The sequence below is a fragment of the Triticum aestivum genome, chromosome 2B, assembly GCF_018294505.1.
Source record: "Triticum aestivum cultivar Chinese Spring chromosome 2B, IWGSC CS RefSeq v2.1, whole genome shotgun sequence".
NCBI lineage: Eukaryota > Viridiplantae > Streptophyta > Magnoliopsida > Poales > Poaceae > Triticum > Triticum aestivum.
Window position 1 is genome coordinate 647,026,898 of NC_057798.1, and position 72,089 is coordinate 647,098,986.

The 72,089-nt window shown below is 46.5% G+C and overlaps 2 protein-coding genes and 1 non-coding gene across 5 annotated transcripts; 2 read left to right on the plus strand and 1 right to left on the minus strand.

Annotated features, from left to right (window-relative positions):
* Positions 1-22,672: 22,672 nt before the first annotated feature.
* TRNAA-CGC (transfer RNA alanine (anticodon CGC)) lies at positions 22,673-22,745 on the plus strand. The gene has a single exon. It is a non-coding gene; the product is annotated as a tRNA-Ala (tRNA).
* Positions 22,746-23,647: 902 nt separating this feature from the next.
* LOC123046483 (26S proteasome non-ATPase regulatory subunit 8 homolog A) lies at positions 23,648-27,246 on the plus strand. Of its 2 annotated transcripts, XM_044469865.1 has the most exons (7): positions 23,648-23,856; positions 24,439-24,517; positions 25,418-25,520; positions 26,102-26,365; positions 26,447-26,558; positions 26,802-26,948; positions 26,986-27,246. In XM_044469865.1, exons 1-6 carry the CDS (start codon positions 23,752-23,754, stop codon positions 26,937-26,939), a joined length of 801 nt encoding a protein of 266 aa, XP_044325800.1. In that variant the 5' UTR covers positions 23,648-23,751; the 3' UTR covers positions 26,940-26,948; positions 26,986-27,246. The 2 variants fall into 2 exon arrangements, with proteins under 2 accessions (XP_044325800.1, XP_044325799.1); XM_044469864.1 differs by having other exon boundaries at positions 26,802-27,246.
* Positions 27,247-27,367: 121 nt separating this feature from the next.
* Positions 27,368-32,054, minus strand: LOC123046482 (serine/threonine-protein kinase CTR1). Of its 2 annotated transcripts, none has more exons than XM_044469862.1 (15): positions 31,363-32,054; positions 30,803-31,107; positions 30,214-30,358; positions 30,000-30,115; positions 29,625-29,833; positions 29,264-29,539; positions 29,149-29,189; positions 28,976-29,044; positions 28,777-28,877; positions 28,625-28,709; positions 28,427-28,525; positions 28,275-28,343; positions 28,058-28,189; positions 27,878-27,972; positions 27,368-27,752 (listed from the first exon to the last, which is right to left on the minus strand). In XM_044469862.1, exons 1-15 carry the CDS (start codon positions 31,828-31,830, stop codon positions 27,668-27,670), a joined length of 2,295 nt encoding a protein of 764 aa, XP_044325797.1. In that variant the 5' UTR covers positions 31,831-32,054; the 3' UTR covers positions 27,368-27,667. The 2 variants fall into 2 exon arrangements, with proteins under 2 accessions (XP_044325797.1, XP_044325798.1); XM_044469863.1 differs by having other exon boundaries at positions 29,264-29,536; positions 31,363-32,053.
* Between the last annotated feature and the right edge of the window lie 40,035 nt (positions 32,055-72,089).

Sequence of the window (72,089 nt, forward strand, 5' to 3'; positions counted from 1 at the left end):
GGGATTCAGTTGAGGAACAAGAGCACTTTCCCGACCATGACCCTTCCTGAGTCGGTCAGAGGATGGCAGTCGACTTGGTTCTACTGCCAAAACGAGTCAACTCCGGGGCAGTCGACCGGTCTCCCTCCGTTCTCCATGGACCGAGTGGACAAACCGTCCTCTCTGAAGGTGCTCCCTGAGGAGAAAGCCGAGGTAAAAATGTTGATGGAGCGCGTGGTCCAATTCGTTCGGGACGGAGTGACGGGCATGGACCTTCTGGAAGTCTTGCTTAGGCGGCGCATCCAACCGCTTCAGTTCCGAGGCCACCCGATGTGGTTGTACTGTGGTACCGAAGATACCACTCAGGTCCATCCAGAAGCAGTCGACGACGCCACGCTGGAGAGGTGGGTGGCCGCCATCACAGGGAATAAGGACAACCCTCGAGGGGCTAGGAGGATCCCGCCACTCGACTGTACTTATACACCGGACACAGTATGACCACTTATCTCCGATTGTGATCTTGCTTTATCCATTCTGCTTTGTCGCGAATTTGGTCGATTGATCTTTCTTTTGCTTTGTTATCTGACAGGCCACCACTGAATTATACTCGATGCCCAATGGGGCGCAGACGCCGATCGAGGAGGAGGAAGGAAGCGGGGGCGAAAGCCCAGAGGAGTGGGACTCGAATGCTGACGATGACGACGAGGGTGATGACTCTGGTGAGGAGGAAGATGAGGAGGAGGAGGAGGAAGTTGTGCCTCCCCGCTCGAAGAGACGCTCGAAGCTTGTCCATGATCCCGCGACTGAGCGCGGTAAGGGGGTGGCGACTGCTACCCAGTCGACTAAGCGCCCTCGGATGGCTTCTCCGGCGCCGACTGAGAAGGCTCCGAAGCAATCTCGAGTGGCACCGTCGAAACCCGTGAAGGTCTTGCCGAAGATGAAGATAGTGATCCCCACAATCTCAGGGTAATGGTAGTTTTGAGTTTTCCCTGTTTCATGAACTTGTTCTTGGTCGACTCATGGGTCAATCGACTGACTTTTGGAACTGCAGCACTGCTACTTCTGACACTTCAGCAAGGGCCGAAGACCACGAGATGGAGGATGCCGCGACATCGAAGCCTGGTATGACTCTTGTGATGCCATTTTCAGTCGACTGACTCATTGTCTCTAATTTTGATTCTTTCTGCAGTTTCATCTAACATTGTTATTAACCTTCCTGACGACGATGACGAAGAACCCCCACAGCCGAGGAGGAGCAAGAAAACGTCTGCTGGCAAGGCGACTCAGGATGTGCCGGCACCCGAGACGTTGGTCGCGGAGGGAGACAATGTCGCTCGACCCACCGTAACTTTCGCGGTGCCGTTGACGAGTGCTCGCCCTTCATCGTCGAGTGCCGCTCAACCCTCGCTTTTCTCCACCTACCCCGTTCCAGAAGACCAAGCTAGCGCTGCTAGAGAAGCAATACGCCAAGCGGGGGTCATGATGGAGCAAGTGAAGGCAATACGAGAAGCTAGCCAGGCAGCCTATGACGCCAGTTCGACTCTTCAAAGTAATGTTCAGGTCAGTCGGTCACTGCCTGTTCTGTTAGGATATGATATCTGCAAACTCTTCTTTCTGCAATTCTTGGAGTTTGTCCTACACCCATTGGGTGTGTCGATTGAAATTCCGGACTAGTGGGGGCACGCTGAGTGCACCCACTGGGTGTAGTCCCCAAGGCTATGGTCGACTGCTGGCAGTCGACCATAGGCTTTATGTCTTAAGTTTTTCCTTATTCGTCTAGACCGAATAGATTCATAGACCGGTGGGGGCACGCTGAGTGCACCCACTAGGTGTAGTCCCCGAGACTGTGGTCGACTGCAGGAAGTTGACTATAGTCTGAAGAACACCTCCCGTTTTTTTTGTTGGTCGACTGATCGACTCTAACTGATGAAACTAGTGGGGGCACGCTGAGTGCACTCACTGGGTGTAGTCCCCGAGACTGGGGTCGAATGTTTGCATTCGGCCGTAGTCTTAGAAATGTTATGATTTTTCCTTACTCACTCGGAAGTGAATTGTCTTTGACATTTGTCGATTGGTTCTTCGTAGAAATCCTGTGACCTTGCGGCTTGTTATACTGAGCTGGAGAACAAACACATTCAGCTTGAGCTCGATCTAAAACTGGCCCAAGAGAACTTGACGAAGGCGAAGGAGGAAGCTAAAGGTATGCTTGGTGAGGCCTTTGACGATTGCTTTTGCCTCTCACTTGCTTCCCAATTTAATCTTCACTGTAACTTTGCAGACAAAGTGAGGGAGGCCCTGAAGAAACAAGAGCTTGATTTGGCTGAGATGCAAAAAACTGCTTTAGAGAAGACCAAGCTTGCTGATGAGAAGCTGGCTTCAGTGACCAAGCTCGAAGAAGAAAACACCAGTCTGAAAGCTGCTCTGGATGCTGCCAACCAGGAGGTCAGTCGACTGAAAAGCGACAAGACCACCCTGAATGACAAGGCCAGTGAATTGAAGAGAAAGAAGAATGATCTAGAGGCTTATCTGGGTGGTCTCGCCAAAAAGTCGTTCCTCATGCTTGAAGGTAACCCTTTGTATCAACCCAATATTTAATTGTAACCTCCGACTGTTTGTCTTGACTTGATGGTTGTGCTTGCAGAATTCTGTCAGAACTTCGAAGAGGAGACTGGTCGACTGGAAGTAAACCTGGACCCCATCAACTCTCCTGTGAAAGATGAAGTCGCCATGTACGTGCTCCGGCTTGAATCTCGTGTTGCTGTTGTCATTGATTATCTTGCAAGGCTGAAGGTCGCAACTTCTCGCATCGACACAACCCTTTGGCCAAGAGAGACGCTCCAGAACGACCTCGAGTCTCTGATGACTCGCCTGAACGAGGTCCCAAGTCGAGTGCAGGAGTGGAAGAAGTCTTCGGCCAGGTGCGGTGCGGATGTTGCTCTGTCTCTGGTTCGCGTTCACTGCAAGGATGCACGAGAGGACAAGCTGGTGGCCCTTAGGGTGGCTAACACCAAGAAGCACAACTTCAGATCTTTCATGGAGACCTTCATTGCCGCTGCCACTCGGATTGCAGATGGAATTGACCTGGACGAGTTTGTGGCACCTTCCAGCCCTCCACAGGAGGGGTAAAAAACTTCTGAGCTTGATACTTTAAATTTGCCTCGGTATGCCGAGTGAGTTTTGTAACTGACAAACCTTAACAGGCCTAGCGCCTGAGCACTTCGGTTAACCTTAACAGGCCTAGCGCCTGAGCACTTCGGTTCCGTTAGGTGTTATCAGAACTCGGATTCGTTGTTGAATATGTTTGCATTTGGTTTGAGGTGTCTTTTGCAGGTTGAAGCGAAGCGCTTATTGCAATCGACTTGTTCCATAACACACTTAGGCGAGCACTGGGCTGCAGCTAAGCCTCCGAGTGAGAGGTTTGCTCTCCACTCGGTAGGATTTTCACATACTTAATCGAGCACTGGGCTGCGGCTAAGCCTCCGAGTGGGAGGTCTGCTCTCCACTCGGTAGGATTTTCACATACTTAGGCGAGCACTGGGCTGCGGCTAAGCCTCCGAGTGGGAGGTCTGCTCTCCACTCGGTAGGATTTCAGATACTTAGGCGAGCACTGGGCTGCAGCTAAGCCCCCGAGTAGGAGGTTTGCTCTCCACTCGATAGGATTTCAGATACTTAGGCGAGCACTGGGCTGCAGCTAAGCCCCCGAGTGGGAGGTCTGCTCTCCACTCGGTAGGATTTCAGATACTTAGGCGAGCACTGGGTTGTAGCTAAGCCCCCGAGTGGGAGGTCTGCTCTCCACTCGGTAGGATTTCAAATACTTAGGCGAGCACTGGGCTGCAGCTAAGCCCCCGAGTGGGAGGTCTGCTCTCCACTCGGTAGGATTTCAGATACTTAGGCGAGCACTGGGCTGCAGCTAAGCCCTCGAGTGGGAGGTCTGCTCTCCACTCGGTAGGATTTCAAATACTTAGGCGAGCACTGGGCTGCAGCTAAGCCCTCGAGTGGGAGGTTTGCTCTCCACTCAGTAGGATTTGAATTGGTGGTGCAGCTCGGAAAGGGAGGGTAGCAGTCGACCTACACCTCGTCTTCCTTGCAGAGTGCATGTTGAACTTGTGGCGTAGCTCGGAAGGAGAGGGTAGCAGTCGACCTGCACCTCGTCCTCCTTGCAAAGCGCATGTTGTATTCGTACTTAGGCGAGCGCAATGCTGCAGCTAAGCCTCCGAGTGGAAGGCTGGCTTACCACTCGGTAGGATTTTATTTATCTTAGGCGAGTACTTGGACTGCAGCTAAGCCCCTGAGTGGAAGGCTGGCTTACCACTCGGTAGGATTTTATTTATCTTAGGCGAGTACTTGGACTGCAGCTAAGCCTCCGAGTGGAAGGCTGGCTTACCACTCGGTAGGATTTTATGTATCTTAGGCGAAACGGATTTCGCAGCTAAGCCTTCGCGTGGGAGGCTGGCTCACCACTCGGTTAGGATTTTTTTATAGACTTGGGCAAATCGGATTCGCAGCCAAGCCACCCACTGGGGGATTGTTTTGAGTAGACAAAAGAAATAACGATTACAGGGGAGATTATAAGTCTCTTGTCTTTGATCAACAAACTACAGAAGTACTTTTATTACAACTCGTCTGAGTGAATACTTAGGTGTAAAAGGGACGGAGAAGTTCCGCGTTCCAAGCTCGGGGCTCGTCGATCTGATGCTCGACATTGTAAAGGCGGTACGCTCCATGGTGGAGAACCTTGGTGACGATGAAGGGAACTTCCCAAGAAGGAGCAAGCTTGTGTGGTTTCTGCTGATCCACTCGGAGAACTAAATCTCCTTCCCGGAAGGCTCGACTCTTCACGTTTTTTGCGTGGAAGCGACGCAAGTCCTGTTGGTAAATTGTCGATCTGATCAGAGCCATCTCCCTCTCTTCCTCTAACAGGTCGACTGCATCCTGCCGCGCTTGTTCTGCTTCTGCTTCAGTGTAGAGCTCGACTCGAGGAGCATTGTGGAGAAGGTCACTCGGTAAGACTGCTTCAGCCCCATAGACCAAGAAGAATGGAGTCTCCCAGCCGACCTATTGGGCGTGGTCCTTAAGCCCCAAAGCACTGAGGGAAGTTCGTCGACCCATGCACCAGCCGCATGCTTAAGATCACGCATTAAACGGGGTTTCAACCCTTTGAGGATCAAACCGTTGGCTCATTCAACTTGTCCATTCGACTGTGGGTGAGCGACTGAAGCGTAGTCGACTCGTGTGCCTTGGGATGTGCAGAAGGCTCTGAACTCTTCGGAGTCGAAGTTTGACCCGTTGTCAGTGATGATGCTGTGCGGGACCCCATATCTGAATATCAATTCTCTGATGAAGCTGACAGCAGTACCGGCATCGAGGTTCTTGATGGGTTTAGCTTCGATCCACTTAGTGAACTTGTCGACTGCTACCAGCACATGGGTAAAACTGCTTCTGCCTGTTCTCAAAGGACCGACCATATCCAAACCCAACACTGCAAAGGGCCAGACAAGTGGTATAGTATTCAAAGCTGACGCGGGCTTGTGTGACATATTGGAATAAAATTGACACCCCTCGCACTTGTCGACTATCTCCTTCGCCATTTCATTCGCTCTTGGCCAATAAAACCCGGCTCGGTATGCTTTGGCCACGATGGTCCGAGAGGACGCATGATGGCCACAGGTCCCCGAGTGGATGTCATCAAGGATTATTCGACCTTCCTCTGGCGTTATGCATTTCTGACCAACTCCAGTCGCGCTTTCTCTGTACAACTGTCCCTTTATCACAGTAAAGGCTTTAGATCGGCGGACGATCTGTCGAGCCTCTTCTTCGTCCTCCGGGAGCTCTTTCCTCAAGATATACGCGATATATGGTACTGTCCAATCTGGAGTGATCACTAGAACTTCCATGATCAGGTCGACCACTGCTGGGACTTCAACCTCAGTCGGGTCCGTGACACTCTTAGGCTGCGGGGCTTCATCGGTAAAAGGATCTTCTACGACTGACGGAGTGTGGATATGCTCCAAAAACACATCACTAGGGATGGCTTCTCTCTTGGATCCTATCTTCGCCAGGTCGTCAGCTGCTTGATTTTTCAGTCGGGGTATGTGGTGGAGCTCTAACCCTTCGAACTTCTTTTCGAGCTTCCTCACTGCATTGCAGTATCCAGTCATGGCTGGGCTTCTAACGTCCCACTCCTTCATCACTTGATTGACCACCAAATCTGAATCGCCGTAGACCATAAGGCGACGGACGCCGAGTGAAATGGCCATGCGTAATCCATACAAGAGTGCTTCATATTCTGCTTCATTGTTGGAGGAATCAAAGTGGATCTGGAGCACATATCTGAGCTTGTCTCCTCGGGGGGAAACCAAAACAACCCCAGCACCAGAACCATTTAACATCTTAGAGCCATCAAAGAACATGGTCCAATGCTCCGAGTGGACTTGAGTCGGCTGTTGTTGCTCAATCCACTCGGCAAGGAAATCTGCTATAGCCTGGGACTTAATGGCTTTCTTTGCCTCGAATTTGATATCAAGGGGAAGGAGTTCAATCGCCCATTTAGCCACTCGACCAGTTGCATCTCTGTTGTGCAGAATTTCTGACAATGGTGCGTCGCTGACGACTGTAATGTCATGATCAGAGAAATAATGAGCAACCTTCTTCATGGTCATGTAGATCCCATATACGAGCTTCTGATAATGAGGATATCTTTGCTTCGATGGGGTTAAAACTTCAGAGAGATAATACACTGGGCGCTGAACTTTGAAGGCTTTCCCTTCTTCTTCCCGCTCGACCGTAAGTACTGTACTGACGACTTGTCCTGTGGCTGCAATATAAAGCAACAGAGGCTCTTTGCTGATTGGAGCAGCAAGCACCGGCTGGGTGGAGAGCAGAGTTTTTAACTCGGCAAACGCTGCATCAGCTTCTGGAGTCCACTCGAACTTGTCTGCCTTCTTCATCAGTCGGTAAAGGGGCAACGCCTTTTCACCGAGGCGAGAGATGAATCGACTTAACGCGGCCAAGCATCCAGTAAGCTTCTGGACGTCGTGCACACGCACAGGGCGTTTCATTCGGAGTATGGTGCCAACTTTTTCTGGGTTAGCATCGATTCCTCGTTCGGAAACGAGAAAACCGAGTAACTTTCCGCCAGGTACTCCGAATGTGCACTTTGAAGGATTGAGCTTGATATCATACCTCCTGAGATTGGCAAATGTTTCAGCTAAGTCAGTCAACAGGTCGGAACCTTTTCGCGACTTGACCACGATATCATCCATGTATGCTTCCACATTCCGACTGATTTGAGTGAGTAAACACTTTTGAATCATTCTCATGAACGTGGCTCCGGCATTCTTGAGGACGAATGGCATGGTGATATAGCAGAAGCACCCGAATGGAGTGATGAAAGTTGTTTTGATTTCGTCGGGCCCATACAGACGGATCTGATGATACCCGGAATAAGCGTCTAGAAAAGACAATCTCTCGCACCCTGCGGTCGAGTCGACAATTTGGTCGATGCGAGGGAGAGGAAAATGATCTTTCGGGCAGGCCCGATTGATATGTTTGAAATCAATGCGAAGGGAATTGTCCTTTCTGGGAACCATGACGACATTGGCGAGCCACTCGGAGTGGTATACCTCTCGGATGAACTCTGCTGCAAGGAGTCGAGCCACCTCTTCGCCAATGCCTTTTTTCTTCTGAACGGCGGACCGTCGAAGATGTTCCTTAACAGGTTTTGCTTTTGAATCGACTCTAAGGCGATGCTCAGCCAGTCCCCTGGGAACACCCGGCATGTCAGCTGGCTTCCATGCGAAGATGTCCCAGTTCTCACGGAGGAACTGGATGAGCGCTTCTTCCTATTTAGAGTCGAGTGTTGTGGAAATATGGGTCGGAGCTGCATTGGGGTCAGTCGGGTGGATGTGAACTGGCTTCGTCTCACCGGACGACTGAAATGCTGACTCTGTGGCGGGCTTCTTGGCCCGCAGTAAATCACTCGGATCTGCATTCTTCTTGTATCCCTCTAGCTCTACCACTGTTATCTGGTCATCTGCAATCTTTGAGCCTTTCTGGAAACACTCTTCTGCTTTCTTCCGGTTGCCAGTGATGGTGATCACGCCTTTGGGGCCAGGCATCTTTAACTTGAGGTACACGTAACATGGTCGAGCCATGAAGCGGGCGTAGGCTGGTCTTCCCAAGATAGCGTGGTAGGCGCTCCGGAAATCCACGACTTCAAATGTCAGCTTCTCTTTGCGGAAATGCTTCGAGTCGCCGAACACCACATCCAGAGCTATTTGGCCGAGTGACTCAGCCTTCTTTCCTGGGATGACTCCGTGAAAACTCATGTTGCTGGAACTGAGCCTGGACATCGGAATGCCCATTCCCTTGAGCGTCTCTGCATACAGTATATTCAACCCGCTGCCGCCATCCATCAATACCTTCGTCAGTCGAGTGCCTTCGACGACCGGGTCGACCACCAGTGCTTGCCTCCCAGGGGTGGCAATATGAGTAGGATGGTCAGACTGGTCGAAAGTAATGGGAGTTTGCGACCATCTCAGATAGTTTGGTGTCGCCGGGGCGACCATATTGACCTCACGGTTGATCACTTTCAGTCGACTTTTGCTCTCTACATCAGCAAAAATCATCAGAGTGGAGTTGACATGAGGGTACTCTCCATCACTGTCCTCCTTGTCCTCAGCCTTGTCCGACTCCTTCTCTTTGTCCTTCGGCTGTTTCCCTTGGAACTGCTGGATTAAGAGCCGGCACTGGCGAGTGGTATGCTTTGGGTAGATGAAGTTACCCTCTTCGTCTTTCTTCGTGTGGATATGACACGGTAGATCCATCACATCATTACCTTCCTTATCTTTTACCTTCTTGGGGTTCCAAGATCCTTTGGGCTTCCCTTTGAATTTGCCCTGAGTCACGGCCAGAGCCTCTCCAGGAGCTGCTGGCTCGGCCTTCCGCTTTTGCTTCCGACTGGAGTTTCCTTTATCCGACTGACTCGGCTTGTACTTGCCGCTCCGGAGTCGGTCCTCTTCTTCGCCGTTGGCGTACTTGGTGGCTATTTCCATCATCCGACTCAGGGTCATATCTCCAGTTCGACCAAACTTCAGGCTCAACTCTCTGTTCTTGACGCCATCCTTGAAGGCACAAACCGCTTGATGATCTGACACATTCTCTACAGTATGATGCAAAGTGATCCACCTCTGGATGTAATCCCTCAGTGTTTCACTCGACTTTTGTACACAAACTTGCAGCTCAGTCAATCCGGCAGGTCGCTTGCAAGTTCCCTCAAACGTCCTGACGAACACTCGAGAAAGATCTTCCCAGGTGTAAATGCTGCTGGGAGCTAACTGATTCAACCACGCCCTGGCCGAACCCTCTAGCATAAGTGGCAAATGTTTCATGGCCACCTCATCATTACCGCCACCAATCTGAACAGCCACTCGGTAGTCTTCGAGCCAAGTTTCAGGCTTAGACTCTCCGGTGAACTTACTCACCCCAGTCGCCAACCTGAAGTTGGGGGGTATCACTGCGGCTCTGATCGCTCTGCTAAAACATTCTGGACCTGAAACATGGACTCGGCTGCTTGTGGGCACATCTCTGTCATGACCACCTCTATGAGCTCTGTTCGGTCGACCAAACCTTGCACGATGATGGATCTCGCGTCAAAGCCTGGCTCTCTGGGGTCGACTGGAGCTCTCCGCCCAACACTGAGCTGGCGTCTGTCATCTTGCTGCCGATGGGCGTTAGACCCACTTCTCGGAGGAGGAGTGGGCACTCGACGCCTGTCATCACGATCAAATCGATCATCATAATGGTCCCGCCGGCCCTCACATCCCACGCGCCTCGGAGGCGACCTTGGACTGTGAGCCGATGAACAGTATTCGCAGCGACAGATCGACTGTGAATCCTGTTGCGCGACTGTGACACAGCTGAATTCTGATCTCCTGCCGCTCGAAGAAAATCTCTGATCTGCATCAAGCCTCTTCCAGCCTCTGACTGAGAGGGCTGAATTGACTCTGCTATGCGGGCTGCAGCTACCAAATTCTGAATTGGGGTTCGATATACCTGAGTCGGTTGCGGAAAGAGCTGACATCGGTTGGAGTTGGTAACTCGTTGACGCGCGCGCTCGTCGAGTGCTCGATGAAGGTTCTCCAGTCGAGTGCGTTCAGCCAGATTGGCTAAATGTGCCTCTTCCAGGGCACGAGCCTCAGGTGTTTCTCCTGCAATGGGAGTATGCAGGGCATCCATGTTCCGGCGGCGAAGTTCTTCCCTCTGCTGGGAAGTGAGCGGCTTGGGTTGGTACTCTTCATGGGCTTGAGCGGGGTCGTCCTCGTCGTCCATCCCGTCGCCGCGGGGGAAACCGGGAGGACTACGGGGCCCGTCGACCATCAGGACCTCCGCTGCAGGATCACTGCTATCGCACTCGGATGCAGTCTCTACGAAGCCAGTCGACAGGTCGAACAGGCCGTAGAGAGATTCGTCAGGCTCAATCGTCGTGACTTGGGTGGTGGCCGATTGGCGAGCCACTGCGTGCCTCACCCATCGTTGGAGCCTCGACCGGCCAGAGCGCTTGCGCTGGTGGGAGACAGGGAGGGAGGACGGCGCAGGAGTCGACCGGTATGGGGTTGACGGCTGCCACAGCAAGACGCTGCGGACACACGCCCGAAAGTGCGTCGCCCCGCGGACGAGGAGCGCGTCGATGTAGAGTGGTGCCTCCTGGAGCCAAGCGGAGTCATCAGCGATGAAAGTGAGCGCACTGAGACGGATCTCGTGGCCCTCGACCAAAGCTCCGCCGGAAACCATGATGAAGGCGATCGGATAAATTGCAACTTCTCCAAAAAAGTCGCTAAGACACCTGCCCCAAGGTGGGCGCCAACTGTCGTGGTTCTAAGTCTGACAGTAGAATAGGGGGGTAGGTATGGAGAGGCAAGATCCTAGCTATGGAGTAGTTGTACACACGAGTGTTTAGCGAGTTCAGGCCCTTCTCGGAGGAAGTAACAGCCCTACGTCTCGGAGCCCGGAGGCGGTCGACTGATCTCTGTGTATATGAGTTACAAGGGTGCGAACCCTTCTACCAGTGGAGGGAGTGGCTTATATAGAGGACGCCAAGACCCCAGCCAGCCCACGTTAGCAGAGGGTTAAAGTACATTAAGGTCGGGCGTTACTGGTAACGCCTACATAAAGTGCCATCATGACCATTAAGACTACTTAATTACAGACCGTTTGGATGCAGAGTAGATCCTAAACTTCTGATGGTCGAGTGAGTCTTCATGGTCGAGTGTCTTCTAGCCGGTCGAGTGGAGCCTCTCTTGGTCGACTGGAAGGTAGCTTCCTCTAAGGGTGTCCTTGGGCATGGTATCCTGTATAGATCCATGACCCTACCCTAGGTACATAACATCATCATGTAGACCCTACGGGTTCGGGAGACATGCAGACATGACCGAGACGGCTCTCCGGTCAATAACCAACAGCGGGATCTGGATACCCATGTTGGCTCCCACATGCTCCTCGATGATCTCATCGGATGAACCACGACGTCGAGGATTCAATCAACCCCGTATACAATTCCCTTTGTCAGACGGTATGTTACTTGCCCGAGACTCGATCGTCGGTATCCCAATACCTCGTTCAGTCCCATTACTGGCAAGTCACTTTACTCGTACCGTAATGCATGATCCCGTGACCAAACACTTGGTCACTTTGAGCTCATTATGATGATGCATTACCGAGTGGGCCCAGAGATACCTATCCGTCATACGGAGTGACAAATCCCAGTCTCGATCCATGTCAACCCAACAGACACTTTCGGAGATACCTGTAGTGCACCTTTATAGTCACCCAGTTACGTTGTGACGTTTGGTACACCCAAAGCACTCCTACGGTATCCGGGAGTTACACGATCTCATGGTCTAAGGAAGAGATACTTGACATTGGAAAAGCTCTAGCAAAATGAACTACACGATCTTGTGCTATGCTTAGGATTGGGTCTTGTCCATCACATCATTCTCCTAATGATGTGATCCTGTTGTCAACGACATCTAATGTCCATAGTCAGGAAACCATGACTATGTGTTGACCAACGAGCTAGTCAACTAGAGGCTTACTAGGGACGTATTGTGGTCTATGTATTCACACGTGTATTACGATTTCCGGATAATACAATTATAGCATGAATAAAAGACAATTATCATGAACAAGGAAATATAATAATAATCCTTTTATTATTGCCTCTAGGACATATTTCCAACAGTCTCCCACTTGCACTAGAGTCAATAATCTAGTTACATTGTGATGAATCGAACACCCATAGAGTTCTGGTGTTGATCATGTTTTGCTCGCGGAAGAGGTTTAGTCAATGGATCTGTGACATTCAGATCCATATGTACTTTGCAAATATCTATGTCTCCATCTTGAACATTTTCACGGATGAAGTTGAAACGACGCTTGATGTGCCTGGTCTTCTTGTGAAACCTGGGCTCCTTGGCAAGGGCAATAGCACCAGTGTTGTCACAGAAGAGTTTGATCGGCCCCGACGCATTGGGTATGACTCCTAGGTCGGTGATGAACTCCTTCACCCAAATTGCTTCATGCGCTGCCTCCGAGGCTGCCATGTACTCCGCTTCACATGTAGATCCTGCCACGACGCTCTGCTTGCAGCTGCACCAGCTTACTGCCCCACCATTCAACATATACATGTATCCGGTTTGTGACTTAGAGTCATCCAGATCTGTGTCGAAGCTAGCATCGACGTAACCCTTTACGACGAGCTCTTCGTCACCTCCATAAACGAGAAACATGTCCTTTGTCCTTTTCAGGTACTTTAGGATATTCTTGACCGCTGTCCAGTGTTCCTTGCCGGGATTACTTTGGTACCTTCCTACCAAGCTTACGGCAAGGTTTACATCAGGTTTGGTACACAACATGGCATACATAATAGATCCTATGGCTGAGGCATAGGGGATGACGCTCATCTCTTCTTTATCTTTTGCCGTGGTCGGGAGCTCAATCTCACACCTTGTAGTACAGGCAAGAACCCTTTCTTGGACTGATCCATTTTGAACTTCTTCAAAATCTTATCAAGGTATGTGCTTTGTGAAAGACCTATGAGGCGTCTCGATCTATCCCTATAGATTTTGATGCCTAATATGTAAGCAGCTTCTCCAAGGTCCTTCATTGAAAAACACTTATTCAAGTAGGCCTTAATGTTGTCCAAGAATTCTATATCATTTCCCATCAAAAGTATATCATCTACATATAATATGAGAAATGCTACATAGCTCCCACTCACTTTCTTGTAAACGCAGGCTTCTCCATAAGTTTGCACAAACCCAAACGCTTTGATCATCTCATCAAAGCGAATGTTCCAACTCCGAGATGCTTGCACCAGCCCATAAATGGATCACTGGAGCTTGCATACTTTGTTAGCATTCTTAGGATCGACAAAACCTCCCGGCTGCATCATATACAGCTCTTCCTTAAGATAGCCGTTAAGGAATGCCGTTTTGACGTCCATCTGCCATATCTCATAATCATAGTATGCGGCAATTGCTAACATGATTCAAACGGACTTAAGCTTCGCTACGGGAGAGAAAGTCGCATCGTAGTCAATCCCTTGAACTTGCCGATAACCCTTAGCGACAAGTCGAGCTTTATAGATGGTGACATTACCATCCGCGTCCATCTTCTTCTTAAAGATCCATTTGTTTTCTATCGCTCGCCGATCATCGGGCAAGTCTGTCAAAGTCCATACTTTATTTTCATACATGGATTCTATCTCGGATTGCATGGCTTCAAGCCATTTGTTGGAATCTGGGCCCGCCATCGCTTCTTCATAGTTTGAAGGTTCACCGTTGTCTAACAACATGATTTCCAGGACAGGGTTGCCATACCACTCTGGTGTGGAACGTGTCCTCGTGGACCTACGAAGTTCAGTAGTAACTTGATCCGAAGTACCTTGATCATCATCATTAATTTCCTCTCTAGTCGGTGTAGGCACCACAGGAACATTTTCCTGAGCTGCACTACTTTCCGGTTCAAGACGTAGTACTTCATCGAGTTCTACTTTCCTCCCACTTACTCCTTTCGAGAGAAACTCTTTTTCCAGAAAGGATCCGTTCTTGGCAACAAAGATCTTGCCTTCGGATCTAAGCTAGAAGGTATACCCAATGGTTTCCTTAGGGTATCCTATGAAGACGCATTTTTTCGACTTGGGTTCGAGCTTTTCAGGTTGAAGTTTCTTGACATAAGCATCGCATCCCCAAACTTTTAGGAACGACAGCTTAGGTTTCTTCCCAAACCATAATTCATACGGTGTCGTCTCAACGGATTTAGACGGTGCCCTATTTAAAGTGAATGTAGCTGTCTCTAGAGCGTATCCCCAAAATGATAGCGGTAAATCGGTAAGAGACATCATAGATCGCACCATATCCAATAGAGTGCGATTACGATGTTCGGACACACCGTTATGCTGAGGTGTTCCAGGCGGCGTGAGTTGTGAAACGATTCCACATTTTCTTAAGTGTGTACCAAATTCGTGACTTAAATATTCTCCTCCACGATCTGATCGTAGGAACTTTATCTTTCGGTCACGTTGATTTTCTACCTCATTCTGAAATTCCTTGAACTTTTCAAAGGTCTTAGACTTGTGTTTCATCAAGTAGACATACCCATATCTACTCAAGTCATCAGTGAGAGTGAGAACATAACGATATCCTCCGCGAGCCTCAACGCTCATTGGACCACACACATCAGTATGTATGATTTCCAATAAGTTGGTTGCTCGCTCCATTGTTCCGGAGAACGGAGTCTTGGTCATTTTGCCCATGAGGCATGGTTCGCATGTGTCAAATGATTCATAATCGAGAGACTCTAAAAGTCCATCAGCATGGAGCTTCTTCATGCGCTTGGCACCAATGTGACCAAGGCGGCAGTGCCACAAGTATGTGGGACTATCGTTATCAACTTTACATCTTTTGGTATTCACACTATGAATATGTGTAACATTACGTTCGAGATTCATTAAGAATAAACCATTGACCATCGGGGCATGACCATAAAACATATCTCTCATATAAATAGAACAACCATTATTCTAGGATTTAAATGAGTAGCCATCTCGCATCAAACGAGATCCAGATACAATGTTCATGCTCAAACTTGGCACTAAATAACAATTATTGAGGTTTAAAACTAATCCCGTAGGTAAATGTAGAGGTAGCGTGCCGACGGCGATCACATCGACCTTGGAACCATTCCCGACGCGCATTGTCACCTCGTCCTTCACCAGTCTCCGCTTATTCTGCAGCTCCTGCTGTGAGTTACAAATATGAGCAACGACACCGGTATCAAATACCCAGGAGTTACTACGAGTACTGGTAAGGTACACATCAATTACATGTATATCAAATATACCTTTAGTGTTGCCGGCCTTCTTGTCCACTAAGTATTTGGGGCAGTTTCGCTTCCAGTGACCCTTCCCTTTGCAATAAAAGCACTCAGTCTCAGGCTTGGGTCCATTCTTTGACTTCTTCCCGGTAACTGGCTTACCGGGCGCGGCAACATCTTTGCCGTCCTTCTTGAAGTTCTTCTTACCCTTGCCCTTCTTGAACTTAGTGGTCTTATTGACCATCAACACTTGATGTTCTTTCTTGATTTCAACCTCTGCTGACTTCAGCATTGAAAATCCTTCAGGAATGGTCTTCACCATCCCCTGCATATTGTAGTTCAACACAAAGCTCTTGTAGCTCGGTGGGAGCGACTGAAGGATTCTGTCAAAGACCGCCTCGTCCGGGAGGTTGATCTCCAGCTGGGACAGGCGGTTGTGTAACCCACACATCTTGAGTATGTGCTCACTGACAGAACTGTTTTCCTCCATCTTACAACTATAGAACTTGTCGGAGACTTCATATCTCTCGACCCGGGCATGAGCTTGAAAAACCATCTTCAGCTCCTCGAACATCTCATATGCTCCGTGTCGCTCAAAACGCTTTTGGAGCCCCGGTTCTAAGCTGTAAAGCATGCCGCACTGAACAAGGGAGTAATCATCAGCACGTGATTGCCAAGTGTTCATAACGTCTTGGTTCTCTGGGATGGGTGCTTCACCTAGCGGTGCATCTAGGACATAATCTTTCTTGGCTGCTATGAGGATGATCCTCAGGTTCTGGACCTAGTCCGAATAGTTGCTGCCATCATCTTTCAGCTTGGTTTTCTCTAGGAACGCGTTGAAGTTCATGTTGACATGAGCGTTGGCCATTTGATCTACAAGACATATTTTGCAAAGATTTTTAGACTAAGTTCATGATAATTAAGTTCATATAATCAAATTATTTAATGAACTCCCACTCAGATTAGACATCCCTCTAGTCATCTAAGTGTTACACGATCCGAGTCGACTAGGCCGTGTCCGATCATCACGTGAGACGGACTAGTCATCATCGGTGAACATCTCCATGTTGATCGTATCTTCCATACGACTCATGTTCGACCTTTCGGTCTCTTGTGTTCCGAGGCCATGTCTGTACATGCTAGGCTCGTCAAGTTAACCCTAAGTGTTTATGCATGTGTAAAACTGTCTTACACCCGTTGTATGTGAACGTAAGGATCTATCACACCCGATCATCACGTGGTGCTTCGAAACGACGAACTTTAGCAACGGCGCACAGTTAGGGGGAACACTTTCTTGAAATTATTATAAGGGATCATCTTATTTACTACCGTCGTTCTAAGTAAATAAGATGCATAAACATAATAAACATCACATGCAATTATATAAAGTAGTGACATGATATGGCCAATATCATATAGCTCCTTCGATCTCCATCTTCGGGACTCCATGATCATGTTCATCACCGGCATGACACCATGATCTCCATCATCATGATCTCCGTCATCGTGTCTTCATGAAATTGTCACGCCAACGACTACTTCTACTTCTATGGCTAACGCGTTTAGCAATAAAGTAAAGTAATTTACATGGCGTTATTCAATGACACGCAGGTCATACAAAAAATAAAGACAACTCCTATGGCTCCTGTCGGTTGTCATACTCATCGACATGCAAGTCGTGATTCCTATTACAAGAACATGATCTCATACATCACAATATATCATTCATCATTCATCACAACTTCTGGCCATATCATATCACATGATAATTGCTGCAAAAACAAGTTAGACGTCCTCTAATTGTTGTTGCATCTTTTACGTGGCTGCAATTGGGTTCTAGCAAGAACGTTTTCTTACCTACGAATAACCACAATGTGATTTTGTCAACTTCTATTTACCCTTCATAAGGACCCTTTTCATCTAATCCGCTCCAACTAAAGTAGGAGAGACAGACACCCGCTAGCCACCTTATGCAACTAGTGTATGTCAGTTGGTGGAACCTGTCTCACGTAAGCGTACGTGTAAGGTCGGTCCGGGCCGCTTCATCCTACAACACCGCTGAAGCAAGAAAAGATTAGTAGCGGCAAGCAAGTTGACAAGATCTACGCCCACAACAAAATTGTGTTCTACTCGTGCAATAGAGAACTACGCATAGACCTAGCTCTGATACCACTGTTGGGGAACGTTGCAGAAAATTAAAATTTTTCCTACGGTTTCACCAAGATCCATCTATGAGTTCATCTAAGCAACGAGTCATGGGAGAGAGATTGCATCTACATACCACTTTGTAGATCGCGTGCGGAAGCATTCAAGAGAATGGTGATGATGGAGTCATACTCGGCGTGATTCAAATCACCGATGACCAAGTGCCGAACAGACAGCACCTCCGCGTTCAACACACGTACGGAGCGGATGACATCTCCTCCTTCTTGATCCAGCAAGGGGGGAAGGAGAGGTTGAGGAAGAAGACTCCAGCAGCAGCACGACGACGTGGTGATGGTGGAGAGGCAGTACTCCGACAGGGCTTCGCCAAGCACTTAACGGAGGAGGAGAGGTGTTGGGGAGGGGAGGGGCTGCGCCTTGGATCAGGTGTTCAGCCCTCCCCTCGCCCCTCTATTTATAGGGGAAGGGGGAAGGGGGCCGGCCCCCTCTAGATGAGATCTAGAGGGGGGGCAGGGAGGGGGGCTTGCCCCCCAAGCAAGGGGGGCGCCCCCACTAGGGTTCCCCCCCAACCCTAGGCGCATGGGCCCAAGGGGGGGCGCCCAGCCCTCCAGGGGCTGGTTCCCTGCCCCCTACAGCCCATGAGGCCCTCCGAGAGGGGTGGCCCCTCCCGGTGGACCCCCGGAACCCCTCCGGTGGCCCCGGTACAATACCGATATGCCCCTGAAACTTTCTGGTGACCGTATGACAACTTCCCATATATAAATCTTCACCTCCGGACCATTCCGGAACTCCTCGTGACGTCCGGGATCTCATCCGGGACTCCAAACAACATTCGGTAATCACATACATGTCTTCCTAATAACCCTAGCGTCACCGAACCTTAAGTGTGTAGACCCTACGGGTTCGGGAGACATGCAGACATGACCGAGACGGCTCTCCGGTCAATAACCAACAACGGGATCTGGATACCCATGTTGGCTCCCACATGCTCCTCGATGATCTCATCGGATGAACCACGACATCGAGGATTCAATCAACCCCGCATACAATTCCCTTTGTCAGACGGTACGTTACTTGCCCGAGACTCGATTATCGGTATCCCAATACCTCGTTCAGTCCCGTTACCGGCAAGTCACTTTACTCGTACCGTAGTGCATGATCCCGTGACCAAACACTTGGTCACTTTGAGCTCATTATGATGATGCATTACCGAGTGGGCCCAGAGATACCTATCCGTCATACGGAGTGACAAATCCCAGTCTCGATCCGTGTCAACCCAACAGACACTTTCGGAGATACCTGTAGTGCACCTTTATAGTCACCCAGTTACGTTGTGACGTTTGGTACACCCAAAGCACTCCTACGGTATCCGGGAGTTACACGATCTCATGGTCTAAGGAAGAGATACTTGACATTGGAAAAGCTCTAGCAAAACGAACTACACGATCTTGTGCTATGCTTAGGATTGGGTCTTGTCCATCACATCATTCTCCTAATGATGTGATCCCGTTGTCAACGACATCTAATGTCCATAGTCAGGAAACCATGACTATCTGTTGACCAACGAGCTAGTCAACTAGAGGCTTACTAGGGACGTATTGTGGTCTATGTATTCACACGTGTATTACGATTTCCGGATAATATAATTATAGCATGAATAAAAGACAATTATCATGAACAAGGAAATGTAATAATAATCCTTTTATTATTGCCTCTAGGGCATATTTCCAACACTCCCTCTGTAAACAAATATAAAAGCATTTAGATCACTACTTTAGTGATCTAAACGCTCTTATATTTCTTTACGAAGTGAGAAGTTGTTTGTTATTATTCGAGGCCTTCATTGCTTGGGGTCTGTGTACCGGCGCGGTCACGCCACCTGGCACGGAGGGGAAGAACCATTTTCGTAGGACACTGCCCATCTTTGTAATCAAACCGACAAGCTGCCACCATACCCCGAAAACAAAAATCCTAGACGCAGGGGGTGATTAGGAGCCTATCACGGACTACCCTTCTAACTAATCTTCTCCCCCCTGATTTTCAGTGGAGTTTTGCTACATCTACGTAAAAGCTCTTACGAAATTTACGTAAAAGCTTATGTGGCCTGATTTGGTTGGATGTAAAAACGGCCCAGGCCCACCCCATGAAAATAGGGGGGGCTGATTAGTTTGTAGGAAGGAAGATTACGTAACATTAAGGCTGGTCACAGTGGGGAGGAACTTAGGAGTAACATCACACACTCCAATACAACTTTGCTTATGTGCCACGTATTTAATAAAGAGAGAGGTGCTTGTGGTAACTAGCTAAATTATCGAAACATCACACACTCCAAAAAACAATGAGTCTATAACCTAATAAATACATTGTTGCATGACACTACATAGATGTTCGTACCCACTATAAAGATAGTAACATAGTCTAGGAAAGTGTGAAGTTACTAGATTATGTTCTTGCCCATTGTGACCAGCCTAAGTAAAAGCCTACGTAGGTGTAGCATTTTTGTTTTCAGTGGGGGTGAGCCCCTCATCCTGATTTTTGGCCAATCAAGGAATCCCAACTAAGCCATCCCGTGAATCCTGTAAAATTCTCCCCGTGTGTGTAGCATCGCTGACCTTCTCCGATCGGGGCAGGGGCAGGGCACGTGCATGCAGTGCGTTGGAGCCGTAGATGGCACTGGCAGTGGCCAGCAAGCTGGCACGACTCGGCCAGAATGGCAACGAACTGCGGCCCGGGGTGGGTGAAGAGATTAAACGCGGAGGACGCACAAGCACTGCGTAGTTACGGCGACGCCGATGCTGGGACAGCTTTCGTTCATCTTCCATCTTCCTGCAAGAACTCTTCGAGCCAGAGGTCGCGTAATCCTTCTTCCGAAGCAGTAACGCAGAAGATCGATCACAACAGACGGTTGGGCTGGAGGCAGGTGGCGCGTGCGTGCGGCCAGGCCGAACGAGCTCGGAGGCGCACAAGAGACACGAGCGCGCACAGTGAACGTCGCGGAGGGTTGGGAGTTGGGCTGGTGATCCCAAGCAAAAATTTCTAGCGACACCAAGCGACGTGACAGCATGATCAACTTAAATTCGATCATATCGTCCCGCTTGTCCCCGTCCCTATCTTGAGCTTGAGGAGACCCCCTTTTTATTTTGCGGGGATGCTTGAGGAGACCCCTGCCCTAAGCAGCTAAGCATGACACTGACATGTGCAGAGAGTAGACATCCCCATAATTTGAGCCTCAACTTTTCATGCGTTTGTTCAAGTTCCAGACCGCAAATTCAATATATATCCGAAAAAAAGAATCGAACCCGGTCGATCGGTCCACCCTGGCCGGGCCGCGACCGCATTGAAATCCAATCAACGGTACGTTAATCAAAGCAAGCTAGCTGCCCAGCATTACATGACTCAAGCTAGAGTGACCGAAAACGACACGGTCGAGAGTGCGGTGTAAAGGGCCGTTACAGCGTTTCTATCTATCCATCCTACGTGACGCGTGGGTGCAGTGCATGAGAGCGGACGGCAACGGTGGCTGAAAGCGTCTGAAAGTCAGTTCTGAACCAGGCCGGAGACCACTCAACAACGCAGCATTTCAGCTGCCGGTGGCCGCTGTGGCGTGTTTGATTGCCCTCATCAAGCCCAACCAGGCCTGCGCGAAAAGGACGAGGCTTGTTTGATTGTCTAGTTTCATTGTTGGACCTGTATCGCACGTTTTTTAAAAGCAGTCCAGAGTCTGGCTTGTTGCAAACGCTTGAATCGGCAGTTTTTCGCGAAGCAGGCCGAGCTGAGCGCAAGCGAGCAGGCCCTTACACAAGTGAAGAGGGGAGAGATGAGAGGTGATTATGTGAGATCTTTTTCAACCTCAAGTAAGCTCCTATCTAATCTTCCCTCTCAGATCTACACAACGGTGCTTCGATTTGAAGTAAGCTCTACATGAAAAAGATGCACATCGATGCTACGGTTTCATTCAGCCGATCGGTTCGTAATTTCGTCGGCCGTAAGTTCTTAATTTCGTCTTTCCGTTTGGAGCTATCCTGTACGAATTTTGTCAGATTCATCGCGCACGATCTATCATTTGAAATTTCCTTTAACCAGCAGCCTAATTTCATAGTTCCTCACAACATTCATGTTGTAAGTTTTTGGTTTCAACGATCGTAGCTTCATCTCTCTTGGAACAACAGTCTACTGCACTGACGTCGCCATGTCGATCTTCTTGCCCACGTCCTACTACACTAGAGTCGTTTTCGGCGTCGCTCATCTCGGCCTACCCTCTGTGTCCTCCTACTGCACTGACGCTGCAATGGCGCGCACACTACTTTCTTGTGTCCTCTGCCTTCGTGCACACTGCAGTTCACTGCGCCGCCGACGGGGTCAATCATCTTGGCCTCCTCTCTCTCGCCCTACTACACTGGAGTCGTTTCCGGTGTTGATCATCTCGGCCTCCTCTCTCGTCCACTGCACTGACGATACCATGACACGAGCACTGCATTCTCCTCTTTTGTCGACTGTCTTTGCGCGGGCACCACAACTAGTTCGCCGACGGTGTCGCTCGCCGTGCCGCCGACGGGGTCGCTCGTCCACGACTCCATGCTTGTCATGTCGGACACGGCGCCACAACCACTATCCACCGCATTCGTCATGGTCCGGCGCATACTGCATTTCTTTCCCTCTTCCTCTGCTAGCTCTTAACCCTTTATGCTAAGTGCAAGTGCTAGCTCTTAATCATACCCCATACAGACAACCAAATATCATGTAGTTGTATGCGCCGAGACAATGCAGGTAATCAAACAACGTGCCAAAGTAGATCCCTTAATGCAGGAAGCCCATATGCAGGCAACCACACAACTTATAGATGTTGCGTATGAGGCTGTTTTTCCAAAGCCAGGCTAAATGGAGATGAACATGCAATGCAACTATTGTTGCAAACTGAACCCAAACACGCCCTAGGAGTTGGCTACAGTTGATTATGGTTGGATGCGACAAGATAGCCATCGCGTGCCTGAAGCTGCACGCGCATGCATATGTGTGCGGCATGCGTGCATTGGTTAACAACTTCATTCCTCAAGCGTGCTAGCAATTATATCCAAATAATAATATTGTATTTCAGTAATAAGCTTCTGCACATCCCGTACCCGAATATGTTAGTGCTAGTTTTGGAGGAAACAACAACGGGGGTGTAGCTCATATGGTAGAGCGCTCGCTTCGCATGCGAGAGGCACGGGGTTCGATTCCCCGCACCTCCACGTTTTTTTTATCAAATCCCGTATATTTTCATATAGGTATATTTTTGCTAACTGAATAACAAATCATACCCGAGAGGGTGCACAAAATCCGCCACCGGAGCGCGAACACGTATTCTGCAGGCGCAACGGTACTCCATAACCATTCCGTTTTACCAACTAACCCCGGGAAGGATCGCAACCGTCAATTCCCCATCCTACGGTTCACGAGACCCCCGCAACGACGCCAGCAGCACCATCTCCTCCCGCAAGAAAGCCCACAGGAGAAAGCGATCGAGGAAAACCACCGGGACCAACGGAGAGGGAGAGGGGGAGAGGGGAACTGGGCACTCCACGTTTTTTTATCAAATCCCGTATATTTTCATATAGGTATATTTTTGCTAACTGAATAACAAATCATACCCGAGAGGGTGCACAAAATCCGCCACCGGAGCGCGAACACGTATTCTGCAGGCGCAACGGTACTCCATAACCATTCCGTTTTACCAACTAACCCCGGGAAGGATCGCAACCGTCAATTCCCCATCCTACGGTTCACGAGACCCCCGCAACGACGCCAGCGGCACCATCTCCTCCCGCAAAAAAAGCCCACAGGAGAAAGCGACCGAGGAAAACCACCGGGACCAACGGAGAGGGAGAGGGGGAGAGGGGAACTGGGCACTCCACGTTTTTTTATCAAATCCCGTATATTTTCATATAGGTATATTTTTGCTAACTGAATAACAAATCATACCCGAGAGGGTGCACAAAATCCGCCACCGGAGCGCGAACACGTATTCTGCAGGCGCAACGGTACTCCATAACCATTCCGTTTTACCAACTAACCCCGGGAAGGATCGCAACCGTCAATTCCCCATCCTACGGTTCACGAGACCCCCGCAACGACGCCAGCGGCACCATCTCCTCCCGCAAGAAAGCCCACAGGAGAAAGCGACCGAGGAAAACCACCGGGACCAACGGAGAGGGAGAGGGGGAGAGGGGAACTGGGCAGGACGAAGCTGCCGCCGCCATGGATCGGGAGCTGGAGGAGGCGAACTGCAAGTTCGCGTGGCTCAAGCTCGCCTGCGCGGAGGACGAGCTCGACTCCTGCGCTACCCTGCTCTCGGAGCTCAAGGTATCGACCCACCTCCACACGGCTCGACGTCGTATCCGTCTTTTTTCCCGTGGTGACGAGAAAGGGGGATTCAGTACATTGACGCGTTTGTCCGCTGCATACGCCATGTTTCTGAAATCCGGGGCACTATGGTGGATGCGCATGGTTTATTTGGAGAATTTGGGTGTTCCGCGGCGTAAAGGATGGGGTTTATGAGCGGTTTTGGGCGAGTTTCAGGGAGTTTTCCTTTTCGATTGGAGGATAATTTCGACCAGGGTTTGATCAGGTTTGGGAGATGGATGGGATGGACCGGGAATTCGGGATGCGCTCCCCGTTGGTTCCTGAAATTTCCCGACTGTACTGCTACTGCCTAGGGTTTGACGCGGCTTGCTGGAAATGAGGAGAGGAGTTGGGGCGAGGGCTTGCAGTTCTGGAGATGTGCAGATCCAGTTCCACAATAACAATGTCAAACACTGATGTAGGTGCTGGTTTTGGGGCTTCACAGCAGGATGAAGTGATGTGCTTCAGTATTGAATTTCAGGGGTTCACCTAAATTCAGCGTTTATTATCAGGTGACATGTCTCCTCATTTCGTTGATTTCAGGTTCTCCTCACAAAGTTTCCTAGCATGCCACCATCATTTGAGAGGACACCTAATGCAGTTGCGGAGCTGAGACTCGCAAGTAAGCACTTGTTCTTGGAAAAAACTGTGCTCTGTCCTTTATTATGTTGAACCATTTCTATTTTCAGTTAAAGGTGGGATTCTGAACCAATTTAAGAGAAATGCTCCTATACATGGAACCTAAAATGCTGCATATGGACTTCCATTTAATTTGAAATGTACTATGTAGCTGAAGGTGTTTTGTGGAATACTCTTGTAAGGATGCATGCATGGAGCTCTGTATGTATGTTCGCTAGTCGTGGACTACAACTGCAATTCTACAAAGCATTCTCCTGAAGAGAATATTGTTGTCACTCATAAATGTTCTTTACACCATTTGAGAAAGCCCTGTTCACGTTTTCCTTGATGCTACATTTTTTAATTGCAATCTGCCATTTTGCAAGTGTGTAGTAGACTAACTGTCCTATTGTAAAACTGCTGGCTACATTTTTGCACTGCAATTTATCATTTCACCATATGGACTTTTGTTTAATTTGAAATGTACTATGCAGATGAAGGTGTTTTTTGGATACTCTTTTAAGGATGTATATATGGAGCTCTGTATGTATGTTCTGCAGTTCTACAAAGCATTCTTCTGAAGAGAATATTGTTGTTACTCACAAAAGTTCTTTGCACCATTCGAGAAAGCCATGTCCGCGTTTTCCTTGATGCTACATTTTTAATTGGAATCTACCATTTTGCAAGCGTGTAGTGGACTAACTGTCCTACTGTGAGACTGTTGGCTACATATTTTGCATTGCAATTTACCATTTCACTAAAAGCTGCAATTCCAGAAGGCATTTTTTATGCTACAACACCAACTCCTCTAAGACTGTTGGCTATACTTCTGCATTGCAGTTTACCATTTTGCAATCTACGTTTTGTATAAATTAGCTGTGGTGACTGATCATGAAATTTTCAGGGGCCATATACGAGTTTGCTGTTATCTTCAGCATCAAAGTTAAGGACCAAGATGCATTTGAGAGGAACTTCTTCCAACTAAAAGTTTTCTACATGGATACAAGGTTTGTTTTCTACTTAAGCACATTTTGGTCCTACTTACTGCATAGATCCATCCTATGTAGTTGTGCACGTAAATTTTCTTATTTTCTTGTGCCAACACAATTATGTTTTTCCTAAAAAACAATTGACATTTCAAACATCCAGATCGTGGACATGCACTTCCTTGATACAATCTATTTGATTCTGGTGGAAGTTGTGACCATTAACCTTTTGTTTAATCACTATTCAGTACCTTAGCATTCTATTCCTCACAGCACCTGTGAGGAATGGCAGGTGTCAGCAGGACACCCTTGATATAAGTAACCAAAATGCAATTATTTATTAAGATTTTCTCGTTCAGCAGTCAGCACATGGTCTCATTGTTTGTCATTTGTCAAGTCGACATTTTGAGGAATGGGGATACGTTTATGAATTGTCTTAATCTGCGCCACCTCCTGGAATTTTAGCAGCACAATTATCTTGTGGCTAAAAGATGCGGCTGATCATTTCCACATTAGATATCCTATCCTGGAGCACTGTATTTCTGAACTTATGTTTGCCGAGTGCTATTGATATTGTGTTTGCTTTTGTGATTGTTCATCAGAGGCATACTCCCACCATCACCAGAAGAATATCGAATTTTGGGGCTTAATCTTATGAGGCTGTTGGCTGAGAACAGAGTAGCTGAATTCCACACTGAGCTGGAACTTCTGCCCCCGAGAGCCCTAGACCATCCTTGCATCAAATATGCAGTGGAGCTTGAGCAATCCTTTATGGAAGGTACCTACAACCGATTAACTGATGGTCGACAAGCTGTGCCACATGAGACATACCTCTACTTCATGGACCTTCTTGCTGAAACTGTTAGGTGAACGAATTTACATTATGTTTTCTATGTTTGCTCATGTGGTGAAGTTCCTGATTGTGTTCTCTACGTCTTCTTTTGCAGAGATGAGATAGCTGATTGCAGTGGTCAGGCATACGATCACTTGCCAGTGGATGATACCAGAAAAATGCTGATGTTTTCCTCTGAGCAAAAGCTTCTGGAGTACATATCAGAGGTAACTGTTAATTTGATAGTTTCTCTTGTCTTCTGTCCTATCACCATGTTTCGAGATGAATAATGTCATAGTGAATGGTTGGCGTCTGAATAACTTAAAGGGTGGTAAAACACATCTTGTTAGAGGCACGAGTGCAAACCACTAAGCTGCTACTCTACTGACATAACCATATGCGTACTGGTAGATTGTATGATTGTTAACGCTGCCACTTCCTGACTATACAAGTACTCCTTATGTTGGCAGATACAACATGAATGGGAGGTTCAGAATCATTCGGTCCTTTTCCACATGGCGAAGGTCCAACCCCGTGTCGGCATACAAGCGCATCAGATGATCAAGCGATCTCTTTGCTACGCACGGGAGCTCGAGCGGATCGTGTAATCTGCGAAACACTGTGGATGTTGTCCGATGAGCGGATGGTATAACTTGCAAAGCGAGGTGGATTTTGTCCCATGTAGGTAGTCCGTGATAATAGTATTTTGTCCCACGGAACGATCGGTCTAGATGATATATAGTCATGTCTCGTGATATGCGTTCTCCTTGCCGAAATGGTGGAATTTCTGTTAAAAACATTGGAGGGGGACTGGTTGACGATGCTAAAAACGATGAGATATGTTCAGTTCCAGTATGATGCTCCCCTGCTGTGAAATTCATTCAAGTTCAGTTCAGTTGGATATGTTCAGTTCCAGTATGATGCTCCCTGTTGTGAAGTTCATATAAGTTCAGTTCAGTTGGATGCTTTGATGGAAATTGGGAACTCGGCGTAGAATCATGTGAGCAGTTATGTTTGTTATCAAATCTATCTCCCATTTTTCTAAAGTGACGGTGCTATTGCTCAGCCAGTAGAACTATTTGGACACATTCAGGACATTTTACATAACCACCTCATTGACCGTCTAGAGCTTTGAATTTGTAGCTCAAATAACTATACAAAGGCAACATGAATGGTCAGGAAACGAGCCAGCATACTCGATGCAGCATTGCGCTCGTGCTGCTTCAGCTACCCTCTCATGTGATGTGCCTGAAGGCAACTTACCTTATTCCTTCTTGTGGATTAGCTTTAATCGACAGAGCGTAGAGAAAAAGAATGGCCGGCCAAGAATCGACTGTCATGAACCGGATCCCTGCATCGACTTGAGCAACTTCTTCAGCGTATCCACAATACTCGAAAACGAAGGGCGCTGCCTTGGATCACTGAAAAGAAAGCAAAATCGTGTTAACGCTGATGATATTTTGTTTTAAACGTAGGCTGAACTGATGGATGGCGTCACTTGAAATTTTGATCAAGGTGGCTGGCAGGTCATGGGAAATTTGCTTACTCAGCCCAACAGGATTCAACAAGAGCAGCTAGTTCTGGGATGGTGTCTTTGGGGATTGGGAGCCTTCTGTTCTGGAAAGCAATTGCCCCTACTACCTGTAAATATTACTCTAGTGAATCACGAATATCGCCTTTTTTTCTATACCATATAAGAAAAAACAGAAATGAGATGGAAGGTTACTTGTGCTGGGCCTAGGCCGCCCCATGGTTGCTGCATCGTCAGGAGCTCCCATAAGATCACGCCGAAGCTGTACACGTCACATTTCTCGTTGGATGGCTCGCCACGGAGAAATTCTGGTGCCATCCACTCTGGCTGCAGTTACCAGAATTTTATATTAAGAATCCAAAAAGATGTAATGGCAAGTTACTAACTGAGCAGCCTGTCATGCAAAGCTTACTGTTCCAGCGACTGATTTGGACGATATGAAGGTGGTCGCCTTAAATCTGGACAAGCCGAAGTCACCTACCTGCAGTCATATCAAGGATAGTAAATAAAGAGACGAAAGCAGAGCAGCCATTTTCGATCATGCTAAGATGAATTCCAACTAACCTTTACAGACCAGTTCTTATCGACCAGCATGTTTGGTGTCTTCAGATCCCAATGTACGATAGGAGGGTTGAGACAGTGGAGATAGTTGATACCTTTTGCCTGCATTTCAGTCACAGCAATGCTTCATATCGCATTCAGGGAGACTAGTAACGTTTAAGGAGCATGCTTATCTGTAGAAGTTAGTATTGTAATACATACAACATCTAATGCCATGCGCAAACGCCGCCGTAAATCAAGTATTTCCCCACTGGAAGCTTTGCTGATGAGACGGAAGAGGCTCCCTCTGTTCACAGCATAAGGATTCAGCGATTCTGTTTGATGCAGGGAATTAGCTCATATTGTGGGTTTACCTTGGCAAGTACTCGGTTACTATCGACAAATGCGGGCATTTTGTCACTGCGCCCATGAATAATACCACGTTTGGATGCCGAACTCGTTTCATGATAGAGATCTACAATGTCCAAAAGTGTCCCGAATTAAAGAAGACAGTTGAGATCCATACTAACCGTAAGTAAAGTTTCGATGCAAAAAAGAAATGTTGAAGCAAACCTCTCTGAGGAATTCTTTCAGCTGAGCTTCACCAACACCCTGGTCTGTAAGCACTTTTACTGCAACGTCCTACATACCCAAAACTACAACCTCATTTCCATGATCTCTGCAAAGGATACTTATCTCATTGGACAGAAAGAAGGTCTCCACAGGGAAAAGTCTAAGGTACTTACAGAACCGTGCCAGTCAGCTCGATAAACGGTGCCAAAAGAACCTGCACTTCAGTAAACTGTGATCAAATCCACATAATGCAGCAAGTTGATAAGAATACTGAAGCTAAGCAAGTACCAGCGCCTATGCGTTCCTTGAGCTCAAGCTCATCCCATGATATCTCAAGCCAATCCATGGCGAAAGATGACTCAGCGAGCAGGTGTTTCGGCAGTGTAAGACCAGGGATGTTCTCCTTATTGACATCCTTGGTGCCGAGCTCCATTGCCTTCAATTGCTTCGGCACTTGAAACACTGACATGTTGTTGCAGTTGTCATTCTGCATGACCTGACCGCATTTCAGCACCACACCCTCTTTGGTGTCTGCCTGAAGAGGGTTCTTGTCCCCAGCAACTGCTATAGTACACGGTCAATCAGTATGTGCATCCGCATGGCCTAGATGTCTGATATCTTTGAGCTATTATGCTGTTGTAGATTGTACCTGAATATTGAGAATCTGAGAACATCGAGTTGCAACGATCGTCAGCTATCGCACGATTCCAAGCCGCAACAGGTGCCGCATAGTTTTCCAAACTTGCGGTGCAAGAAGTCTTGAAAGGGGAAGACACGGAGGAGAGCAGCTGGCCGTTGATGGACGAGTCTGGGTTGGAGATGCTCCCTGGCACGACCACGAGGTCCACAACGTACTCCCTGAAGAAGCACCAGCAAAATTGCAAAGCAAACTGAGCATACTTCCTCGTCAATGTAAGCCATCAGTAACATAGAATCATGCTAAAAACAGACTGCAGCTTCACTGCTTCAGCTCTGCCCTGAAATATACTAGTATATAGCTGAAAAAAACAAGGCACATATGTACCTTGAATATCTTATGTCGTTTTCAATTTTGACAAGGCAAGAGGAGCGGTGAGGCGCAGAGCAGTACTTGCAACCTTGCGCGATTCGGCACGGCAGGCCGATAAAATCTGCCAGAGCCTGCATCAGTTTGGAGAAGATGACTGGACTGAAAATAACCTGCTGGCCTAGAGTAACATAGCATGGATTGTAACGGTAAGTGAAGCAATGCCGGAGACCTTGAAGAGAATGGCGCGATGCCTGCAGAACCCAATGGACAAGCGGCCGATGGGGACGACGACGCTCTTCTGCTGCTTGCGCAGCCGCTTGCTACCCGCCTTCCACCGCATGTACAGGTCTCCGTCCTCCGACCTCAATGCACCCCTTCAAATACCACCATCAAATTTAGCTGAAATTTGTCTGCTCAGATTAAATTACTGGAAATTTTGAACAAAGCTCAAGTTGTATGTAAATGTAACGAATGGCATAACATCATGGATGTACAGACAGGAACGTGACCAGCCATGGCGGTCGTTTGATCCATGGAGTCTAGCATGTACTAGTACGTTTTAAGACATAAAGTGGTCTCTGAAATTGGAGTGTTGTTCACATGTTCGTCGGTGGCCAGGTTCCGAGGTTCACGGACGAGCAGGTCGTCAACTTGCATGTCTACTGGTCTATCGAAGGTCAGTCACGGTCACACTCACACTCGCACTCACAGGGAGCACGGGCACACACGGGCGAGACGTGCATCGGCACGGACCAGGCTAACCTTTTTCTTCGAAAGCAAATCAAATGAAAATCGATCGGAGGAGGTGACGTACGCACCCCATGTGGTCGGAGACGAGCAGGGCGAGGCGGCGGACGAGGTCGAGCGTGGCGCCGAGCGCGCGGTAGAGGTCAAGCGCGCGCCGCTCCAGGTCGACCAGCACGGAGTCGCCGCACTTGTCGACGAGCACCACCTCCAGCGACGACTGGTCGCTAGCGTCCACCTCCCGCAGCGCCGCCAGCGTCGGCAGCCGGCGGCCCTCCCCCTCGTCGGCGTTGCACATCGCCCACAGGTGCGGGTCGATGCCCATGATGTTGTAGAACCCGTGCGCGATCTTGTCCCCCCATGACAGGCACCCGTTCACCTGCACCCACACATTGCTAACCCAGTGAATACATAATTTTCTCGAGCGCATCCGGTCAATAACCATGTCGCTTAGAAAAATCCGGCCAATGATGAAGCTGAAGGTCGCACGCCTTGATTGGCCTCAAGTTGCAATTTTCAATGTGCATACATATAGCTTCAGACATAAACAAATCAATGGAGAAGAGAGACGTACTGCATGATTAATTTATCAGTTGGTACTTGTAATGATTAGCGTGATCCGCGAGACTATTACCCAGAGCCGGTAGGAGACGGCGGCGGCATCGGCGGCGACGTCGGCGTGCTGCTCCGCCTCATCGCCGGGGCCGAGGCGGCGGAGGAGGAGCTCGGGCGGGACGCCGGCGAGGAAGGCCTCGGAGGTGATGCGGATGGCGAGGGAGAGCTGCAGGTAGTAGCTCTCCCTGGAGCGGCGCACCCACGTGTCGTCCCTCGCGGCGGATGACGCGGGAGCCAGGGAGGAGCCCGTCGCTGCCGTGGAGGTGGAGGCGGTCGCGGGCTCGGTGCCGGTGAAGGCGCTCCCGGCGCTCCAGTGCGCGGACGGGGGCGCGGCGGGGGCGGACAGGTCGTCGACGGGCTTGAGCCGCCCGTAGTCTGCGAGGAGCGGCAGCCGCGACTCGGCCTCGGACAGGTCGAAGGCGGTGTGAGGCGAAGGGGGAGGCGGCGGCAGCGGCGCGAGGCTGTGTAGGCGGCGACGGTGCGGCATGGCCGGAGCCCGGAGACCGGAGCTAAACTGCTAGACAGCTAGAGGCTATGGATGGGAGTTGGGCGGGGAGGTGTAGGTGGTTTTGGTCGCGAGCAGCTAGGATTCACGGTTGCCGGCCGGAGACAGCCACAGACAAGAGAGAGAGGGAGGGAGGTTTGTCTGTGAAGCGTGACGGCGGGGTTGAAAAGCTTCGGGGAGCGTGGGAAGAAGAGAATGGCTGCAAAATACTGTAGCTCGCACTTTGCATGTTGGCCCTTGAGGTTTCCGTGGCCTTGCCCCTGCTCCCGCGCGCCCGTGGTTACCGGGATCACGAGGGTGCGCGAGGGCGCCGCCGGTGCACGTGTGTAGGGGGGCTCGTGGCTTCTCGGAGCGGCGCCGCGTGTGGCCGCGGGGACACCCGTCGGCCGCTGGGTCGTTGAGCCAGCGCGCGGGATGGCGTGCAGCTGCCGTGCGCGCGCCGGGGGCGGACGACGAAGCTGGCGCTGCGCGCCTTCACCCTATCCACACGACCACAGCGGACTCAACTCCCCGCCCGGCGGTAAAATTTCGTGTTTTGACCCTTTCGTCAAACAAAATCGAGATTTGACCCCTCTTTGAATTTTTTTTGACATTTGACCCTTTTTGCTACCGCCAGGAGGCCCGGCGGTAGGATTACCTAGGCTACCGCTGGACACTGCGGCGGTAGGATATTTATCCACGTCAGCAGCGTTAACGGCCTTCGTCCCCCCATCCGTCCCACCCTACCACCGCCGTGAAGGAAATATGCCCTAGAGGCAATAATAAAGTTATTATTTATTTCCTTATAATCATGATAAATGTTTATTATTCATGCTAGAATTGTATTTACCGGAAACATAATACATGTGTGAATACATAGACAAACAGAGTGTCACTAGTATGCCTCTACTTGACTAGCTCGTTAATCAAAGATGGTTAAGTTTCCTAACCATGAACAATGAGTTGTTATTTGATTAACGAGGTCACATCATTAGTAGAATGATCTGATTGACATGACCCATTCCATTAGCTTAGCACCCGATCGTTTAGTATGTTGCTATTGCTTTCTTCATGACTTATACATGTTCCTATGACTATGAGATTATGCAACTCCCGTTTACCGGAGGAACACTTTGGGTACTACCAAACGTCACAACGTAACTGGGTGATTATAAAGGAGTACTACAGGTGTCTCCAATGGTCGATGTTGGGTTGGCGTATTTCGAGATTAGGATTTGTCACTCCGATTGTCGGAGAGGTATCTCTGGGCCCTCTCGGTAATACACATCACATAAGCCTTGCAAGCATTACAACTAATATGTTAGTTGTGAGATGATGTATTACGGAACGAGTAAAGAGACTTGCCGGTAACGAGATTGAACTAGGTATTGGATACCGACGATCGAATCTCGGGCAAGTAACATACCGATGACAAAGGGAACAACGTATGTTGTTATGCGGTCTGACCGATAAAGATCTTCGTAGAATATGTAGGAGCCAATATGGGCATCCAGGTCCCGCTATTGGTTATTGACCAGAGACGTGTCTCGGTCATGTCTACATTGTTCTCGAACCCGTAGGGTCCGCACGCTTAAGGTTACGATGACAGTTATATTATGAGTTTATGCATTTTGATGTACCGAAGGTTGTTCGGAGTCCCGGATGTGATCACGGACATGACGAGGAGTCTCGAAATGGTCGAGACGTAAAGATTGATATATTGGAAGCCTATATTTGGATATCGGAAGTGTTCCGGGTGAAATCGGGATTTTACCGGAATACCGGGAGGGTTACCGGAACCCCCCGGGAGCTATTTGGGCCATAGTGGGCCTTAGTGGAAAAGAGAAGGGGCTGCCCTAGATGGGCTGCGCGCCCCCCCTTCCCCTAGTCCTATTAGGACTAGGAGAGGTGGCCGGCCCCCTCCTCCTCTTTTCCCCTCCGAGGAATCCTAGTTGGACTAGGATTGGAGGGGGAATCCTACTCCCAGTGGGAGTAGGACTCTCCTGCGCCTCCCCCCCTTGGCCGGCCAGCCTCCCCTCCTCTCCTCCTTTATATACGGAGGCAGGGGCACCTCTAAACACACAAGTTGACACAAGTTGATCCACGTGATCGATTCCTTAGCCGTGTGCGGTGCCCCCTGCCACCATATTCCTCGATAATACTGTAGCGGAGTTTAGGCGAAGCCCTGCTGCTGTAGTTCATCAAGATCGTCACCACGCCGTCGTGCTGACGGAACTCTTCCCCGACACTTTGCTGGATCGGAGTCCGGGGATCGTCATCGAGCTGAACGTGTGCTCGAACTCGGAGGTGCCGTAGTTTCGGTGCTTGATCGGTTGGATCGTGAAGACGTACGACTACTTCCTCTACGTCGTGTCATCGCTTCCGCAGTCGGTCTGCGTTGGGTACGTAGACAACACTCTCCTCTCGTTGCTATGCATCACATGATCCTGTGTGCGCGTAGGAAATTTTTTGAAATTACTACGAAACCCAACAGTGGTATCAGAGCCAGGTTATTGATGTTGATGTTATATGCACGAGTAGAACACAAGTGAGTTGTGGACGATACAAGTCATACTGCCTACCAGCATGTCATATTTTGGTTCGGCGGTATTGTTGGACGAGACGACCCGGACCAACCTTACGCGTACGCTTACGCGAGACCGGTTCCCTCGACGTGCTTTGCACAGAGATGGCTTGCGGGCGACTGTCTCTCCAACTTTAGTTGAACCAAGTATGGCTACGCCCGGTCCTTGCGAAGGTTAAAACGGAGTCTATTTGACAAACTATCGTTGTGGTTTTGATGCGTAGGTGAGATTGGTTCTTACTTAAGCCCGTAGCAGCCACGTAAAACATGCAACAACAAAGTAGAGGACGTCTAACTTGTTTTTGCAGGGCATGTTGTGATGTGATATGGTCAAGGCATGATGCTGAATTTTATTGTATGAGATGATCATGTTTTGTAACCGAGTTATCGGCAACTGGCAGGAGCCATATGGTTGTCGCTTTATTGTATGCAATGCAATCGCGATGTAATGCTTTACTTTATTACTAAACGGTAGTGATAGTCGTGGAAGCATAAGATTGGCGAGACGACAACGATGCTACGATGGAGATCAAGGTGTCGCGCCGGTGACGATGGTGATCATGACGGTGCTTCGGAGATGGAGATCACAAGCACAAGATGATGATGGCCATATCATATCACTTATATTGATTGCATGTGATGTTTATCTTTTATGCATCTTATCTTGCTTTGATTGACGGTAGCATTATAAGATGATCTCTCACTAAATTATCAAGAAGTGTTCTCCCTGAGTATGCACCGTTGCCAAAGTTCGTCGTGCCCAGACACCACGTGATGATCGGGTGTGATAAGCTCTACGTCCATCTACAACGGGTGCAAGCCAGTTTTTGCACACGCAGAATACTCAGGTTAAACTTGACGAGCCTAGCATATGCAGATATGGCCTCGGAACACGGAGACCGAAAGGTCGAGCGTGAATCATATAGTAGATATGATCAACATAACGATGTTCACCATTGAAAACTACTCCATCTCACGTGATGATCGGTTATGGTTTAGTTGATTTGGATCACGTAATCACTTAGAGGATTAGAGGGATGTCTATCTAAGTGGGAGTTCTTAAATAATATGATTAATTGAACTTAAATTTATCATGAACTTAGTACCTGATAGTATCTTGCTTGTTTATGTTGATTGTAGATAGATGGCTCGTGCTGTTGTTCCGTTGAATTTTAATGCGTTCCTTGAGAAAGCAAAGTTGAAAGATGATGGTAGCAATTACACGGACTGGGTCCGTAACTTGAGGATTATCCTCATTGCTGCACAGAAGAATTACGTCCTGGAAGCACCGCTGGGTGCCAGGCCTGCTGCTGGAGCAACGCCAGATGTTATGAACGTCTGGCAGAGCAAAGCTGATGACTACTCGATAGTTCAGTGTGCCATGCTTTACGGCTTAGAATCGGGACTTCAACGACGTTTTGAACGTCATGGAGCATATGAGATGTTCCAGGAGTTGAAGTTAATATTTCAAGCAAATGCCCGGATTGAGAGATATGAAGTCTCCAATAAGTTCTATAGCTGCAAGATGGAGGAGAACAGTTCTGTCAGTGAGCATATACTCAAAATGTCTGGGTATAATAATCACTTGATTCAATTGGGAGTTAATCTTCCGGATGATTGCGTCATCGACAGAATTCTCCAATCACTGCCACCAAGCTACAAGAGCTTCGTGATGAACTATAATATGCAAGGGATGAACAAGACTATTCCCGAGCTCTTCGCAATGCTGAAAGCTGCGGAGGTAGAAATCAAGAAGGAGCATCAAGTGTTGATGGTTAACAAGACCACTAGTTTCAAGAAAAAGGGCAAAGGGAAAGAAAAAGGGGAACTTCAAGAAGAACGGCAAGCAAGTTGCTGCTCAAGAGAAGAAACCCAAGTCTGGACCTAAGCCTGAAACTGAGTGCTTCTACTGCAAGCAGACTGGTCACTGGAAGCGGAACTGCCCCAAGTATTTGGCGGATAAGAAGGATGGCAAGGTGAACAAAGGTATATGTGATATACATGTTATTGATGTGTACCTTACTAGAGCTCGCAGTAGCACCTGGGTATTTGATACTGGTTCTGTTGCTAATATTTGCAACTCGAAACAGGGACTACAGAATAAGCGGGCACTGGCAAAGGACGAGGTGACGATGCGCGTGGGAAACGGTTCCAAAGTCGATGTGATCGCAGTCGGCACGCTACCTCTACATCTACCTTCGGGATTAATATTAGACCTAAGTAATTGTTATTTGGTGCCAGCGTTGAGCATGAACATTATATCTGGATCTTGTTTAATGCGAGACGGTTATTCATTTAAATCAGAGAATAATGGTTGTTCTATTTATATGAGTAATATCTTTTATGGTCATGCACCCTTGAAGAGTGGTCTATTTTTATTGAATCTCGATAGTAGTAATACACATATTCATAATGTTGAAGCCAAAAGATGCAGAGTTGATAATGAAAGTGCAACTTATTTGTGGCACTGTCGTTTAGGTCATATCGGTATAAAGCGCATGAAGAAACTCCATACCGATGGACTTTTGGAACCACTTGATTATGAATCACTTGGTACTTGCGAACCGTGCCTCATGGGCAAGATGACTAAAACACCGTTCTCCGGTACTATGGAGAGAGCAACAGATTTGTTGGAAATCATACATACCGATGTATGTGGCCCGATGAATATTGAGGCTCGTGGCGGATATCGTTATTTTCTCACCTTCACAGATGATTTAAGCAGATATGGGTATATTTACTTAATGAAACATAAGTCTGAAACATTTGAAAAGTTCAAAGAATTTCAGAGTGAAGTTGAAAATCATCGTAACAAGAAAATAAAGTTTCTACGATCTGATCGTGGAGGAGAATATTTGAGTTACGAGTTTGGTGTACATTTGAAAAACTGTGGAATAGTTTCGCAACTCACGCCACCCGGAACACCACAGCGTAATGGTGTGTCCGAACGTCGTAATCGTACTTTACTAGATATGGTGCGATCTATGATGTCTCTTACTGATTTACCGCTATCATTTTGGGGATATGCTTTAGAGACGGCCGCATTCACGTTAAATAGGGCACCATCAAAATCCGTTGAGACGACGCCTTATGAACTGTGGTTTGGCAAGAAACCAAAGTTGTCGTTTCTTAAAGTTTGGGGCTGCGATGCTTATGTGAAAAAGCTTCAACCTGATAAGCTCGAACCCAAATCGGAGAAATGTGTCTTCATAGGATACCCAAAGGAAACTGTTGGGTACACCTTCTATCACAGATCCGAAGGCAAAACATTCGTTGCTAAGAATGGATCATTTCTAGAGAAGGAGTTTCTCTCGAAAGAAGTGAGTGGGAGGAAAGTAGAACTTGACGAGGTAACTGTACCTGCTCCCTTACTGGAAAGTAGTTCATCACAGAAAACTGTTTCAGTGACACCTACACCAGTTAGTGAGGAAGCCAATGATAATGATCATGAAACTTCAGATCAAGATACTACTGAACCGCGTAGATCAACCAGAGTAAGATCCGCACCAGAGTGGTACGGTAATCCTGTTCTGGAGGTCATGCTACTAGATCATGATGAACCTACGAACTATGAAGAAGCGATGGTGAGCCCAGATTCCGTAAAGTGGCTTGAAGCCATGAAATCTGAGATGGGATCCATGTATGAGAACAAAGTATGGACTTTGGTTGACTTGCCCGATGATCGGCAAGCAATTGAGAATAAATGGATTTTTAAGAAGAAGACTGACGCTGATGGTAATGTTACTGTCTACAAAGCTCGACTTGTCGCAAAAGGTTTTCGGCAAGTTCAAGGAATTGACTACGATGAGACCTTCTCACCCGTAGCGATGCTTAAGTCCGTCCGAATCATGTTAGCAATTGCCGCATTTTATGATTATGAAATTTGGCAAATGGATGTCAAAACTGCATTCCTGAATGGATTTCTGGAAGAAGAGTTGTATATGATGCAACCAGAAGGTTTTGTCGATCCAAAGGGAGCTAACAAAGTGTGCAAGCTCCAGCGATCCATTTATGGACTGGTGCAAGCCTCTCGGAGTTGGAATAAACGTTTTGATAGTGTGATCAAAGCATTTGGTTTTATACAGACTTTCGGAGAAGCCTGTATTTACAAGAAAGTGAGTGGGAGCTCTGTAGCATTTCTGATATTATATGTGGATGACATATTACTGATTGGAAATGATATAGAATTTCTGGATAGCATAAAGGGATACTTGAATAAAAGTTTTTCAATGAAAGACCTCGGTGAAGCTGCTTACATATTAGGCATTAAGATCTATAGAGATAGATCAAGACGCTTAATTGGACTTTCACAAAGCACATACCTTGACAAAATTTTGAAGAAGTTCAAAATGGATCAAGCAAAGAAAGGGTTCTTGCCTGTGTTACAAGGTGTGAAATTGAGTAAGACTCAATGCCCGACCACTGCAGAAGATAGAGAGAATATGAAAGATGTTCCCTATGCATCAGCCATAGGCTCTATCATGTATGCAATGCTGTGTACCAGACCTGATGTGTGCCTTGCTATAAGTTTAGCAGGGAGGTACCAAAGTAATCCAGGAATGGATCACTGGACAGCGGTCAAGAACATCCTGAAATACCTGAAAAGGACTAAGGATATGTTTCTCGTATATGGAAGTGACAAAGAGCTCATCGTAAAAGGTTACGTTGATGCAAGCTTTGACACTGATCCGGACGATTCTAAATCGCAAACCGGATACGTGTTTACATTAAACGGTGGAGCTGTCAGTTGGTGCAGTTCTAAACAAAGCGTCGTAGCGGGATCTACATGTGAAGCGGAATACATAGCTGCTTCGGAAGCAGCAAATGAAGGAGTCTGGATGAAGGAGTTCATATCCGATCTAGGTGTCATACCTAGTGCATCGGGTCCAATGAAAATCTTTTGTGACAATACTGGTGCAATTGCCTTGGCAAAGGAATCCAGATTTCACAAAAGGACCAAACACATCAAGAGACGCTTCAACTCCATCCGGGATCTAGTCCAGGTGGGAGACATAGAGATTTGCAAGATACATACGGATCTGAATGTTGCAGACCCGTTGACTAAGCCTCTTCCACGAGCAAAACATGATCAGCACCAAAGCTCCATGGGTGTTAGATTCATTACAGTGTAATCTAGATTATTGACTCTAGTGCAAGTGGGAGACTGAAGGAAATATGCCCTAGAGGCAATAATAAAGTTATTATTTATTTCCTTATAATCATGATAAATGTTTATTATTCATGCTAGAATTGTATTTACCGGAAACATAATACATGTGTGAATACATAGACAAACAGAGTGTCACTAGTATGCCTCTACTTGACTAGCTCGTTAATCAAAGATGGTTATGTTTCCTAACCATGAACAATGAGTTGTTATTTGATTAACGAGGTCACATCATTAGTAGAATGATCTGATTGACATGACCCATTCCATTAGCTTAGCACCCGATCGTTTAGTATGTTGCTATTGCTTTCTTCATGACTTATACATGTTCCTATGACTATGAGATTATGCAACTCCCGTTTACCGGAGGAACACTTTGGGTACTACCAAACGTCACAACGTAACTGGGTGATTATAAAGGAGTACTACAGGTGTCTCCAATGGTCGATGTTGGGTTGGCGTATTTCGAGATTAGGATTTGTCACTCCGATTGTCGGAGAGGTATCTCTGGGCCCTCTCGGTAATACACATCACATAAGCCTTGCAAGCATTACAACTAATATGTTAGTTGTGAGATGATGTATTACGGAACGAGTAAAGAGACTTGCCGGTAACGAGATTGAACTAGGTATTGGATACCGACGATCGAATCTCGGGCAAGTAACATACCGATGACAAAGGGAACAACGTATGTTGTTATGCGGTCTGACCGATAAAGATCTTCGTAGAATATGTAGGAGCCAATATGGGCATCCAGGTCCCGCTATTGGTTATTGACCAGAGACGTGTCTCGGTCATGTCTACATTGTTCTCGAACCCGTAGGGTCCGCACGCTTAAGGTTACGATGACAGTTATATTATGAGTTTATGCATTTTGATGTACCGAAGGTTGTTCGGAGTCCCGGATGTGATCACGGACATGACGAGGAGTCTCGAAATGGTCGAGACGTAAAGATTGATATATTGGAAGCCTATATTTGGATATCGGAAGTGTTCCGGGTGAAATCGGGATTTTACCGGAATACCGGGAGGGTTACCGGAACCCCCCGGGAGCTATTTGGGCCATAGTGGGCCTTAGTGGAAAAGAGAAGGGGCTGCCCTAGATGGGCTGCGCGCCCCCCCCTTCCCCTAGTCCTATTAGGACTAGGAGAGGTGGCCGGCCCCCTCCTCCTCTTTTCCCCTCCGAGGAATCCTAGTTGGACTAGGATTGGAGGGGGAATCCTACTCCCAGTGGGAGTAGGACTCTCCTGCGCCTCCCCCCCTTGGCCGGCCAGCCTCCCCTCCTCTCCTCCTTTATATACGGAGGCAGGGGCACCTCTAAACACACAAGTTGACACAAGTTGATCCACGTGATCGATTCCTTAGCCGTGTGCGGTGCCCCCTGCCACCATATTCCTCGATAATACTGTAGCGGAGTTTAGGCGAAGCCCTGCTGATGTAGTTCATCAAGATCGTCACCACGCCGTCGTGCTGACGGAACTCTTCCCCGACACTTTGCTGGATCGGAGTCCGGGGATCGTCATCGAGCTGAACGTGTGCTCGAACTCGGAGGTGCCGTAGTTTCGGTGCTTGATCGGTTGGATCGTGAAGACGTACGACTACTTCCTCTACGTCGTGTCATCGCTTCCGCAGTCGGTCTGCGTTGGGTACGTAGACAACACTCTCCTCTCGTTGCTATGCATCACATGATCCTGTGTGCGCGTAGGAAAATTTTTGAAATTACTACGAAACCCAACACGCCGGTCATGGCGGTAGCCTGTCCGATCCTACCGCCGGGGTACCTGGCGGTAGGGTGCGGGCAGTTATAAGCCCGCCGGCCGCCCCACCCCTCCCCTTCTCCCCCAACCACCCGCCCCAAGAACAGAGGAGTTCTTCCTCTCGCCCCTCTCTCTTCTCCTCCACTCCCCCCCTCAGATCTTCGTCGTTTCTTCACCATTTTTGCGGATCGAGATGGCCCCAAGAAAGAAAAGTAAGCTCCTTCGATCCCTCCAATTAGTTTTAGTCAAATAGCTTCCGATTCGTCGCATTATTTGATTCAAATCACCCCCTTCTTGAACTAGATTTAAATATTTTGAACCCTAGGATTGATTTAGGTTGATTATAGATGTTATATTGTGTTAGATATGAACTCTAGTCACTAGTTGGTATGATTATGTGAAGATGAACCCTAGTTCATATTATTTTTGGAGGAATTTTTTTGATATGATGCATGTTGGAGGAATATATTGTGATATGATGATGCATGTTGATATGCTATGATGCAACTAGTGGATATTGTTGGAGAACAAATGTTGAACCCTCAAGATGAACCTAGTTCATAATTTTTTGTGTTAAATTTTTTTATATATGATGAATATTGGAAATATTTGTTTTGATATAGGATGCATGTGGATCTTATATGATGCAAGTAGTGAATTTTGTTGGAGTAAACATGGTTAATCCCTCAAGATGAACCCTAGTTCATGGTTTTTGTTTTTGATATATGTATTGTATTTAGTTCATGTTCATGATAATCTAGATATATGATTATTCAAAGATTGAACTCATAGTTTTTTTTGGATGTGATGAACCTTTGTTATGCATCGATATCTTTTGATATGCTTATGCAATTCTTTTAGGAGGCCACCTCTTGCGGACGACATCGGTGGAAGTACACCATGCTTGACCCTAGGTTCGACAAGCGTCACCGTGCCCGTTTCATTGAGAATGGAGTGGTAATTACCATTTCAAACCAAATCTTTCGAATTGATGAAAACAAGTTGTAACTATTATGTCCATGCTAATTATGCTTTGGTTATTGATTTTCACAGATGCTGCCACCACTGCGGATGAGGGCTCACAAGACGACGGTTAAGATGGAGTACGATGAGCGGTACACACCGTTCTTCAGGAGAGCCCGACTATTGGGTTTCGTCCTGCAGTTCAAGTGTAAGCCGCCGACGCTCGTCCACTCAACTCTCACGGCTTTGATCGACCGGTGGCGGCCAGAGACGCACAACTTTCATCTTCCATGTGGGGAGATGACCGTGACCCTCGAGGATTGGGCGATGATTACGGCACTACCGCTCGAGGGTTGTGCTCTCACAGGAAGAGTGGAGAGGGTGAACTGGCACGAGAGGGTTGTCAGCCTCATCGGCGAGTGCCCCCCTGCTAAGAGCAACTGCACTTTCGGCATACCGCTGTCATGGCTCCTCGAGCACCGGAGGAAATGCCCGGAAGATGCCGAGCCCCGGGTGGTGGAGCAGTACGCCAGGGCCTACCTTTGGTACATTCTCACGGAGGTAGTGTTTCCGGACTGCTCCGAGAACTCTGCCCTATGGATGTATCTCTACTTCCTAAAGGAATGGGAAGCGGGGTACAGCTAGGGGGCCGCCGGACTCGCCTACCTATATCGTTCGGTAAGTGAATATCACTTTCTTTCAAATATCAGACGTGTGCTGCTTTACATTTTGACATCTTATCATCTGAACATGGTTTGTAGCTTGACGACGCGACCCAGAGAGCGGAAAGTCACGTCCGGTATGTGTGGATGTGTATGGGGCCTCTCCATTTGGATGTGGGAGCGAATCCCGGTGGGACGTACGGAGAAGCTGCGCTCGCATGCATGGACGGACTATGGCGGAGATGCGAAGATGATCGGAACCCGACCGTCGCATACGCTTGGGACGTGGTGCGTGTCTACACGGGCGAATCGAAGGCCTTGTACAAGGTCTTCAGCAACGAGCTTGATGCTCTCACGCCTTTCCAGGTATAAAAACTACATTTTCACTTGAGCTTACCATTGTTTCGATAACACTTTCACTTGATCCTAACATTTTTTGGTTATAGGTTACTTGGCGGTCGTATAGTGATGATCGAGAGTGGGGGTTCGAGCTGAACAACATGTGCAAGCAGGACCAACTTCTCTTCCGGTGCATCGTGCCCATAATTTGTGTCTATGCCGTGGAGTACCACTTGACACAGCGTGTTGCCGCACAATTTGGTAAGGCGCAACACACACCACCAGCCGGCCACGATACCGGTGGCTACGACCTACACCACTGAGTACCACAAGCCGTCTTCATCGATTCTAAGTTCTTGTTTTGATGTTTTACATTCATACAAGAAGGATGTTTTACATTCTTTCTTATGCATTACAGGATGAGCAGGCAGAAGAATCAATCAATCACGGATTGGGAAGGCGAACATGCGAAATACGTGCAGGAATGGAACGAGTGGAAAGGACGCAAAGACACGGAGAGGAGAGTGATTGACTGGGACGACTACGAGGATCACATGCTGTGGTACGATGATGGCATCAAGCATCGTCTGCGTCTGAGGCCCCAATGGACAACAGCAGATGCCGAAGACCTGTTCGATGACGCCTCAGAGAATGAAGCCTACAACGAGAGCATCAGACAGCTTCAAGGCGGGTTTCGGGAGTACGGACCCCTCATGAACAGAGTGGTATGTTGTTTTTACCTCTTTCGAACCACAACATGTGAAATCAGCTTTTCATGCTATTGACTCATTTTATTACTTTGCAGTCTTCGGAGCTGAACAAAAGCATTTTTCATGCCTCTGATGCGCTTAGTGCTGTCCCTGGGACTCGAGCTAGTGAGAACAAGTTGAGGGAAACGGTGAAGGTAATACAGAGTTCATTTTCGTTATCATTGGACATTCGAGAAGTTAATATATTCTTCCGTTATCATTGCAGAAATACGTCAACAAAGCACGCCGACTTGTGGGCCTGCTTGGGTGCGCTACAAACACCGAGGATGTTTTTCCTCCTGCACCGATGCGTAGCCTCGCTTCATCGAGCCATGCAGCCTCGTCGTCTAGGGCAGCTCAAGATGACGAGGAGGAGAACGACGACGATGATGATGATGCAGAGGAAGAGGAAGAAGAGGGCGCAGAAGAAGAGGGCGCCAAAGAAGAACATGGTGAGGAAGAGGAAGAGCACGATGAGGATGATGATGATGAGGAGGAGTACGATGATGACGACGGACCTCCACCAACTCAGCCAACCCAGCGTGAGAAGAGGAATGTGCCGAAGAAGGACTGGAAGAGTCCATCCCTGTTTCAGAAAGCACGTCCTGCGGCCCGCAAGAAGACGGCGGCCGAGAAGCGATCCAAGGATAATGAGGACCGAAAGTCGAAGAGGGGAAGGAATGACTGAAGTTGCTGCCGTGTCGTTGAACTAAAAACTTGCATATTTGCTTCGTGAACCATATGAATTTGCTCGTGAAACTGTTTCGTTAAATTGCTATGTACCGAACCTACCTTATTTATAGATTTGTGGTGTGTGCATCATATATCATACATTGTGTGCTTTATATGTCATACATATGCTGTTTAAATGTTGTATGCCAAAACTTGAAGACAAAAGAAGTTAGAAGGTGCAAAAAATGCACACAAAGGCACCCTACCGCCATACAAGACGGCGGTAGCAGACCACAGCCTACCGCCATCAGACCCGGCGGTAGGTGCCTCACCCCCCCACGGCGATCTCCTGTGACCAAAAAATCGAGCAGCGCAGCGGTAGGGTTGCGCACCCTACCGCCAGGTAGCTTGGTGTAGGACCCTACCGCCCAGGGCCTCGACGGTAGGCTGCGCAACCCTACCGCTGTGCTGCTCGGTTTTTTGGTCACAGGAGATCGGCATGGGGGGAGGCACCTACCGCCGGGTCTGATGGCGGTAGGCTGTGGTCTGCTACCGCCGCGCCCTATGGCGGTAGGATTTGGGCATTTATAAACCCAGCCGCCCATCCACCCCACCACAACCCCTAATCCCCACCCACCCAGCCGCCTTCTTCTTCCTCTCGCCCATTTTCTCATCTCCTCCACTTCCCCACTCCGATCTTCTTCGTCGATTCACGGATTTTGTGTATCGAGATGGCTACGGAAAGAGGAAGGTAAGCTCCTCCAATCCCCCAATTAGTTTGAGTCAATCAATCCGCTTTCTTATAGCCATATGAGGAACCCTCTCTAGTTGATATGATGAACCCTAAACCTAGATGATTGCAATGTGATGAACCTAGTTGATGAACCCTAGGTTTAGTCTTTCTTATAGCCATACGAGGAACCCTCTCTGGTTGATATGATGAACCCTAGAACCTAAGATGAATCCTAGAACCTAGATGAACCCTAGGTTTAGTCTTTCTTATAGCCATATGTGATGATTTATTGTGTGAATATTGTAGATATTTGTTTTGCTTGCATTAGAACAAATATTGATGTTTAATTAATTTTATCCAATCAATGCTTATATAAGGAACATGGCGCCACCACCACCACTTGATGAGGATGATGACTATGAAGACCCACTTGAGGAAGCCATCTGTGCTCAAAGAGTGAGGCTGAGCGAACAGGAGGTGTGCAACCTATGGGACAACTTTCTGCCACGTGCTGAGTTGATCGGGGCGCCATTCGTGACCCGTCTGACAAGTACCATGATCGATCGACATGTCATGGTATGTGATTAGTGTAGAATCCAAGGAATTGTTAATAGTTTAGATAATCCATACTTATTAATTGATATGTTTTTCTTATTCAGAAATTGCCAAAGAGCCTATCTAAGAGTTGTGGCATCGAGGCTGATGAAGAAGGCTATGCTGGAATACGCCTGACCGCAAGGGGCCCCGTCACTACTTGTGCGTACGGCGTGGAAACGGACGGTCGCACACATTTAAGCACAGGTGGGTGGAAGAGCTTCCTCGTTGACAAGAATCTTCATGTTGGACAGGCCATCCTTATTACTATCAGGAACACCAACCGTCAAGGCTTGAAGATGATGATCGTCATTGATATCATCTAAACTATATATGCGTGTGGCTGCTGATGATCGTCATGTTTGATTGCTACCTATGGATGAAACCTTTTATGCGGTCGATGACCGTTGAACTTGTTAAACTTCTTATGTTGCCTTCGAACTATGTTATGTTATTTGGTAAAACTATGTTATGTGATCAAACTATGTTATTTGGACTTGTTTCTTAGTCCGTAATGGCAAAACTTTTTAGATGTGATCAAACTATGTTATGTCTATGAAATTGTGCTTATTGTTTCTTATGTCTATGGCAAAAAAATTGAAGACAAAATTAAAGTAGTTAAGTTCATGCGGACTATGATAACCTACCGCCGGGGCACTCGACAATAGGTTTGTGTGGGCTACTGTCGTGGACTTTGGCGGTAGGTACGTAAGCAGCCGTTAACCGTTTGACGGCCGTCAGACACACCTACCACCGGAACCTGCGGCGGTAGACTATGCAACCCTACCGCCCGAGCGTCTGGCGGTAGCAAAAGGATCATATCTCGAAATGTTTTCAAACTGGGGCCAGATCCCGATTTTGTTTGACAAAAAGGTCAAAACACGAAATTTTGCCCCGCCCGGCAGGAACGCACGGCGGCGGCGCCCGACACAATGCACCAGTGCACATGGTGGTGTGCTCGCGTGACGACCAGTATTGCGGCGCGGTTGCCGTGGTCTCACTGGGAACTACAATGGTGGTTGTACACTCCTAGGAGGATTGGTTCCATGATAGTAGTTGGATGCAGGGTTGACTAGAGAATGATATAAGAGGGGGCTAACTCTAATAAACCAAATGTTATGGGCTGAACAAGGCAATGGTCATTTGGGACTTGCTTGAGAAGGACTTGCATAGTTCTTGGGACGAACAAGATTGTCAAGTGCCGTGACGTAAGGTGATGTGTAAACAACTATTTCTTGAAATTTATAGCGCAAGTGGTCATAGAGCCTGTTTCGTTGTTCTCACCTGTCAGCCCAAACACCAAAGTTTGTTAATTGGTTCTCCCAATGCTTGTAATTCTTAAGCATCAAGCTAATGGAGGTTATCCATCAAGATGGGAATGGGCCGGGTCGACTCGCTGGGTCGCTGACCCGGCCCAAGAATTCGGGGCTGATGGGTCACATGGGTTGGCCTCAAAAAAAATTTTGGGCCAGTAGAGCCGGCACCAAGTGACCCGTTGGGTCAGCGGGATCGGCCCACCTCGTGGTCTCGTATCTCACGACAACTATGTTCTAATCGTCGCTCTCGCCGATCTCTGCCGTGCCGGTGGCATTCAATATCAACTAGTAGTACTAGCGGCATCCGATGGCTAGACACACCCACACGGGCACACGGATGTTGCATGTCTGTACAGCTGGCGGCGGCACGCTGACGGCAAGGCGCGGCGGCGCGGCGAGGGGTGGCAGTGGCGGGCGCTCGTGCGTGTTGCGCGGCTGCGGCTGCTCCTGGGGCTGCGTGGTGGACTGCGCGAGGCTTCCCCGGGGCTGCCTTGGGGGCTCGATCTGGCGTGGCCAGATCTGGCGGTCGAGGCTTCACTCATGGGCGGTGGTGCTAGGGTGGAGGGAGGCTCGGCCATGGGGTCTTGCGGCGTGACTACGACGGGCTGGCGGCTGGAGTACCTCGACGACCTCGCCGGCGACCTCCTGCGGGACGACGCTCGTGCGGCTGTGTGGCGGGCTGCCCCGTTTGGTCCTGGCGGTGGCTGCTTCGGGCGGATCTGGAGCTGGACCTCGTGTGGCAACTTCGGATGGATCTGGTGGTGGCAGCTCGGGGTGGCATCTTCGTGCGGCTGGATCCGGAGCTTCGGGGTGGTAGCCCGTGCTCCTCTCCTGGTGATTTTGGTCTTGTGGTGTGCGTCGCGCCGGATGCGGCTCTTTGTGGGAGGTGCTGCAACAGCAAGGTTCGATCCCCCCGCATTCAGTCTGCACTACGGGCGCTTTGGTTCTGGCCTTCGGGAGACGTGCGGTGGCGCGCGTGGGGCGCGTCGGCGTGCCTGATGTATGGCTGCAGCCCGGAACCATGGTGGTTCTTGGCCTCAGGCAGCACCCCTCTGCTCCTTGCCGGCATGGTGCTTGGTGGGGCACGGTGGCTCGCGTTGCGTCCGGTGGCTCTACGTCAGGCCGGCCATTGGTGGATCTGGCGTCTAGTGTTGAGTTTGGCCGTCGGTGGTCTCCGCAAGGTGCGGCTCGCTGAGGCGGTTCGTCGTGCTTCTTCATCGTTGGAGGGTTCGACGGCGGTGGTGGTCGGCTGCCGTATTGCTGTAGGGATGTGCTCAAACTCCGGGTGAGAACCCTGCATCGGCTATGCTGATGTCGGTGGCAGCGGCGTCTACAGACGTCGTTTTCCTCGTAGGAGGTGCCGTCGTGGAGCTACAGCACCTACAGTTCTTTGTTTGTGGTCTCCGGTAAAAACTCAAGATCGGGCTTGCCGGATCGGATGACGGTGTTGTGTGCTCGACAACACTACCTTCTTGGAGGCGTCGTCTTGGAGACCCAAACAACGACGTCTGTTGCTGTGTGTGGTTGTGGGTGGTGCGTTTAGTGGTGGTGGTGCGGCCTGCTCAGGACCGAGGGTGGTGTTTCTTCTTCAGGTGTTTCTCTTCGGCTGTCCTACGTGTGGTCTCCGGCCTGCTTCTATGCATGCTCATGCCCCTGTTCTATTGAGGCCAGCCTCGGTCTCTTGGTCTCGTCTTGGTTCACCTTTGCTCAATGACGAAGCAATGACGCCTCCCCGCCTTGCTAATCATCTTGAACTTCCGTGGCGGAGCTCTCAGTCAAGGTTCGTGTTAAGCTTTGGCACAAGGTTTGCGTTAAGTTTTGGCACTCGTTGATTGTGGATGCTCCTCTGTTGTGCTGTGGGGTTTGATACACACGCCGGTGCGGTGCGTTAGGCTGTTTTGTAGAGTCTTGGTATTGTGATCCCTCGGCGCACCCCTCATATACATGGTCTGGTTAGTATGCTAGCTAGGTCTTGCCTTATGTTGGGCGTCTTGTTCCTCTCCTTTTTTTGTAACACTTGTTACTTGTCTGGTTTTCGGCTCGGTTTTTCTCATAAATGGGGTCACTTTGTTAAGGTCTTCGATCCGGTTTTCCTTATAAACTGGATCACTCTCCTGGCATTATGACCACTTTAAGTAATATATTCAGGTGGAGGGACTCCTTCCCCGGTGATTCTAAAAAAAATGTCTAGAAAAAAAACACATGAGTTTACTACTGTCTACGAATGTATGCATATATAATGCACGGACGCAGCAGCTAGACCACTTGAATCTTCATATAATTTTTTTCTTCCATTCCTAGATTACGTACTACTCTATTAGGATTTTAGCTATCAGCACATCACAAAAAAAAGGAACACACGTCACTAATAATTGGGTCGACCCGAAATACCCATGGGGCTAACGAGGCCACTACCATTCATGATATGGGTCGGCCTGTGGCCTCTTATATTGGCCCTGAGGCCACTAGGGCCAGGTCCAAGGCCAGGGCCCGGTCAGCCCATTCCCATCCTGAGTTATCCACTATAGACCTTTAAGATGGAATGTGAAGGTGGTTTGAGAAACTCATTACAAAATAGCAAGCAGAAAGAAATTACATGTCAGGGCCTGTGTTTTGCTTTTAGGTACCGCATCATCAGTGAACAAAACTATTTGGCTTTGGGCGCTTTCTTGTGAACAGGAGCTTGGTAGGGTACACAATCAGATGTTTTTTGCTTCGCTTGTAAGCCATTAATCCTCAGGATAGATGATTGAGTTTATCTTAGTTCTGATTGGAAGCACAAGCAAAGCTGCATTTGGGGAGCCTTTTCACTTTAATTTGTTGAGAGATCATATCCCAGTAATCATTATAGAGGTTTATCCGTTTCAGCATTATGGGCTATGATTCCCAACTAATCATTATGTAGTGTCGTGGGGAGTATATATGTTCATCATGCAGTTAACAACCTAGAACAATTTTAGTTTTGGACAGTGGAGTTAAACATTTTGCCAGTTCCGAAACCATTTTTTTTTCTTCCAAAAAGGAGGGTTTACCCCTAGCCTTTGCATCAATCGATGCACACAACCAAGCGTCGACCAATAATAAATACCAAACACCCAATACTCTCTCCGTTTCTTTTTACTCCACATACAGTTTTTTTGTTGAAGTCAAGATACGCAAAGTTTGACCAAATTTATATTTGAAATGTCAACTTCTACTATACTAAATTATATAGTATGAAAATTAATTGTTTGATGCACCTAATGGTATTGATTTTATATTATGAGCATTGATATTTTTTCTATAAAGTTGATCAGACTTAACAAAGTTTGACTGTAAACAAATTTTATATGTGGACTAAAAATAAATAGAGGGAGTACATCACACAAAAGAGCACAGCTCAAAACAACTAGACACTGACAAGATACAGTGACTAAATCACATATCTTATCATTGGATCACCATCCAAGCCGGTTGAATATACCCCGTGCAACCATCCCCAGCCGGTTGCACCCAAATTCATAATGCCCAAAGTAAAACACAAAGACTGACACATATTTGTGCCTTAAGTGAGGAGGAAACTCCTCTCAACATGTTATCATACATATTCGCCATGCTAGTTGGGGGTGGTAGGTTAAATGCTACATGAACCGTTGGCCACACCGATGTTGCAAATGACACGCTCAAAACAATGATGAATAGTTTCTCCCTAATCACAATAACAACGTTTTCACCTTCCTTGCGATCAAAGTTTGGCCAGGTTATCTTTGGTCAAAATTACATCTTTGTGTAAGAACCACATAAAGATCTTTATTTTCAAAGGAACTTTTTATTTCCAGGTGTACGTATTTTGAATGACCGGACTCGTGGTAATAGCTTCATCATATATCGATTTGGACTTATTAGCTTCAACCAAAATGAGTCTTCTTCTTTTTACATCTTGACCTTCATCAACCTCTAGACCAAATGAATCCACCCTGTCCACCTATCCCCAAGTAACACCTGCGAAAACTGGATATTTAGTGGCGTAGTTCCTAACATAGAAGCAACAATCACATTCTTACATTATGTGTTTATAAAAATTTGGGTACTGTACGCTTCACAGGGTATTACCAAGCCGAGTATCTTTCCAAAACCATGTAGTTTGATCATTGCATACTACAAATTCTCCCCTTTGGAAGAAATCATGCTTCACCGTCATTAGACCTTTTCAAAAGGGTGATTCAGTCAGTTTTTTTATCACATAAGATAAATTCTTTGATTTCAGGTATTACTTGGTCGGTAGCTCCTACCAAACACCTTCCTCGTTAAGTAGTTTGAACAACTATTTACTAAGCAAACATTTGTTTTTAACCTCTAGGTCTTACACCCCAAGTTCACCATGAACTTTTGAGTGATACACAATGTCACATCTAGCTAGCGATGCTTTTACTTATGTTCGTCACCCTGCTAGAAGAACCTCGATCTATAGAAATCTAGTCTTTTTCGTACCACTTTGGATATTACAAAGAAGGATAACATAAACATTGACAAGCTTGTAAGATATGTATTTATTAGGACGAGACACCCTCTGTATGATAGAAGGTTTCCCTTCTAATTACTGAGCATTTTCGATGCCATCTCGGCTGAAGCAGCCGTCTTACTTAAGGGTTAAAACTTGCATCAAGGCTTGGGCGTAATAACATTTTGGTGTGGATGGACAATGCCACGGTGGTTTAAGCTTTGAACGAATACAAAGGCTATTTGATGGTTGCAGCCCTGTTCTATCTGCTTGTCGTGGTGAGTTTTGGAGTCTCGGGAAGGCTTGTATCGAGTTATGTAATAGAGAGTCAAACGTAGTTGCCCATGTGCTAGCAGAGTGGGGACGCGAAAACCAACCTGCAGAGTGGTTTGAGTCGCCTCTGGAGTTTATTGTTACCCACAGACGATGTAAGTGTGGTTTGAAGTTAATAAAGCTAGCTATGATGGCCTTTCCCTAAAAAAAAGGTTTCCCAAGCATTTTCTCAGAACGGTCCTCAATTATTTTTGAGACTTTATTGTGAAGCCTACAAAAGTGAATTGAAATCCCAACATATTTGAAAGAAGCGAACCAACCTCACAACCAAAAAGTTGCTTGTATTGATGTTGTGCCACCTTGACGTTTTCGGAACATAACAACTTGCTTTTGTGAAAATTAATCTTGAGTCCAGACAATTGTTCGAACATGCAAAAGATTAACTTCAAGTTAATGTTGTTTTCATACCATGTTTCATCAAGGTAATAGTGTCATCGGTATACCATAGGATTGAAACTCCCCTGTCCACAAAGTGCGGGATAAGTCCTTTCACTTGCCCATCCTCCTTAGCTCTCGCTATAAGGATATCCAACATACCACAAACACATTAAACAAGAAGGAACAGGGGATCACCTCGACGTAACCCTTTCGAAGTTTCAAATAATGACCAATGTCATCACTAAGCGTCACCCTAAAATTGCCTCCATGTATTAGGTTTGCACCATGTGACACGATGTAGAGTCGATACCTTCCATTGGCAACGCCTGTTGTAGAAAGGGTCATTTGAACCAATGATTTGCTATGCAGTTAGTATTTGATTTATAAAGCTAGACTCACCTTACTTTCGGGTATTAGCCATATATTTTTACAACACATAAGTGATAGGTATTTATGTCTTCTATCTCGCACACCGAAAACTATCCCCGTGAACAATTTAAGGCGTTGGCTTGGTCCGGTGCTTGTAGTCATCGCTATGTGGTCTATTGATCTAGACGTACTTTATTATTATTATTTCTGATGTTCTTTATCATGTGATTAATACATCGAAAGTTTTTCCAAAAATAAAATAAAATTAGGGTACAATGTATCTTCACACGCTAGACCAAGCGAGCTGAGTTTTGTCACGTGACAAACATACAGGCATCCCAGCTACGTTCCTGTACCTGATCACGTCAAGCGGTAGTATCTGCTGCTCAAACCAAGAACCAAAGCAATACAAAGCTTGTATTACAAAGTTATATCAGTGTCTGTTCGGCCCATGCTCTGATGTGCCTCACCCTCTACAATGCTCTCACCCGTCTCCACTTCGACGCTGCGTGCAGCCTTGCTTAGCTCTGCGGTCTCCGGCGGCAAGGACAAACTGCGTAGTACTACGTGCATGCCAACCTTCGATTGCAAATTGCAATCTCGCCTGCTTGCTCGTGCCACGCCTCCAATGATTGCGAGACGCCACTGGCATGCCGGAGTGCAGCTCTGTAAAGCGACGCAAGGGGCACGGGCACACGGCGAGATAAGATAAGAGCCTTGCGAAGATGGCAACATGCTGGCATTCAGAGACAGAAATCAAGGCTGCACGCTGGCGCAAAAATACTACTCTAGTAGTATATACTCACAGTTTAGACAGAATAACGACGCGCAACTATATTTGATGAGTGCTGCTCAACACTTGACTTGGGAAGGCACATGAGCGAACTTTCCAAGTTCTACTGATGCCTCTCAAGCAAGATTTAAAGATTAGATCGATCCGGCAGGCCATTTGTTAAAATTTTCAGCACCAGCGTGCTCTAGCTTTGGGCATCGGCATTGATATTCCCCCATGCATGTGCACACGACTTGTTTAGTCGCGCCTCGACCATTAGCACCACTATGCGTGCATAGATTCGGTTCTCTCTCTGATTACTTTGTGCTCTTAGCTAAGCCAAAGCGTACTGCCCTAATGTGCTCGATATGCCTCTAATTTAACCAGACGCATAGAAAAGAACTAGGGAGCAAGATTCGGCGAGATCTTGCATGGTACTAGTCCACCAGCTCAAAGCTTTGAGGCTCAGGTTATCTTAATGGGAGGGGCCATGTGCAATTACCACAATTGGATATTATCTCCAACCAGTGGGGCATTGTGATGAAAGGATAAGTGCTAAGAATAGAACTCGATTTACCTTTTTCTGCCCTAGCCCTTGATGGCTAGGGCAAACTCTTCCCCCAAGGCTTCATCGATGAACCCGTAAATTCGTCTCCTTTCTACTTGCCGCTCCAACTGCCGGTGACAGGGTGGAGAACCCCAATGTCTCCATCCCGGTTAGTAGTTTAGGTTAGGATTTTTTCAATCCTTACAGGTGCGGCGCTCGGATGGATGACAGTGCTTCTTCCTCGAGTTTGTATTTCAGAATCCGATTCCCCTCAAGTTCGTCCATCTGGACGTAGTCGACGGAGACACCATTGCAGAATCCTGTAATCTCCTTTCAGAATCCTGGCACTTGCACAAAGACTTCCTGGCTGTCATCGACAAGGTTAAGCCAGCTCAGGTAGAGGAGCAACGACAACGTCGCGTTCTGGCTGCAGTAGTGGTTGTTTGGCAGTCTCTCGATGTAATTTTTATTATGTCTAAGGTACTTTTTACTTCCGATGAACTTTGATAATTAGTCTGGATTATTTTTAATAAAAAGAAAATAAAAGAACAGATAAGTGCTCGATCAGAAGTAAGGCTACTCATAGTGGGGAGTGTCATATACTAGTATCATGCATATGATACTAGTGTATGATACTATCTTCATAGTATATAATAACATAGAGTAGTATCATAAATGACCTTATTTATGGTCATGCATGACATAAAGTAGTATAGTATTTATTATGTTATGGTATCTATCTATGTTACTCTAACCCTCTCTCTCTCTTCTTTAATTCTCTACCACATCATCATGTTTACTATTTTCGAGTGCATGATACCCGCTATGGTATCCCCACTATGACCAGCCTAAACGACCAAGTGGTGAGCCTATGCTTTCTGCTGGCACATGACTAATGATGGATCAATGCAACACTTATGGGCTCCTTTTTACGGGATCAACAGAGAAGCTTATTTGAGATTTTTGTGATTGGATAGAAATGAGGGTGGGGGCCCACCCCAGGATGAAAAAGATTAGTTAGAGGCAGGTCCGTAAATACCCCATAGAAGGGTACGTCTGGAATTACTGACTAATGACGCCATTGCCAATTTGCTAGTGACGCTACATAAGTACTACCTCTGTAGTGATCTAAATGCTCTTATATTTCTTTACAGAGATAATATCAAGCATCAACTTCGGTTATTCGCAAAAGAAAAGTTATCAACTTCGATGGCCATTACTATGTACCCAAAAAGGCTTCCACCACACTTAACCTCCTATAAAGCAAATAAAAGAAATAAAAAACAAGAGACTCAGAGAACTCATACGCCACCAAGAAACACCTGAAGCTACTCACTAGAAGACAAACTGCGCCTCTTCGAAAGACCATGGGACGTCAATGCAACACACACACACACACACACACACACACACACACACACACACACACACACACCAAGTTGTCACTGGAGAGGCCCCCCTTGATCTCTCACTCTGAAGCGGAAGCAGGTCATCGATTACTTGGGAAGCACGTCAAAGCACACTCATGAAACAACAACAACACCGCAATGGAATGCCCCTTATGTGAATTTTGCTAAGCTGAATATAGATGGTGCTTTATTGAAAGAGGATGGTACAACTGGGGCTGGGATGATCCTGCTTGACCATGAAGGAGCAGTCATCTTTGCCGCGACGCGGGTGCTCTTTAATTGTGGTGATCCTCTAGAAGCGGAGATGGCGGCCATGGATGAAGGGCTTCGACTTGCGGTTCACTGGTCCAACTTGTCATTGGTTGTGGAGACGGACTGCGTTGAGCTGCTGAAGATGGTGCAATCTAAAGATGTTGAGCGCTCGAGGTATGCGAACCAGGTCAATGAGATCAGAAGGATTCTAGTTCATGAAAGAAACATTAGTCAAGCTAAAATTAGCAGACATGCAAATGTGGCGAGTCACACACTTACTTGTATGGGGCGCTCGCAACAGCGCACGACCTGTTGGCTTCGAAACTCCCCTGTGGAAATAGCTAGCATTGTCATTTCTGAATGTAATCACCATGACTGATGAATGAAAATTCCTTTCTCGCAAAAAAGAGTAATTAATCCAGCGATTGAAAAAACTAGCTTAGGCTATCGCCACTAGTGTTGGCGGTAAGGTTACGAAGGCTACCGCCGTCGCCTACGACGATAGATCTCAGCGATGCAGATGGCACCGTTCAGTGTTGGTCAAAGCCTACCGCCATTGACTATGACGGTAGGATGTGTTACCCTACCGCCAAGAACCGTGACAGTAAAAAAAGGTCAGATCCTGAAATATTTTTGAACTAGGGTCAGATCGTTCTAAAGTTAAGGCAAAGGGTCAAAACAACGAATTCGGCCTCGACTAGTTCTAGCGGAGTACATTTGACTCCCCGGGTGAGATCGACTGAAATGGTGCCGACGCGCCTTACATGTATATTTGTCAAGGCATTTGGGGGGGGGGCGTGAGAGCTATGTCCGGTTAGTACTGCTTTCTAAATGGGAAACCTTTAAAGCTAGACGACCGGCTGGAACTTGGCCGGTCACCTCCACGCTGGCAACATGCCCATCCACCACTGCTTAGTCTGTCTCCCTCATCCCGCATGAAGCGCTCCACCATTCATTCCCTTTCCTTATCTGTAACACCCCCTGATGTAAAGTTTCCATATTTGGCATTGTATCCATCATTGTCATGATCAATTCCAAGTGGTTCCATCTTTTGTGTTTCCATTTTGGGTTTTGTTTTGTTTCATATTGCATTGTCTTGTCATTTCTTTTCACATTTCATTTTGCCATTCATTGTTTCATCATGGCCTCATCATAAGTTGCATTATGCTTGGAGTCATTTTGCATATTCTCATCATCATGTGCATCTTCAGATTGTAGCATATGGCATTGTGGCATGTTCTATGTGGAACCAAGCATCATCATCCCCCCTTCACTCATCACCACTTCTCCCTCTCCTTCTCTTTTCTTTCATTTTGCAAGTGCACCTCTACCCTACTCCTTTAATGTTCAAGTTCTACTCATAAATATTGCCTCATTCCCTAGACCTCTCTCTCGAATTTCAGCTCATTTGGACTTGATTTGGTTGGTTTCAAAAATATCTCAAGTTTGAATCTAATTCAAACTTGAATTATTTTTCTACCTCTAAAATTTCCCAAACAATTTTATTAAAATAGTGCACATTTCGAGGAGCATGAGGATGTTCTCATCTCCCATAAATTCCTCTTCTAGCGCCCCGCGCTTTTCTCTTGGGTTTTCTTGTTGAGGAAAAAGAAAGAAAAAGGAGGAGCAGCAACAGCAGTGCATCCCATCTACGGTGCAGCCACCTAGGCCTCGACCACCAGGCCGACCCATCTAGCCCAGCTCCTGCGCAGCCCAGCAGCCCATCACGCGCCCCTTCCTGCCTTTTCTCACCCAGGAATGCACACACCCCGGCTCGCTCGCTCACACGTGGCCGCCCCGAACCCGCCTGTCAGCGACTACGCGCGCACCCGCACCCACCTCTTCCCTCTCCTCTTGCCATCGCCATGGGGACCGTGAGCACGAGTGTGACGGCGTGCTCCACCCGCTCGCCCTAGCCCCTTTTAACCCCTTTCCTTGTCCCTCAAACTCTCTAGGGTTTCCTCTCCCTCTCCCCACCGCCGCCAACCGTGTAGAACCACCAGATCCACCACAACCACCGAGTCCCGAGCGCATCCAGGAGCGCGTCCGCGTCGCCGGCGTGCTCCCTGTTGACCTCCACCCCGCCTACCGTGTCTGTCGTCTTCCCCGACGTCGACTACTTCCACGACATCGACTACATGGAGCCGAGGGCCTCGTCCGCATCGTCTTCATCTTCTTCTTTAACTCCGACCGCCCCAGGTGTTCGATCGCCTTTGTCGTCGTCTCCGACCACCTCCCGGCCAGCAGAGCGCACCCACGTGCTCGTGGTGATCTTGCGGACCTCCCCATCTCTCTTTCCCCTCATTTGCATGCTCTAAGCGAGGCCACCATCTCCTCCCGAATCCGCCTCCATCGGATCTCGTCATCGGCGAGGGTTCCGACCTCCTTGCGACTCGTGTGCGTGTCCTTCGCATTCCCCGTGTTGCGTAGGCTCGGTCCGTGCCCGCTGCCGCTTGTTTAGCCCCTCGGCTCGTCGCGTTCGAACTCGTCGCCGCTGCCTCTATACCTCGTCGCCGGTAGCGTTCCCGTCGCCGTTGGGCATCATGTGTGTCAAGCGCGAGCGCGAGATCCTCCCGCGCTTCCAACCATCACCTCCGCCGCTCGATTAGGTCACCAGAGCAACTCCGGCGAGTCCTCCGCCGCTCTGCGCCCGTGCCGGCCGCTTCCCCCGTTCTGCTTTGTTTTGAGCACAGCCGCAGCCGCTGCCATGTGGGACCCACTATGCAGCCTCACAGGGGACCAGGGCCCCACCTGTCATCCCCCTCTCCCCTCCTTTTTATTTTCGTTTTCATTTATTTCTTTTCAGCTTCCGTTTCTGGCAAGGGCCCAGATTCCAAATCGGGCAAGTCCATTTCTGGACGTTTCCAAATATGGAAAATGCCATTTATGTCTTTAGCCATTTTAGGCAGGTTTCAACTTATATCATTTGTGGTGATTTTTCCATGATGACCCCAACATATTATATATGTTTTTGGGCTAGAAAAATTCAAGGAATCTAGTGGTGGCATTAGTTTCTTAGTTTGAGCAAGTTTGCACACATGCCATTTTACATCAAGTTACCGTTTTGTCTTTTTTCTGTGAATTAATTCAAATATGCTATGTGGTATTTTGGCACATGTATAACTTCATTTCCATGTCTACTTCATACTAGAATTTGTTCCATGCCATGATATGCCTTGTGGTGAGTTAATCAAGATTGTAAACATGCTATCATGAATCTGTTTTTGCCATGCTAGTCTTTTTCACCATCTGAAACTGTTATATCACTTGCCATGTTTATATTGAAGCTATCATCTAATCCATGTGTTTCTGGACAAAGTGCAGTAAGGGAGTTTTGTAAGTACATATAGTACTAGCACGCCATGCTCTTTTTTGCCATGATATGTTCCTGTAGCATGTAGTTTGCTAGCTCTAAACATTGCAACCTGATGATGTTTCTGCCATGTTCAGTGATTTCTACCAAGTCTGTAATCTTATATCATTTGCATTTTTGCCATGCTGTTTTGAACCTGTTCTAGTGATTTTTAGCAGTAGCTCAGTAATCATGTTTGGTAGAGCTTGATATGTACTTCATTGCCATGCCTTTTGTTTTCTTGTTTGGGTGATGTAGCATATTTAAACTTTGCATACAAGTCTACATGTTGCTGTTAATGTCAGTTTTGCATTGTAATTGTTTTGCTCACCATTTGAGTTGTGTGCATCTGTTCCTCGTGTTCTTTATATCGATTTCGACCGAAATCTTCCTATCTATCCAGTGGCATGCCTGGATTACCAAGATAGTGCCATGTTCATCCTTTCCCCTTCCGGAGCACCCATATGCATTGCACATCATATCTTGCATTCCATGTCATGTTTTGCATCATGTTGCTTGCGCATTGCACTGTGATTGATTATTGTCCTGTTGTTGTGTTCTTGCTTTGGTAGAGCTGGGAGACGAGTTCATGAATGAGGAGCCTGTTGAGTATGTTCACGAGGAGCAAGTTACCGATTCCACTGAGGACATTTCAGGTAAGATGATCATTACCCCGCGATATCACTTCTATTTTGCTTCCTAGATATCCGTTCTATAGCTATGTCATGCTTCCTACCACTTGTTTATCAAGCCTCAAAATATGCCATGAAACAACCTTTAACCTTTTCCACCATCTTAGCAAACCGTTGTTTGGCTATGTTACCGCTTTGCTCAGCCCCTCTTATAGCGTTGCTAGTTGTAGGTACAGTTGCAGGTTGTTCCATGTTGAGACATGGATATCTTGGATATCTTGGGATATCAAAATATCTCTTATATTTAATTAATGCACATATATACTTGGTAAAGGGTGGAAGGCTCGGCCTTTTGCCTGGTGTTTTGTTCCACTCTTGTCGCCCTAGTTTCGTCATACCGGTATTATGTTTCTTGATTTTGCGTTCCTTACACGGTTGGGGTTTATGGGACCCCCTTAATAGTTCTCTTTGAATAAAACTCTTCCAGCAAGGCCCAACATTGCTTTTAACATTTGCCAACATAATAATATTGAATTAATTGATTAAATCATATGGCACCATGAACCCGAGGATTCTTTATTCCACATAATACAGGGGGGCCCAGTGCTAATGGTGTTGCTCCCAAACGGGTAGACTGCGGGGCCACCCCGGGGAAACTCGAGGTCTGGTTTTACTCGTAGGATGTCCCATCCTATGTACCCTGAGAACGGGATACATGCGACTCCTATTAGGCTAGGTCGGTGCATCGGGCGGTCTTGCTGGGTTTTGTTTTACCATTGTCGAAAATTCTTGTGAACCGGGATTTAGAGTTTGATCGGGTTGTTCCGGGAGGAGGATTTTCCTCCGTTGATCATGAGAGCTTGTCGTGGGCTAAGTTGGGACACCCCTGCAGGGTTTAAACTATCGAGGGCTGTGCCCGCGGTTATGTGGCAGATGGGAATTTTTAATGTCCGGTTGTAGAGAAATTAACACCATATCCGAATTAAAACACACCAACCGCGTGTGTAACCGCGATGGTCTCTTTTTGACGAGGTCCGGGAAGCAAACATGGTGGGGTTATGATTGAACGTAAGTAGTTCAGGATCACTTATTGATCATTACTAGTTTGCGACTGTTGCGTAGCTTCTCATCTTAATCTGGTATTCGTAAGTTAGCCACCATTCATATGCTTAGCGCTTGCTGCAACTCCACCACATAAATATGCCTTACCCATTTAAGCTTCGTTAGTCTTGATACCGTAGGTGATATGATTGCTGAGTGCCCGTGGCTCATAGAATACTACAAACACAGTTGTACCGTTGAGTCTGATGCGGGAGATGCCACTGAGCTCCAGTGGGAGTTTGACGAATACCGTGGCCGTTTCTATGTTACTTATCCAGACGATCAGTAGAGGACCTAGTCGGAGTATTTGTGGATTTAGTAGCAGGGTGGTTTTTCCTTTTTTAGTAGTCCGTAGTCTGACGCTACTATATGTATGGGTGATTGTATGATGATTTTTATATTTATGCTATTCTGGGGCAAGCGATGCCTTGATTCTCGTATTCTTTCTTTTCATCTATTGTATGATTTTGTGTATCACCTTGCTACGCGTCCGAAATGCAATTGCGCCCCAATCATGAGTTCATCACGTGATTGGGATAGAACTGCATCTTGGGCATTACAAGTTGGTATTCAGAGCCTTACCGACTATAGGAGCCCCTGCTTGATCGAACCACTGACGTGTCTAGAAGAAAACTATTTTGAGTCCTAGTTATATCAGAGAGTAGGACTTCTTTTTACTCCTTATCCCCTTCATCGCTCTGGTAAGGACTCATGACGTAGGTGTTTTCCTCACTCTTCTACTCATTTTCACTCAAAAACATTTTTAGGATCACGTGGGTATTGTGGAATCATTCCAATATCATTGTGATGGGGATTATGTCTTGGTGCCTCCTGACATTTAGGGGTTGTGGCAGTGTCCCGGTGAGTTGAGCTCCAAGGTGTTTTTGTCACAATGTTTATCATTTTAGTTCCGGAATACCAGAGGACGCCGACATCGAAGCGCTCCCATACTTTTCATGGTGGCAAATAGTGTCGTGACTTATCCCCAGTACTGGAGGAGATAGCACGGATGATCTTCCATGACTAGTATCATTGTGTGTTTGAGGGTCTGAGGTACACGATTTTCGAATGTTACTTGGTTATGTGTTGACGGATGGATATAATTGGAGCGTAGGGCTTGTTAGTTGTTTGAGATATTTGTGCCTCCCTGTATCCCCAACACCAATTGCATAACAAGAAAGTTTTGGGAGTTAATAGGTGGGAATTCAAGTAGCTCTAGGTTATCTTTCCGACAGATATTTGGTATGTGATTGCAGGAATCTCTACCATGTATTTGTTCTAGTTGTTATCTTGTTGGTTTAATTCTTCAACCTCGTATCCAAGTGGATTTTCATTCAAATGGTCGTATCATATTAACTTTGGAGTGCATTCGTTTAATCTTGCTGTTCGGATGCTTATTGTGAAGACTTATTGCACCTGTCTAGCCTTTGATTCAACTTATCTATCCTTTCAATGGTGGTTCTAACAGATGCCATCTTCTTCAGGATGACTCCCGCAACTCGCAATAACCCAGATTGGGGCAAACAAGAGCAGTCGAACCCTCCACCTCCCCCACCGCCTCCGCAGGCATGGCAAGCGTTGATGGCGGCCAACAACGCCAATGCTCATATGCTAATTCAGCTCATGCAAGAGCGCAACCAAGGCCAAGGAAACCAAGGAAACCAAGGTCAAGGGCAATTCAACAGTCAACCCCAGTTTACTACACTCAATCAGTCCCTCGCGAATCATACAAAGTCATTCAACGCTTGTATTGAGGCCATGGCCGCTGATGATTGGCCTCTTATTCTTCCTCTCAAGTGGTCTCAAAGCAACAGAAGTTTTGGCTTCCTCTACTGATGTCTACTACACAACCTTCTTCTTGTAGACGTTGTTGGGCCTCCAAGTGCAGAGGTTTGTAGGACAGTAGCAAATTTCCCTCAAGTGGATGACCTAAGGTTTATCAATCCGTGGGAGGCGTAGGATAAAGATGGTCTCTCTCAAGCAACCCTACAACAAAATAACAAAGAGTCTCTTGTGTCCCCAACACACCCAATACAATGGTAAATTGTATAGGTTCACTAGTTCGGCGAAGAGATGGTGATACAAGTGCAATATGGATAGTAGATATGGGTATTTGTAATCTGAAAATATAAAACAGCAAGGCAACTAATGATAAAAGTGAGCGTAAACGGTATTGCAATGCTAGGAAACAAGGCCTAAGGTTCATACTTTCACTAGTGCAAGTTCTCTCAACAATAATAACATAATTGGATCACATAACTATCCCTGAACATGCAACAAAGAGTCACTCCAAAGTCACTAATAGCGGAGAACAAACAAAGAGATTATGGTAGGGTACGAAACCACCTCAAAGTTATCCTTTTTGATCCATCTATTCAAGAGTCCTAGTAAAATAACATGAAGCTATTCTTTCCGTTCAATCTATCATAGAGTTCGTACTAGAATAACACCTTAAGACACAAATCAACCAAAACCCTAATGTCACCTAGATACTCCATTGTCACCTCAAGTATCCGTGGGCATGACTATACAATATGCATCACGCAATCTCAGATTCATCTATTCAACCAACACAAAGTACTTCAAAGAGTGCCCCAAAGTTTCTACCGGAGAGTCAAGGCGAAAACGTGTGCCAACCCCTATGCATAAGTTCATTGAACCCGCAAGTTGATCACTAAAACATACATCAAGTAGATCACGTGAATATCCCATTGTCACCACAGATAAGCACGGCAAGACATACATCAAGTGTTCTCAAATCCTTAAAGTCTCAATCCGACAAGATAACTTCAAAGGGAAAAATCAATCCATTACAAGAGAGTTGAGGGGGAGAAACATCATAAGATCCAACTATAATAGCAAAGCTCGCGATACATCAAGATCGTGCCAAATCAAGAACACGAGAGAGAGAGATCAAACACATAGCTACTGGTACATACCCTCAGCCCTGAGGGTGAACTACTCCCTCCTCATCATGGAGAGCGCTGCGATGATGAAGATGGCCACCGGTGAGGGATCCCCCCTCCGGCAGGGTGCCGGAACAAGGTCCTGATTGGTTTTTGGTGGCTACAGAGGCTTGCGGCGATGGAACTCCCGATCTATTGTGCTCCCGGTGTTTTAGGGTATATGGACATATAGGCGAAAGAAGTCGGTCAGGGGAGCCACGAGGGGCCCACGAGGGTGGGGGGCGCACCCAGGGGGTAGGGCGCACCTCCCTGCCTTGTGGCTACCTCAAAGCTTCCCTGACTTCAACTCCAAGTTTCCTGGATTGCTTCCGTTCCAAAAATAACTCTCCCGAAGGTTTCATTCCATTTGGACTCCGTTTGATATTCATTTTCTTTGAAACACTAAAATAGGCAAAAAAAACAGCAATATGGGCTGGGCCTCCGGTTAATAGGTTAGTCCCAAAATAATATAAAAGTGTATAGTAAAGGCCATTAATCATCCAAAGCAGATAATATAATAGCATGAATACTTCATAAATTATAGATATGTTGGAGACGTATCAACATCCCCAAGCTTAATTCCTACTCTTCCTCGAGTAGGTAAATGATGAAAGAAAGAATTTATGAAGTGTGAATGCTAGTAGGTGCATAAGTTTGATCAATGATAATTTCAATCACCTTTTCTAGCATCATTATATGTCATAACAGTTCGTCTCATAAAACTTTTCATGATCAAGTAGCAAGCTATTCACATGTTAAAGCATAGACCATAAACTTTCTTGAAAACTAACAAACTTCATTCTCAGTCATCAAACAACTGCAATTCATCTTATTTTCAGGAAGGGTCTATGTCAGAGCTTTGATTTAGCAAACTCCACATACTCAACTATCATTTAATCTTTCACAATTGCTAACACTCATGTGATATTTATGAGTCCAAAGTTTTAATCGAACACAGAGAAAGATAGGGGCTTATAGTTTCGCCTCCCAACCTTTTACCTCAAGGGTAATGTCAACAATAATAATTTATGAACGCCTACATACAAGTGGATATATATATCCAGATCACCCCAACACAAAGTGCTTTCCAAAGGAAAAAGTGTAAAAAAGGGAAGGTGTTGATCACCATGACTCTTGCATAAGGGTAGAAGATAAAAGTAAAAGATGGGCCCTTTGCAGAGGGAAGCAGAGGTTGTCATGCGCTTTTATGGTTGGATGCACAAAATCTTAATGCAAAAGAACGTCACTTTATATTGCCACTTGTGATATGGACCTTTATTATGCAGTCCGTCGCTTTTATTGCTTCCATAACAAGATCGTATAAAGCTTATTTTCTTCACACTAATAAGTCATACATATTTAGAGAGCAAATTTTTATTGCATGCACCAATGACAACTTACTTGAAGGATCTTACTCAATCCATAGGTAGGTATGGTGGACTCTCATGGCAAAACTAGTTTAAGGGATATTTGGAAGCACAAGTAGTATTTCTACTTGGTGCAAATAATTTGGCTAGCATGAGGGAGAAAGGCAAGCTCAACATGTTGGATGATCCAAGACAATATAACTTTTCAGATATAGGAAAACATAACCCATTATGTTGTCTTCCTTGTCCAACGTCAACTTTTTAGCATGTCATATTTTAATGAGTGCTCACAATTACAAAAGATGCCCAAGATAGTATATTTATATGTGAAATCTCTCTTCCTTCAATATTCTTTCATGAACTGTTCAAATGACCAATACAATGTTTGCTAACCTTCAATAAATTTACAACCTCTACTTCTTATATGTGAAGTCACTACTCCCCATGGGATAAGCATATGAAACATATATAATTTCAGATTTATGATATTCAACTCATTCAACCATTTACCCATAAGATATAAATGAAGCACACGAGTAAATGACAAACTACTCCAAAAATATATAAGTGAAGATCAATGAGTAGTCAAATAATTATTTAGCTATGTGAGGACTCTCTCTTTTTTAAGTATTTCAGATGTTGATATTGTATTCAAACAGCAAGCAAAAAAAACAAAATAACATTTCAAGGACAGCAGAACTCATGTGAAGAAGCAAAAACTTAGGTTCAACCGATACCAACCGATAATTGTCGAAGAAGAAAGGTGGGATGCCTATAGGGGCATCCCCAAGCTTGGATGCTTGAGACTTCTTGAAATATTATCTTGGGGTGCCTTGGGCACACCCAAGCTTGAGCTTTTGTGTCTCCTTAATTCCTTTTATATCTCGGATTCCTAAATCTCGAAAACTTCATCCACACAAAACTTAACAAGAACTCGTGAGATAAGTTAGTATAAAACAATGCAAAAACCTTATCATTTTCTACTGTAACAAATTACTAACATTATTATTCAACATTGCATACTAAATGTCTCTGCATATTCAATACTCCTATCCTCAAATGGAATCATTAAACAAGCAAGCATATGCAAACAATGCAAACATAACAGCAATCTGCCAAAATGGTATAGTCTGTAAAGAATGCAAGATTCATCATAATTCCCTAACTCTAACAATTATGAGAAGAATAATACATTTTATAAGATTTATCAGAGCTCAATATGCAAAAAGTTTCAATATTATATCACTCTCTAATTTTTCTAGGGAATTTTTGTAACAGCGGTAAACTTTCTGTTTTGAAACAGCAACATGTATACTTGCAAAATAAGCATGGTAAAGGCTATCCTTGACATTTTTATTGAAAATATAGATGCAAAACATTATTATAAATAACAACAAGTAAATGATAACAAAATAAAATGACGCTCCAAGCAAAACACATATCATGTGGTGAATAAAAATATAGCTCCAAGTAAATTTACCGATGAACGAAGACGAAAGAGGGGATGCCTTCCGGGGCATCCCCAAGATTAGGCTCTTGTTGTCCTTGGATATTACCTTGGGGTGCCTTGGGAATCCCCAAGCATAGGCTCTTTCCACTACTTATTCCATAGTCCATCGAATCTTTACCCAAAACTTGAAAACTTCACAACACAAAACTCAACAGAAAATCTCATGAGCTCCATTAGTACAAGAAAACAAACCACCACTTTAAGGTACTGTAATGAACTCGTTATTTATTTATATTGGTGTTAAACCTACTGTATTACAACTTCTCTATGGTTCATACCCTCCGATACTACTCTTAGATTCATCAAAATAAGCAAACAACACAATGAAAACAGAATCTGTCAAAAACAGAAAAGTCTGTAGTAATATGTATCAAACGTATACTTCTGGAGCTCCAAAAATTCTGAAATAAATTGGTGGACCTGAGGAATTTTTCTATGAATCATCTGAAAAAATAATCAACCTAAAAGAACTCTCCAGTAAAAAATGGCAGCTAATCTCGTGAGCGCAAAGTTTCTGTTTTTTACAGCAAGATCATATAGACTTCACCCAAGTCTTCCCAAAGGCTCTACTTGGCACAAACACTAATTAAAACATAAAACCACATCCAACCAGAGGCTATATGAATTATTTATTACTAAATAGGAGCAAAAAGTAAAGAACAAAAATAAAGTTGGGTTGCCTCCCAACAAGCGCTATCGTTTAACGCCCCTAGCTAGGCATGATGATTTCAATGATGCTCACATAAAAGATAAGAATTGAAACATAACAGGAGCATCATGAAGCATATGTCTAGCACAATTAAGCCTAACCCACTTCCTATGAATAGGGATTTTGTGAGCAAATAACTTATGGGAACAATAATCAACTAGCATAGGAAGGCAAAACAAGCATAAGTTCAAAATTTTACGCACATAGAGAGGAAACTTGATATTATTGCAATTCCTACAAGCATATGTTCCTCCCTCATAATAATTTTCAGTAGCATCATGAATGAATTCAACAATATGACCAGCACCTAAAGCATTCTTTTCATGATCTACTTGCATAGAAATTTTACTACTCTCCACATTAGCAAATTTCTTCTCATGAATAATAGGGGGAGCAAACTCAACAAAATAATTATTATGTGAGGCATAATCCAATTGAAAACTAAAATCATGATTACAAGTTTCATGGATATCATTATTCTTAATAGCATGCAAGTCATCACAATAATCATCATAGATAGCAACTTTGTTCTCATAATCAATTGGAACCTCATCTGAAATAGTGGATTCATCACTAAATAAAGTCATGACCTCTCCAAATCCACTTTCATAATTATCACAATAATATTCAACATCCTCCAAAATAGTGGGATCATTACTTCCTAAAGTTGACACTCTTCCAAACCCACTTTCATCAATATAATCATTATAAATAGTAGGCATCCTTTCATCATAATAAATTTGCTCATCAAAACTTGGGGGACTAAACATATCATCTTCATCAAACATAGCATCCCCAAGCTTGTGGCTTTGCATATCATTAGCATCATGGGTATTCAAAGAATTCATACTAATAACATTGCAATCATGCTCTTCATTCAAAGATTTAGTGCCAAACATTTTATAGATTTCTTCTTCGAGCACTTGAGCACAATTTTCCTTTCCATCATTTTCACGAAAGATATTAAAAAGATGAAGCATATGAGACAAACTCAATTCCATTTTTTGTAGTTTTCTTTTATAGACTAAACTAGTGATAAAACAAGAAACAAAAAGATTCGATTGCAAGATCTAAAGATATACCTTCAAGCACTCACCTCCCCGGCAACGGCACCAGAAAAGAGCTTGATGTCTCCTACACAACCTTCTTCTTGTAGACGTTGTTGGGCCTCCAAGTGCAGAGGTTTGTAGGACAGTAGCAAATTTCCCTCAAGTGGATGACCTAAGGTTTATCAATCCGTGGGAGGCGTAGGATGAAGATGGTCTCTCTCAAGCAACCCTGCAACCAAATAACAAAGAGTCTCTTGTGTCCCCAACACACCCAATACAATGGTAAATTGTATAGGTGCACTAGTTCAGCGAAGAGATGGTGATACAAGTGCAATATGGATAGTAGATATGGGTATTTGTAATCTAAAATTATAAAAACAGCAAGGTAACTAATGATAAAAGTTTGCGTAAATGGTATTGCAATGCTAGGAAACAAGGCATAAGGTTCATACTTTCACTAGTGCAAGTTCTCTCAACAATAATAACATAATTGGATCACATAAATATCCCTGAACATGCAACAAAGAGTCACTCCAAAGTCACTAATAGCGGAGAACAAACGAAGAGATTATGGTAGGGTATGAAACCACCTCAAAGTTATCTTTTTTGATCCATCTATTCAAGAGTCCGTAGTAAAATAACATGAAGTTATTCTTTCCATTCAATCTATCATAGAGTTCGTATTAGAATAACACCTTAAGACACAAATCAACCAAAACCTTAATTTCACCTAGATACTCCATTGTCACCTCAAGTATCCATGGGCATGATTATACGATATGCATCACACAATCTCAGATTCATCTATTCAACCAACACAAAGTACTTAAAAGAGTGCCCCAAAGTTTCTACCGAAGAGTCAAGACGAAAACGTGTGCCAACCCCTATGCATAAGTTCATTGAACCCGCAAGTTGATCACCAAAACATACATCAAGTAGATCACATGAATATCCCATTGTCACCACAAATAAGCACGACAAGACATACATCAAGTGTTCTCAAATCCTTAAAGACGCAATCCGACAAGATAACTTCAAAGGGAAAACTCAATCCATTACAAGAGAGTAGAGGGGGAGAAACATCATAAGATCCAACTATAATAGCAAAGCTCACGATACATCAAGATCATGTCAAATCAAGAACACGAGAGAGAGAGAGAGAGGTCAAACACATAGCTACTGGTACATACCCTCAGCCCCGAGGGTGAACTAGTCCCTCCTCGTCATGGATAGCGCCGGGATGATGAAGATGGCCACCGGTGAGGGATCCCCCCTCCGGAAGGGTGCCGGAATAGGGTCCCTATTGGTTTTTGGTGGCTACAGAGGCTTGTGGTGGCGGAACTCCCGATCTATTGTGCTCCCCGGTGTTTTTAGGGTATATGGACATATATAGGCGAAAGAAGTCGGTCAGGGGAGCCACGAGGGGCCCACGAGGGTGGGGGGGGGGGCGCCCAGGGGGGTAGGGCGCGCCTCCCTGCCTCGTGGCGACCTCGAAGCTTCCCTGACTTCAACTGCAAGTCTCCTAGATTGCTTCCGTTCCAAAAATAACTCTCTCGAAGGTTTCGTTCCGTTTGGACTCCGTTTGATATTCCTTTTCTTCGAAACACTGAAATAGGCAAAAAAACAACAATATGGGCTGGGCCTTCGGTTAATAGGTTAGTCCCAAAATAATATAAAATATTATAGTAAATCCCATTAATCATCCAAAACAGATAATATGATAGCATGAATACTTCATAAATTATAGATACGTTAGAGACGTATCATCTACCCCCTCCATTTCATCCGCCCTTCAGCAGAAGCAGTTAGGTGGTCGTGGATCTTCCCACCTGCCCAACCCAAGCTATTAGAACAAGTCTCAGTCTCAGGTTCCAAGGAAGGGCGGTCCTCCTCCACCTTTTCGTCCACTTTTAGTGGTCACTTGTCACAAGTGTGGTATGAAAGGGCATTACTCCAACAAGTGCACCCAGAGGCGCCTTCCGCATCCTCCTCCTGTCAGGTGAGCAAGCAATGCAGTTGTCAAGCACAATTCCAAGTATGCAAGGGTGAGCATGATGAATTCAGCTCAACCGGAGGAATCTACTGATGTGATCAGGGGTAACCTCTTAGTTAACTCTTTTCCGGCAAAAGTATTGTTCGATTCTGGTGCATCACTTTCTTTCATGTCATATCCGTTTGCATCCAAGCACAATGTTGACACAGAGGTTTTACCAAAAGTCACGCAAGTTTTTTCCCCGGGAAAGCTTATGACTTCTAGTTTGATGGCTCCTGATGTCACCATCAAGATGGGTAACTCTTCTTTCCTGTCTTCCCCAATTGTTCTCGGTGATTCCTATAGTGATCTCATCCTTGGCATGGATTGGGTTTCTAAGCACAAGGCTTTTCTTGATTGTGTTGAAAAAGAGATTAAATTGACTCATCCTTCTGAAGATGTGATTATCTTTGCGGCTCTTGATGAAACCATTCGGTTGTTGTCTCTCAATGAGAAAGGCGAGATCAACGCTATTTCTCAAATTCCAGTTGTTTGTGAGTATCAAGATGTCTTTCCAGAAGAGCTTCCGGGTATGCTTCCTCATGGGCGAGTTGAGTTCATCATTGAACTACAGCCCGGTACAGAACCCGTTTGCAAGCATCCCTACAAGCTTGGGCCAGAAGAGCTGAAAGAATTGAAGAAACAACTCGATGAACAAGAACATCTCGGTCTGATCAGACCAAGTTCATCTCCTTGGGGATGTGGTGTTCTCTTTGTCTAGAAGAAAGATGGCATGAAACGACTTTGCGTCGATTACCAGCCATTGAGCAAGAAGACAATCAAGAATAAATACCCACTTCCCAACATCAATGAATTGTTCGAGCAACTCAAAGGTGCAAAGGTGTTTTCCAAGATTGACCTCCATATGAGGTATCACCAGATTCACATCTGTGAAGAAGATATCCCAAAGACAGCTTTCAGAACGAGCTTTGGCTCTTATGAGTGCACTGTCATGTCTTTTGGGCTTGCCAATGCCCCTCCAACATTCTCTCGTATGATGAACTTCATATTCAACCCCTACACCAATGAATTCTCCGAGTGTATCTTGATGATATCCTGGTGTTCTCCAAGAACGAAAAGGATCATGCCAAGCATTTGTGATTGGTGCTCGACAAGCTCAGAGAGCATCAATTGTACGCAAAGTTCTCTAAATGCGAATTTTGGCTTGATGAAGTTCTTTACCTTGGTCACATCCTCTCTTCCAAGGACATTTCTGTTAATCCGTAAAAGGTTGCTTCAATTGTCAACTGGGAGCCTCCTTAGAACGTCAAGCAGCTTCGTAGTTTCCTCGGGCTTGCAAGTTATTGCCGAAGGTTTGGGGAGAACTTCTGCAAAATTGCTAAGCCTGTGTCCAAACTCCTCCGGAAGAATGTCAAATATTCCTGGACTCTTGAGTGTGATGTCGCGTTCAATACACTCAAGGAGAAGCTTGTCTCTGCTCCGGTCCTTACTCCTCTTGATGAGTCCAAGCCCTACCAAGTCTTTTGTG

Coding starts and splice junctions, on each gene's coding strand:
- LOC123046483 (XM_044469864.1), top strand. CDS start 23,752: ATGGATCGGGAGCTGGAGGAGGCGAACTGCAAGTTCGCGTGGCTCAAG. Junction 24,518..25,417: donor TGCGGAGCTGAGACTCGCAA/GTAAGCACTTGT, acceptor TGAAATTTTCAG/GGGCCATATACGAGTTTGCT. Junction 26,559..26,801: donor TTCTGGAGTACATATCAGAG/GTAACTGTTAAT, acceptor TTATGTTGGCAG/ATACAACATGAATGGGAGGT.
- LOC123046482 (XM_044469862.1), bottom strand. CDS start 31,830: ATGCCGCACCGTCGCCGCCTACACAGCCTCGCGCCGCTGCCGCCGCCT. Junction 30,116..30,213: donor ATCGCGCCATTCTCTTCAAG/GTCTCCGGCATT, acceptor AAACTGATGCAG/GCTCTGGCAGATTTTATCGG. Junction 28,710..28,776: donor GTAACCGAGTACTTGCCAAG/GTAAACCCACAA, acceptor TGCTGTGAACAG/AGGGAGCCTCTTCCGTCTCA.